At 35.6% G+C, this 61,701-nt stretch overlaps 3 protein-coding genes and 2 pseudogenes across 4 annotated transcripts; all 5 read left to right on the forward strand.

Moving 5' to 3' along the window:
* The first annotated feature begins 965 nt into the window (after positions 1 to 965).
* LOC143583742 (cysteine-rich receptor-like protein kinase 15) lies at positions 966 to 4,060 on the forward strand. The gene is made up of 7 exons (XM_077065970.1): positions 966 to 1,845; positions 2,001 to 2,144; positions 2,238 to 2,368; positions 2,478 to 2,688; positions 3,063 to 3,300; positions 3,375 to 3,522; positions 3,602 to 4,060. The coding sequence occupies exons 1-7, from the start codon at positions 1,083 to 1,085 to the stop codon at positions 3,923 to 3,925; spliced, it is 1,959 nt and encodes a 652-aa protein (XP_076922085.1). The 5' UTR covers positions 966 to 1,082; the 3' UTR covers positions 3,926 to 4,060.
* Positions 4,061 to 9,652: 5,592 nt separating this feature from the next.
* LOC143583754 (peroxidase 27-like) lies at positions 9,653 to 11,042 on the forward strand (annotated as a pseudogene).
* Positions 11,043 to 34,208: 23,166 nt separating this feature from the next.
* LOC143583744 (antimicrobial ginkbilobin-2-like protein) lies at positions 34,209 to 34,990 on the forward strand. Its single transcript, XM_077065972.1, has one exon. The coding sequence runs from the start codon at positions 34,219 to 34,221 to the stop codon at positions 34,969 to 34,971; it is 753 nt and encodes a 250-aa protein (XP_076922087.1). The 5' UTR covers positions 34,209 to 34,218; the 3' UTR covers positions 34,972 to 34,990.
* Positions 34,991 to 37,237: 2,247 nt separating this feature from the next.
* LOC143583743 (cysteine-rich receptor-like protein kinase 15) lies at positions 37,238 to 40,341 on the forward strand (annotated as a pseudogene). Its single transcript, XR_013144236.1, has 7 exons — positions 37,238 to 38,137; positions 38,281 to 38,424; positions 38,518 to 38,648; positions 38,758 to 38,968; positions 39,343 to 39,580; positions 39,655 to 39,803; positions 39,883 to 40,341. The product of XR_013144236.1 is annotated as a cysteine-rich receptor-like protein kinase 15 (transcript).
* A 5,490-nt stretch (positions 40,342 to 45,831) lies between these two features.
* Positions 45,832 to 47,492, forward strand: LOC143583763 (peroxidase 27-like). Its single transcript, XM_077065984.1, has 4 exons — positions 45,832 to 46,173; positions 46,262 to 46,447; positions 46,595 to 46,769; positions 46,904 to 47,492. Exons 1-4 carry the CDS (start codon positions 45,949 to 45,951, stop codon positions 47,305 to 47,307), a joined length of 990 nt encoding a protein of 329 aa, XP_076922099.1. The 5' UTR covers positions 45,832 to 45,948; the 3' UTR covers positions 47,308 to 47,492.
* Positions 47,493 to 61,701: the final 14,209 nt, after the last annotated feature.

Consider the following 61,701-nt stretch of genomic DNA (forward strand, 5'->3'; position numbering starts at 1 on the left):
GAGAAACGAGAACTTGGTGAATAGAAGATCAGTTTATGCGACACTGACGCTTATGCGTACACTTATGATAGATAAATATGCTGATGATTCATTGTAAACAAGTTGTGATTATGCCTCGGTTATGAGAGATGATGGTTGACTGATCCCACAATCTTTTCCTTTGTAATTCTTTTCAACAGATAAACCCAAAGCATTTGCCTTCCTTTCACTCTTTTCTTCGAGATGAATGCATCAGCCAGTTTCATCTTCAATTGGTACTTTCCACATATCCAAGCTAGAGACTCATTCCAGAATGATTGACGCAAGGAACGTCATAAGATGCTCTCTCCCGTTCATCGATCGCCTTTCTTGTTTCCGTTCTATTATATTGTTTCTTTGACTTGTACTTCTTCCACATCTTCTCCCTCCGTTGAACGACTGTCGTCCTTTACCACCATTTTGATCGCAATGCCCTTTTCCATAATTGTTTGAACTTGCCTTTAAGAGCTTTCCTTGATCATGATTTTCCGGTTTGTCTTGACTTTTGAGACTGGTTTAAAAGCCTTTACTCTTCATATAGCTTCTACAAATGGCATCGTGTCATTCACCGACTCACTCCATCGCCTTCCTCTTTCCAGGCGTTATCTAGGTCGCCAAACTTTGTAATACCATTCTATGATAAGTCATACTAAAGCTTAGTTTTCATATAATATTTAGTGACACTAAATTATATACCAAAAAGAAAATAAAATGAAAATATCATGTTTTTGAAAATAATAATAGTCGTCTTGATAAGGAAGCCAAAGAGAATATCATACCTATGAAAGAATACAACTTTAATAAAGTCGTTTTTGTGTGTTAAAATATGGTCTTAGGTGATAAGATTCTTATGGACACAAAGCAACTATTGTTTATGTGATCTTGATATCTATTTATTTTCTCTAGTAATCCTTTATAAATTACATTTGAAAATTTTGAACCCACCTTCCTTTACGTTTTCCTTTTTTATTCTTCCTTAATTCCCAAATATCCTACATATATATGCTTATGCCCAAAACTAAATACCAAAAGAAGCATAGCCGCCTTTGATTGTTCCTGAGAGTATGTTTCTTTTACTTGTGTTTCTTTGGATGCCTGTTCTGATATTCAGGGCCACTGCAGCAGATTTTGAAACCCGTCGCTGTGAAGTTAACATCACCAGCCATATAAACAACACCAGTTTTTATCCAAATCTCGTTAAAGTCCTTGATTCACTTGCTACAGATACCGCGGTCAATTACAAGCGATTCAAAACCGAGAGATCTGGAAGTATACCGCCCGACATAGCCTACGGTCTCTACCTTTGTCGGGCAGATGCTCTCCCAAACGACTGCCGTAATTGTTTGCTCAATGCCCGTGAAGATCTCAATATGACATGCTCGTTTTCAAAAGAAGCAGTGGCGTGGAGCGACCACTGCATGTTACGTTATGCGAATTATTCGATAGGTTCGGTGTTGAACTATGACACTTTTATCCCTGAATGCAACAAAGAAAATATTTCCGAACTCGTATCAGAGCAAAATAAGTTTTGGAAAGCTGCTACGAATTTTTTGGGTCGATTAGCAAACCATGTGTCAAAGGATGAGAATGGCATGTTTGCATATAATGAGTTACCATACAATGATAAAAAGATTTATGGGTATGTCCAGTGCACACCGGATTTATCAGGTTCTGATTGTAATAAATGTCTTCAAGTAAGTATAGATCGTTTGCGGGGGCAGTACTGTTATGGGAAAGAAGGAGCACGAGTGTTGGCCGCGAGTTGCAATGTTAGATTTGAGATATATAAGTTCTTACAATTCTCAACACCCTCATCAGAGAAACCAGGTTTAATAATCTGTTTCATTTGATTATTTTCATAATAGAATTTTAATTGATAAACAGTTTTTACAAAAATATTTACTTAATAACAGACTATATTAGTTAGCATGGTGACTGTTTTTTTCTAATAAACTTATAAAATTTATATGTTTAATATGCAGGAAGAAATGAAAATCAGTCAAAGATAATTGCAGCAATAGTAGCTGTAGTTGCTTTTCTGGTCATCATTGCGGCCATATGCTATTTGGCCGTAATCAAGAAATGGTTTCGTCCCATCGCAAGTGGTCAGTTAAAGGAAAAAACGGGTAAGTACATAATATTTTCATTGTTAAAGATTAGACTTGGAAAAGTACTTGTGAGAAGTTATTCTAATTTATTTACACAATTTCTCCCTTTAGATCATATAGATGAAAGTGAAATAATAACCGAGCAATCTTTACAATTCGAGTTGGGCACCGTTGAACAAGCCACAAAGAATTTCTCAATAGAGAATAAAGTAGGTGAAGGTGGTTTTGGTGTAGTATACAAGGTACCTAATTGTGTTTACACCAATCTATTTCTTGACTATGAGATTTTCCGTCTACTATATCTCGTCGTCGACTAATTAATGGCTTATATTATTATTTGTTACTTGACAGGGAATTCTTGCTAATGGGCAAGAGATTGCTGTGAAGAGGTTATCGAAAGGGTCCGTACAAGGCTCATTGGAGTTCAAGAATGAGGTTGTTTTGCTAGCTAAGCTTCAACACAGAAATCTAGTCCGACTTTTGGGATTTTGCCTTCATGCCGAAGAGAAGATCCTGATATATGAATACGTTGCGAACCATAGTCTCGACTTCTTTCTATTTGGTTAGCTCAAAATCTGTTGCTTAGTACATATGAGTTTTCAGTTTTGCATTAACTTCATGTGTACTTAGCTTCTACATCTAATGATATGCAAAAGAATTGTAGGTGTCCTTTATCTGGTATACAATTTTATTATAACCACATATTTTTTATAGTTGGTTAGGTATCCCAATGGTCCAATGGTCCCTATTAATTAATTCAGATATTTTTAAATAGACAAACGACATGTAGCTAGAATTAAGTAATCGATTAATACTTTTCCACTTACCATAAAAATTCCACGAGTCTTTCATTTATTCTTAAGTCTTGATTGAATACTTTAATTATCTTTAGACCAATATCTTTCTTTTGAAATTCATTTTCATTAATGTGTATAGGTCATACAAAAGATGTGAAATTGGATTGGTCAACACGTTACAAAATAATTGGAGGAATTGCTAGAGGGATGTTGTACCTACATGAGGATTCTAGATTGAGAATTATTCATCGGGATCTCAAAACTAGCAATATATTGTTAGACGAAGAAATGAATCCAAAAATTTCAGATTTCGGAATGGCAAGGATTGTTTGCGCAAGTCAAACACAATCTATGACAAATAGAATTGTTGGAACTGTGTAAGTTGGTTACAACTTGTAGACAAAACTTGGTTAATTTATATTATTCTAACATACTGTTTTGCTTTGGTAAGTGGGTACATGTCACCCGAGTATGCAATGCATGGCCACTTCTCCGTGAAATCTGATGTGTTCAGTTTTGGTGTATTGGTTCTTGAGATTATTAGTGGAAAGAAAAACACACGGTTCTTTCAATCCGGTTACGTGGACCTTCTATGCTTTGTGAGTAAACCCATTTCTCTTGAATGCAAAATGTCATCTCGTTTATTTCGTTTCCTTACGACAATATATTACAATTTAGACATGGAGTAAATGGAAGAACGGAGAATCACATGACATACTAGACTCAAATTTGGTTGATTCAAGCTCGGTAAATGAAGCCTTACATTGTATTAATATCGCCTTATTGTGTGTTCAAGAAGATGATGAGTTAAGGCCTTCTATGGCTTCTGTAGTCCACATGCTCAATAGTTGCTTTATGGCATTACCTATCCCACAAAACCCTCCTTTCGTATCTCAGAGAAGAATTGAACATACAATATCAGAGCAGCTGGAATCACATACTAGTACGCGCACCATTTGGCCTACTGATGATTCACTTATTACCGATGTACATCCTCGATAAACGTTAGCCGTTAATCAATTTTAAACAGGTGTCAGCATGTATTATATGTTTAAAAGTCTGTACATGGATAACATATTACTTGTTACTGCCGATGAAAAAGGTTCTATGCGTTTATAACAAATTGTGATTCATTCACCTCTACAATGTTTAACGAACGGGCGTTACAAAGTTCTAAAGTTATTAATTAGAGAAGACAATAAATTAGACATAATGCACAGTTTATTTAATCCAATTTCAAATTCTTTTTTCTATTTATAATTAAAGCAATCCATGTTGAAGTTTAATCCATGTATTAATCCACTTATGGGCTTACAAAATGCTTTTATTTTGTGTTATATTAATGAGTAGATACATGTATTGGTTGGTAATATGTGTGGTTTTGTAAATTATGTTCGGTTTTGTATTTGCAACTTTGAAGTTAAGATCCGTTTGTGTGCTGTTCTTGTATAGAATCAAGATTTGTGTTTGTTACTTAATCATGAAATATCACTTTCCGCGATCTTTGGAAGACTATTGTGGTGATATGTTAGTGCCTTTGATGGAGATGATTGTGAGGGCCATGAAGATTCTCCACGACAAAAAGCTACTAGGAATAGTCATGGATTCTGGAAGAGTTGTCTCAGTCCAACGATTGGACAAAAGTGGATTAAAGCACCGGGAAAGAAAAATCTCAGTCAAGTGTTGGAGGCAATTAAAGTGTGATAATCAAAATCGAGAATCAAGTTTGGTTCGGATTCTTGTTGAGTAGTGATCAGGGATGTACATCCTAAATAACCCCATAACGAACCGTTTGAATCACGCAATGGAGTACGCGGTTCAACATTCGTGTGTGGCATTGTGGAGTAAAAGCAAGATCTGCAAGAAAAATAGACGAATATCAATGAAAATCCCTTTCTTATATTAGACTAGGATAGTTACTTGTTTGTTACACTCTGATTTAGTAACATCATGATGAATAATAAATACATATGTTCAATAAATAACGCTAAGTGAAATAAAGTAAGATGTTCAGCAAATAGGTTAAATAAATTACAAAAATGTAAACTTAAAAAGATGTTCATAATTCACAAATATTAAAGAAATGTACACCAGCTCATCCGCTATAATAACCCGACAGAAATTAGATATCCTTTAAAGGACCAAAATTTCCAAATACCCTCCGAACATCCTTTGTCCTGCGTTAATAGGTAAATCCAAATGTTTAATAACAATTATGGATGTGCATCCCACTTGCACATACGATATTAAAAATTAAAAAAACAAACCCAGGTCAATATAAAAAAGAAAGTAAAAAAGTTAGCATATCCATAGTAAAGATCAACACAATAATATGATCTTGACTTATTTGGGTGAGTAAATAACCGGATTAACCATACCATAAACAAATTACCTGCCTAACCAAAATAAACATAACCGATGGTCCACTTAAGCAATAACTGATTAACCGGAAATTTTGATTCAGTTACGGTTTTGGTGAATTGGCATAGCCGAATTAACCGAAACCAACAACTATGCATACAACTATTCAAATATGTTATTCTTTCTTTGAGCACCATTGTTTAACGTTTTTAAGTATCGAGTTTTCATTCTTTTATCATATCTCTATTTCATGCATGTAAACCTATCTAGCTTAAGTAGATGAATAATGCTTCTTATTTTAGGTGTGGGACAACTAAAAGAGAAGTATAATAAAAAGTCGACGGACGGAAATTAGTCGGCCGGTATATAGATTAGTAGGGTGGCAGTTTTTTTGTTTTGTTTTGAATACAGTCAAAATCTTGTTGGTTACATAAGCCGTCAGACGAGAGATTTAAACTGTTCATCTGACCGGAATTGCCATTTTGAGTATTTGTAGAATTGGAAGACTAGTTATTAAGAATATTACTTGTCAAATAAGCTATTTTAGTCATTTGCCCTTTTGTTCCTCCAATATATTATATTGTTTTTCTTCAATGTCAATGGTTTGCTTTATTTAAGTTAATCTATTGGTGGATTACATTACATTACTAAACGAATATTTCATATATATATATATATATGGGATGGTTCAAGAGAGAAATGATATTATTGCAAAAAAATGTAAGAAATGAATATGGACCACTAGTTTTGTTTTAGGTTTTAAATGCTTAAAGTTAAATAAAGAAACTATTAATTATTCTCCTTCTTCAAATATATAACTAATAAACCATAATACTTATTTATTCAATTAATTTAACTAATTAAATTATTATAATTAAAAATATTAAGATTTACTTTTAGAACTTACATTTTGTTTTTTGAATTTTTATCCTACACAAATATAATTTATTCTCTTTCTATCCAAAACTAATTTCTTCCAACTCAATATATTAATATCCATCAACACATACTTACAATATGATGAATAATACCAAAAAACAATTTTACATGTGTTTGCATTAGATATCAACAAAAAACATACAACCTATACAATAACGTATAATCTACATTTGTTCTAAGAATAAGACAACATATAACCTACACACGAAAAACATATAACCTACACACAAAATTCATCATCAATAAAATACACAGGCACACGAAAACATATAACCTACACACAAAAAACATATGACCTACACACGAAAATTTATCTTACACAAATACAATTTATTCATACCTTAATTTCTTTTCAAACCAATTTCTTCAAACACAACATATCCAATATCCATCAACACGTAGTTACATTGTGATGAATAATACAAAAAACTATCTTACACATGGTTGCATTATAATGTCAATAAAAAATATACAACCTACACAAAAACATTTAACCTACACTTTTTCTAAGAATAAGAAACATATAGCTTACATAGAAAAAACATATCACCTACGCATGTGTAAGGTATGTGTATATTTGTGTAGTTTATATAATTGTTGATGTTGAATTACATATGTAAGTTATATGCTTTTTGTATGTTGTACGTTTTTATTGCTCAAAACAAGTGTAGGTTATATAACTTTGTGTAGGTTGTATATTTATTGAACTTAAATACGTGATATATGCTAATATATTGTGTGGAAATTATTTTTTAATATAAAGAAATAGTATTATATAATAAATTGTATTTATGTTGAATAAATGAAGAATGTGTAAATAAAAAATAAAACAAAAATAATGTTTTATCTTTTTATTATTATAGTTAAATTAGTTAGATATATTAATTAGATATATTTATTATGGTTATATATAGTTGTATTAATTGGAGAGAGAGAATGCATTTATTGTTGCATTTAATTTTTTTTTATTATTTTTAAATATTTAAAACCTAAAATAAAACTAGTGGCTCATATTCATTTCTCTCATTTCTTGCAATAATTTGATTTATTTCTTTAACTTAAACCCTATATATATATATAATTTCTCTATTATTTTGTTTTGTTTTCATGGATTTGCATATCTAACTCTTTTTTTTAAGTTTCAATTTAGCGTGTCATTCCAATAGATTTGATACTGGTAAGCGTTTTAAACTATATTAGTAACTCATTTGACTTGTAGACCGTAGAAATGGGCTTGTAGCCCTAGCTGCCCTAGTGCTTTCAATGCGTATAAATAATGTGTTTCTTCTCAAATGATTGAGAGTTTTTATCTCATGTTTAAAAATTACATAAATTTAATCATAAAATTAGAGTGTGTGAGTCGTTAAAAAAATTTTAAGTTGATAGTTTTTCTCTGCAGGGTCAAGTTATTTTACATATAAGAATAAAAATAAGAATGATGAAATTGATTTGTGACCACAAACAAAAATAACACTTAAAAGTAATTTAAGAAAATCATACCTTAAAATATAAAATCAAAAACAAAAAATATATATATAAAAAAAAACTTAAATGTTTCTCCAGTCTTGCTCGTTCAAAAAAAGACACAATGTTAAAGAAAAAATATCATTGTGTTTTTTGTTTATTTTCGTCATTCATCGTACCTTTTTTTCCTGGCATTGTGTATTTTTTTCTTAATATTTTGTTATATTATTCAAAATTGTGTTATATTTTGTTGACATTGTATTATATTTTGCGTTCTATGTGTCTTTCTTATTTATCATTGTATATTTTTTTCGTCAATCTCTTTTTTGTCTTTTTTTTTTCTTGACGAGAAAGACGAGGTAAACGTTTTATTTTTTACTTTTTTATTTATATTTTGAGTTATGATTACTTTATTATTTTTCTTGATTTTTATGTGTTTTTTTTTTGTTTTGTCACAAATCATTCTCACGTACATTTCTTATTTTTGTCCCTCTTTGTATTTTACTTTTTCCGTAAGGAAAATTGATTTTAAATAATCCCAACTATGTCTTATTGGTAAATAACAGTCCCAACTTAACACTTGGCTGGTGACGGTCCCCAACTAAAGGTGTATTTTTTTTCAATGGTCCGCGACTAACGAAATATTAACCCCGTTAGTATGATGCTTAGTGGCATGTCTAGTTGTCAAAAATTGCTTACGTGGCAGCTTACATTGCATGTGACTCTTTAAATTATTTATAAATATATTATATAATATATTAAAAGATTATTTAGCCACCACTTCATCTCCCATTCTCCTGAACACCATCTTCGACACACAACCACCACCATCTCCTTCTTCAACCACCACCACGGCTTAATTTTTTCCGGCCACTGTCAACCCTATGGGAAACTTCAGGTATTAGTGAAACGTGTCCACCTATCAGAATCCTATGACCACCATCACTGGTCTATGCTAAATAAACCTTTCACTGTCAGTCGCCTCAGCCCTTTCTACCGCTAATGTCGGCTACCGTTGATCCACCATACGTTGTCGAAACACTAGCCGCTTTATCCCTCTCGATTCGCAACAGTCCTTCTCTCTTTCTCTTTCTCTCTCTCATAAGATCTACAATCAATCACCGTAATTTCGAACCCGCGTCACCGGAAAATTGAGTTGCAGGTTTCCGTTGTTGATCTGAGATCTGACTTAGGTTTTGTAACTCCGGGGAGCTTCGATTAGTCACAGTATTTATGTGAAACGCCAACATATAGGCTTCAAAGTTTTGATACTTCTGCGTCTTCTCCTCCGATGAGCCGGTATTTGACTCGTTTTTGGGTTTAAGAAACTAAAACCTTACGTAAGGTTAATCCAATTTACAGTGAAGGTGGTGGTGGTGGTTTGCTTGAGTGCTGGATATGAAGTTGTGGTTGCAGAAAGGGGTGAGGGGAGGCTTGGTTAGGTTAAATAATATTTTAATATAACTATTAATAATTTAAATAGCCACATGACATGTCATCTACCACATAAGCAATTTTTGACAACTAAGCGTGACACGTAAGCACTAGACTAACGGGGTTAACATTTCGTTAGTCGCGGACCATTGGAAACAAATACACCTTTAGTTGGAACCGCCACCAACAAAGTGTTAAGTTGGAACTGTTATTTGTCAATAGAACATAGTTGGAAGTATTTAAAACCAATTTTCCTTTCGTAATGATTTAAACAAGATGAGCTTGGTCGCCCCTCAATTATAAATGAATAATATTATCTCTATAATTTATTTGGGTTATTCAATTAGCCATTAGTTTTTTTAAATGCTGGTGTTGTGCAAATCATACCGCCTGTTCATTAAAATACAAAGGGTTGACAACATCAATTTACATATTAAAGTACAGGAACTCTCTAATCTACTATAAAATGAACCTTAATTCTGTTAACAATTCAACCATAAGTTTTAATTTTGAAAGGCTATTATCTTCTTAATGGCCACTTCAAAGAACTCAATTGGAGTTTCTGTGCTTCAAATAGTCATTCTGGCACTCTTGTATTTACAAGCAGATGGCCAAGGCTTAAAAGTAGGGTTCTATGCGAAATCATGCCCACACGCTGAGATGATAGTATCTAGCGTCATTAAGGAAGTAATGGCCGTAGCACCATCTCTTTCTGGCCCGTTGTTGAGAATGCACTTCCACGACTGCTTCATTCGGGTTTGTCATATCTTATATTTTCAAAAGATTTTAATTCTCTTCCCAATTATGTTGTTATAAGTGTGTTTTATGAACCTTGCGATTGTAGGGTTGTGATGGGTCGGTTTTATTAGATTCTCCACAAGGCAATCTGAGAAATTCTCACCTCCAAATCTCAGCTTGAGAGGGTTTAATATCATCGATAGAGTGAAGACAGCGTTAGAGAAAGCCTGCCCAGGTTTAGTTTCATGTGCTGACATTGTGGGCCCTTGTTTGCTAGAGACGTTACCGTGGCGGTACGTTTATAATAATGTTCATGTTTTATAGCATGATGACACTAACTTTAGAAGCAAAACTTCACTTTTTTTCTTTTTTTTTTTTTTTGCTAATAATGGTTAGTTATCTTATTTCCTAAATGGGCATGTGTTCTTTTGTTAACAGACCAAGGGACCGTTATTGGGAGGTCGAAACCGGCCGAAAAGATGGCAAAGTGTCTTTATTTAGTGATCCGATAAATCCTGTAACAGGATTGCCACCACCTTCTGCAAACATCACGTTTTGAAACAATCTTTTGCACTGAGGGGACTAAACACAAAAGACCTTGTTGTTCTCTCTGGTGCGTGTTATTGAGTTTTCTTATGCAAGTCAATTTAACATAAATATCACTCTACCATCAAAAATATTAAGTAATACTTATTAGTTATTACACAAACACTACATAATTGATACACTGATTCTTGATCTTTTTTAGGAGGACATACCATTGGGGTATCTCATTGCTCGTCTTTCGAAAACCGGCTCTACAACTTCACTGGGAAAGGAGATACCGATCCCACAATGAACCAAAACTACATTGCAAGATTAAAGTTGAAGTGCAAGCCAAGAGACCAAACCACATTAGCTGAGTTAGACCCGGGGAGCTTCAAGACATTTGACGACTCTTACTTCAGACTAGTGACTAAGAGGAGAGGGCTTCTTGAATCCGATGCAGCCTTGCTTAATGATCCTGAGACTAAAGCGTACTTGCTTAAGTCTATTAGCCACGGGCTCCACATTCTTTGAGGATTTTGGTGTATCTATGGTTAAAATGGGTCGGATCGGAGTTCTTACGGGCTCTCAAGGTGAAGTGAGGAAAGTTTTGCAGCAAAACAAACTAGGCACACCGCACACTTTGTTCAAAACGTAAAATAAAACCAAGAGCTATCACGGTTCATCAAAGTTTGATCATGTGTAGTTCAATACTTGTTAATTTAATTTAATTTATCTATGAGTGTAACGCAAAAGTTTCGTCCATTAAATAATGTACCCAAACAACAATGCATCTGTGTACAAGTTCTTTGTTTTTCAATGTATATTTATCGATGGGTTTATAATTCTCACTAGATTTGAAACATATATTAGTTTGGATTTATTCTCATTAAATACCAATAACTTAATAACTATGCATAATAATTATATTTTTAATTCCTAACCTAATAATAAGATAATCTTTCATTATATAGAAACATAGATATTACAACAACATAGCAGGTAGGCGGGCAACAAGCTGCGCCGCCACCCCCTTTCTGAATTGCAAACCCTAACCTTCTAAAGACATACCCATGCCCCTTTGGAGTTGACACATTGCTATGCACAACCAGTTGGACCTGGTTAGGAAACAGATAGCTTCCGGTGCCAAGGAGCCAAAGGTATCAAAAGCCAAATGGACAAAAACATGTTGGTTCTCTTCGCAGGCTTTAGCATGTTTCTCCACCTTCTTCGTTTCAGCCCTTTTCATTGCTTCCCAGCTACAAACCCATTATCCCTCAAACCAGCTAAGGGAGATACCCCTGTGAGGTCGACACAAGCGTGTTTTCCCCCGGCCCAACCAAAGACGAGCAAATCTGCCGGTCGTAGAGTGGATCTCCCTTCCGTGGGTCTGTAAGGAAGTTTACGGGGACTTCCTTTTTAGCTGATATCCCAGCTCGCCTTAAGATGTCCCAAAGAACGTCCCACACCTAATTAATTACGTTTTATTGTTACCTGCAAGATTATTCCCTGCAGTTCAAGAATCGTTCAAGAATCAGAGGCCCTTGTTATAATTGGCTTCATACAAAGAATAAGTGTGAACCGATAATATATATTATATATATTCTTGGTTTGTTATAAAATGTATTTATTGTAAAGGTAAAATGTTATAGAATAGTAATCAAGTTTCAAAAGTGTTCCAATGTAACAACACTCTAGCCCGGTTAGACTGACGTCTCACGCGATACGGTCAATCGGATTCATTAATAATGATTCAATTAAAGTCTCAATACCCTAAAAAGTATTTAAACCTTACAACAATCTAAATAATTCAAAGCTAAAATATCTTTTACTCCATGTTCTCGATAATCTAAACTTTTTATCTCTCATCACACGTTTCCCCAAATTCCAATGAGTACTTGCTAAAAACTAAAGGAGAAAACACCAAAAAGAAATACGGGTGAGCAAAATTTTGCTCGGTAAAGGAAGTACAATAGCAATAACAATATAACAATAAGAACAATGTTAAACGTTGAACCATCAATGACAAATCAACAACCAATTAACGATAAAACAATGCTATAAGTTGAATGATCAATGATAGAAACCAATAACCCCGTAACGATAGGACGATATCATACGCTAATTGTTTAACAATAAGACCATACTATAATTACGTTGAATATCAATGATGAATCTATATAATAACAATTTAATGTGGAAATACTCATATGAGCCAATAGCAATAGTTCAATACAATATGTACAATTAGCTGTAGACTAATACACCAATATGTAGAGGGGATGTGGGTACTCATACCTATCCCTCTACCAATAACAATAACAATAATTTCCAAGGATCGATCCATACGCCTCTAAACAATAATCAATAAGTGCTATAACTGAGCACACAATAACAATAAGTGCAATAACTTAGCACACAATAACAGTATAGAGAAGTTGTGGACTAATTGCTTCGCCACAAATACAACACGTCAATGGTGCCTCAATTGACACCCTATATCCCCATAGGTAGATGTGCTCGGTATTGAGGTCAATGAAATAATACACTTAATTAAATAAGAGGCAATACACTAACAATAGACTATACTTAATCAATGTCAATATCAATAAACAATAAGCATAGAAACATGCGATAATGAGCATAGAGAATCAAGCTCGAGCCTAGCTGAGCAGTCTCGTTTAATTTCAAGCTTAAGTTCAAAACCACCCTGATTCGACTCATGAACAACTATCTTCTTAACTAAAATTTAGAGGAAATCATAAAAAAAACATGTATTTTTTTTACCATATCAACAACTCCATCCCTATTTGTCATCTTCAAATTATGCGTGAACCTATATCAAACTCTCAAATTTGATGTTACGTACAATATTCACCCCTACATAATTGTTTATTATATATTTTAAAGGTGGTTGTGAATTAAGAAAAGATAAAAAGATAATAATAAAAATAAATAAATATTATTTAATTGAATAGAAGATAGATATGGGGATAAGATATTGACTTTTTTTCTTTAAATACGAGATAAATCTAAGATATTGTGATTTTTAGTTAAATTATATGCGAATTAGAATGAAAAAGATACTCTATATGCTCTTGTATATATCAAAATGGGAAGTTACGTACTTATGTGCATATGTAAGTAAATATAACGTTTGTTAATGTTAAATTCAAAATTCACCAAACAATATATTATTAAGAAGCCATGAAATCATCAGCTTAAAATGATCCATTGGTTAGCTAAAAGGTTACTTTCGTATTAATTAAATATAAGCTTGTACAAGCTGTTCTCATATTATTTATAACAATTGGGATTAAGGTGAGGCAAGAATGTGATAGGTTGATGATTGTTGCAAGCATGTTCTAGCTTCAATGTCAACGATGATTTTGTTCAATTTAATTATTATTGTTTTAATATATATGAATGCGATTTAAATAGTTGGACCTTAATGTGATCAACCTATACGTTTTGCTAAACACTATTTTATATAGTTTTCTTTCCCGATGATAATTTTATGTGTAGCCACTAAATGTACATTTTTTTCTAGGGTATCTGTGTCTTAAGTAATTTAATTTTGAATCATAGCAACTTATACTTGCGGTTTACACTTTACATAGCACTATGTCAACGTTTTTCGACGACTGTATTCGCTAAAAGGTAACCCCTAGCAACGCTTCAAAGTGCAATTAACAATTAGATAAGACATTTCCAAATGCAATTAAATTGTTTGTTGTATTTGTCTTCTTTAGCTCCATAATTAATGGTTGTTATCTCAATAATGAAATTAATCGATTCCTATTAAAACTCTGCTATCATATTGTATGGGTCCTAAAAAGCTCCAATGAGCAGCCTTGATCCTTTTGTTCCTTCATTCTCCTCTTCTTCGACAATCTCCGGCCTTAATGGCAAACCCAAACATTAATTATAATCCAAGATTGAGAAAACCTTACTTCACTTTGAGCAAACCTCATTGAGTCAGGTTTCAAACCTGAGATCATGAAGATTCCAAGCCTTAACCATCATATTCAGGTAATTGAACCAGAAGAGGCTAATTACAAATATATTTTATAATCCAAGATTGTAACAAATGGTCTATATTGATTGTATTCTATTATTCAAAATGTATAAATACATTAAACATAGACATAAATATGTTAATTGAAGATATAAATACATAAAATGATGGTATAAAACGTGATATACATTAAAGTATATGAATGGTTCAATTCGGTTAACCGAGTGTACAAAAAATAACTGATGCTTGTGGTTTAAGTCATGCAATAACCTCATAAAACTAAATAGCTAGAGTAAGTAGGATAACCTATCCACGTGAAGCATGTCGTCAATGTTATATTATATGTTTGTTTATTAATTGTAATATTAATCTAAGTGGACACACGATATCAAGTTGAAATTGTTTATGAAAACTATCGCAAAATATATACTTTGATTATAGATTAAAATTCAATTCAAGAAAAATCAACCCCGTCCCGTCCAGATTTCCAATTCAATGTACACTCAAACTTGTTTAACTAGATGGACCCCACATGACGTGGACTTGCAAACAACTTGATTTTACTATTTTAGTGATAACAAGAGACTACTTTTTAATACTAACTCATAAAAAATATTTACCAAATTATAAGTGCCAAATAAACCCCCCACCAAAAAAAAATTACTAAACCACTCGCTATGAAAAAAAAAAAACCGAAAGCGTGATTAACTGCAACAAACCAAAGTATTTTCAAACAATTAAAAACAATTCGAAGAACTATATTACAAAGTTTAGGTTTCACGCATATGAACCGTCCTTACGAGTGTTCTAGCCTTGCATCTTCATGTTGAGTTTTGGCTAAACTTAATTCGCGTACATAGCCACCAAAACATCCCGTCCCGTAGTTAGGCTACTTCCTTCTGTCCTTCCGCCATGCGTTATCCTGAATACCACCTACTGCTACGTCCTTTCTTTAAATCTTCTCATGGCCCCAAATCAGTTTAGCCCAATTTCTATTTTTTGTTCTTATTTTTCTAGGCCTTAGTTTGTGTTTGAACCAGCAGTAGCCCACCACTAATTTCTTTCGTCTTGAATTGTTAAGGAGTTCTAGCCCACCTGTCCATTCATTTAACGTACAAACTAAAAACGAGTACATGTATAAATTGTAAGGGACCCCTAATTGAATATTCAACATCTGACCAAACTCCAAACACCATGTATTATCTTTCCATTTTTCTTTTTATTTTGCATTCTCCAAACACCATGTGTTTGTTTTTAGAGAAAAGTTCTTCTATGTCTCTTTTGTCTGCGCTAAACAGACCACATGCAGACGTTGTGGTCTGCAGTGTATTTGTTATTTAAATACATTTCATTAAGGTTCGGACGTCTTTTTATCTTAAAAGACCTGGACCATTCACATCCAACTTCTTCAAACTTTCAAACCCTACTCTTTTTAAACAAAAAAACATCGTTCCTCTACTCCACCCTCAAACTAGGGATGAGATCGGGACCGTACCCATACCTATACCCGTACATGTACCCGAAAGTACCTGTATCTAAAATCAGTAAATCTTGGTACCCATACCCGTACCCGAATTATAGGGTACGGGTACAGGTATTTTGGGTATGGTACTAGCTTTGGTACCTCTTTGTTCTTTTTTTTTTAAATCTCCACTAAACTAGGTATCGGTACGATACCGACAATCAGTTATCTATAATACCAAAACCGTAATACCGCAACCGAAACTAAAAATGAAACAAATCAACCATAATATAAAATTCATTCCCTTTTCCTTTTATTAGTTTATTGTTTCCTCAATTTCTATTGAAAAACAATAGTGAAAGTTAATAGATGTTATTTAATTATATACACAATTACACATACACGTTTTAATGAAATAAAAGTATACGAATACACAATATATGAATATACACATATAAATTGAGAATGAACTTCTTCAACTAATATATATTATGTTTTGAAAATTTCGCTTGAAAGTTAAGTCATAAGTGTTGGAAACCTAATAAAAGTTCATACATATTCTAAACGGGTACCAGTACCCGTAATACCCGTATTTGTACTCGTACCTGTACCCGTACCTATAATCAGAAAATTCGTATACCCATACCCGTACCCAAAAGACACGCACATGTACAGATACGGGTATGGGTATTTAGGAAAAAAAGCTCATCCCTACCTCAGACTAGTCACCATCTCCCCCTTTCCTCCAACTACTTCTAGCATCTCCTAGCCTCGTCCCGTATCCACACAACAACTCTTTTTCTTTCCTCAAACCATAGCAACTCCACACAACCACTCTCCATTTGTCAAACCCCCCACCCCCCCTTCACCTCCACCTTCTGTCCACTCCGCTGCAAATCTCGTACGTATATGTTTTCTTCTTCTTCTCCCATCTTTCTTTTCGCCATTTCTGTTCTACAACACATTACATTATTAGGTTGGTGTTGGTGTTATTTGATGTTGAATGAGTTATGGCTAACAAGTTCTTGTGTTTAGGTTTGCCCCACTTATCCTACTGGTCCTATTGGTTATTAGAATAATGTTGAAGAAAGTTTGTAGAAAGTTTAGGTATAATAAAGATTTTGTTCCATTAAATGTTTAAATTTCAATGTTGAAAAATTCTTTCAAGATTAATAAGTTGGTTTATTTTCAGTTTATTTTAATAATCTGCAAAATGTTTAAAAAAACAAACAACATTCTTATTATATACTGCAGTCCTTTTGCCCAACTCTACTTCTACAGAGGTCTGCAAATGTGATCCACAAACTACATACATTTAACTCTTAAAAAAACAAACCACATATCTTAAAAAGCTATTCAAGCCCAACCAAACTCATGGAGATCAAACCCTTAAGGTGCTCGAGAATGTGTGTTTCATTTGGAGGAAGCAGAATAATATTGTCTTTGACAACAATGATCTCAAGAAGGAGTCTATTGTTAATTTGATTATGGCTTTAGTTTGGCCAGTAGTTAAATAATCCACTTCTTGTTATGTAATTTTGTTATTTTCCTTGGCTAATTTTTCTAACGTTTTTGTTGAAATTTATTGTGAGTAGAAAATAGAGAATCTTTAATAATAAAAGTATAAAAAAATATTATTTAATCAATCAGGATATAAAAATTTAGTGTTTTTTATTGTAAGTATAAAGACGAGGATGTGGGACGGGCTATGAATGCTCTAAGAACATTCCTATTAGCTTCTCTATATCTATCATACACTAAAAATTATTAACTTCTCTCTCTTTTTTAATTAAATAATATATATATATTTTTAATTTATCATTACAATTTCTCTCTACTTCACTTGCAATCATTTTCATAAAACATTAAAAAATTTATAAAGGGTGGACAATGTGTTTCTTCAAATTTATTCATGAATAATAACTTTTTTCTCTTCTTCATTCACAACCGCTTGCAATTACTCTACACAACATAGAAAACCCATTCACATAAATACATAGGAGCAGTTTAGGGTAGTTTAGGGTGTTGTAAGTAGATGAGAGAGAAATATAGTTATTTTTTTGTAAATTTAAAAGTTTATCGTTAACTTTCTATAATTTTTTAATATTGTGAGTGAAAGAGATGAAAAATTAAATGATAAAAGTATAAAAAAATATTATTTCATTGAAAATAAGAAAGAAAATGTAATATTTTTTTTAATGTAATTGAGTTTGAAGACATAAGAATGGATGAGAATTGAGAACGCTAATACACAACAATATTATAATTGAAATTTTTTTTTTGAATAGCGTTTGTATCCACCGCCAATACCTGAGTGAACCTTCCTGAGACGGGATGTCAACCGTCATACTGATTTTGACGCTCCAGGCCTGACTCACTCAAGAACACCATCAAGGTGAAAACCCACCACTGTAAGAAAACCCCCTTGAGTCAGGTTTCGAACTTGAGACCTCAAGGATCTCAAGTCTAAACCATCGTTCTCATGCCATTGTGCCAGAAGGCCAATTGCAATATTATAATTGAAACTAACAATAAATTGTAACAAGTTATATAAACAAAATAATAATAAGACAAAAGTATAAGTCATCATGACCATAACCGAAAGCCCAAAATAAACGATAAAACATCTCATATGACACCTTCATCCCCCACGGCCTCTTCTTTCTCTCAACTCCTTAAATTCCCTCACATTCTCTACCCGTCACCACCGTCACTGCCACCACCAGAAAAGAAGTGTTAACTAATTATCTCTTCAAGGATCAAACAAAGAAAGCCCAAATTAGATAGAAAGTTCGACTTTGATGGAGTCAACGGACTGTAAAGAAACATCAAACATCAAATCTGATAGTTTTCAAGTTGATATGGAACCTTTCTCACACCTCATCAACAATCACAAATATGAATCAACAACAAATGTAAGTTTCATGTTTGGTCTATTATATTTTTTTTAGTAATCTCAAACTTTCACCTATTGACCTGAAGTAATCCCTGTTGGGTTTCAACGGTGGTTCCGAACGAAAACGGACAAACCTTTTTAACCCGTTTAAGTTAATAATTCGTTTAATAGTTATTAATCAATATTAATAATCAAATATAAAAACGAGTTATGAAAACGCAGCGGAAAGTTAAACGATTTAATTGAACCAAAACGGAAACCCGAACCCGGATCCGATTACAACCATTATACGAGTACGAATAAACATAAAGTAAACAACCATAGATGGGTATTCGATATACCTCGGTTATACACAAACCGGGAAGACACCGAAGGCTAACGAGATGAGCTAGATGACACAATCAACAACACCAAGCAAATCCGGCAACGGCGGCGGCTAGCGGCGGCGATGGCGGATTCCGGCGAGTTGTATAACGGCGGCAATAGGCAGCAAATGGCAGCAGACAACACAAAACAGCAGTGGCTGGTAACTGTGGTGGTCCGGTGGCTTGCTGCGGTGGTCAGGTGGCTGCCACGTTTTTCCGGCGGGTCTCCGGCAGCAGCAAACAGCAGCAGCGGTTTTCCGGCGGGTCTCTGATAACAACAACACAGCAATAGCAGCTCGGTTATAGACGGACAAGAAGCACCAGTTAGCTATGGGAGGCTGAGATGGTGGTATGTGATGTCAAAAGACCGGAGAAGGTGGCGGCGCGTTTTTCCGGTGGCCGGAAAAACGGCCGGCGGTGGTGGCGGCTGGACTAGTGAGAAAAGGGAGGCTAGGGTTTGTTGAAGTTCCATAAATAGATAATATTATGTATTTATAGATAACACATTTAGGGTTTAACAATTAAACCAATTTGGGCTTAAGCCCAATTAACCAAATAAAGCCTTTAATCAACATCCAGTCCACCTAATATATATTGTGTCGGGCCTAATTATTATTTAAGTAGGCCTTTGTCTCGTTACCCCGGTGTAACTCTGTCCGGGTCACATTCGGATCGGTCACATTGACTTGACCCGAAACGACCATAAAATCCAACAGTCTCCCACTTGGACGTATTTGGGTCAAGTATCACAACGCTGACAGCCAGAGGCGTTCTAGCTACACATAGCTGTCCCCAACCGAATATGACATTTTAAATCCATAACCAAAGTATCTTGGAATACCTTATTGCAAGATAATGAATTTATAGTAATCGTTGTCATTTATCCTTTCTGTATAAGACATCAATTGAAAAATGAGACATGGATCATATCAATCTCATATAGTGTTCAATTATTGTAGTTCTCGATATAGAGTCAAAGTGGTCCAATCAAACACACAGTTAGTTTGGGTGAGGCCTCACACTTTACCAGTTTGAATCAACGAGGGTGCCATTATGTCTAACTGTTACATCTTAATGTAAGAGTACAGAATCCCATCTTGACTACATACAACTCCTACTGAACTCCAGAACATTCCCAATCAATGCCTTTATGGCTGGCAGTTACGCAACAGCGGTTGACATGATCAAAGAATATTCCTCGGTAAACGAAAGTTCTAATATGTATCTCAGGTCTAAGGATACTAAATGAGCATACTATTATCAAAACATCTTATGATCAAGATCCATGAAGATGATTTGATGCGAGTTACATCTAACGTCATTCATAATGAGGTGTGTGAGTTTGGAAGTCAACTGCTTGAGTCTAAAGTCAGAATAGTCTTAATTCAGAATCGCTCCCACGAGTCTGACCGACTACGGATAATTTAGAATACAATATTCACGGATTAAACGTATTAAAATGAACACAGTTGTATTATTCAACGTTTGCATTTAACCATTAAATCAAAAGTGAACAGAAAAGTACAGCTGATTAAACGTTCATACATCCAAATACTAAATCAAAATAAATCACTAGCAAGTCTAAGCCCGATAGCATCTCTATGCTGATCATGCTTGTCCTGAGTCATTGGCTTAGTGAACGGGTCAGCTAGATTTTGATCTGTGTCTACTTTGCTTATCACGATGTCACATCGTTCCAATATTTCCCGAATAAGATGGAACTTCCTTAGAATGTGCTTGGTTCTGTGATGAGACCTTGGCTCTTTGGCTTGAGCAATAGCACCTGTGTTATCACAGAATATCTCGATTGGTTTGTGAATACTCGGAACCACATCGAGATCGGTGATGAACTTCTTCATCCAAGCAGCCTACTTAGCAGCATCCGATGCAGCTATATATTCGGATTCGGTGGTAGAATCCGCCACTACACTCTGCTTGGAGTTCTTCCAATAAATAGCTCCTCCATTGAGAGTGAAAACGAAACCTGACTGTGAGCGAGAATCATCTCGGTCAGTCTGGAAGCTAGCATCAGTGTAACACTTTACAGTGAGCTCCTCTTCCACTCCCCCAAACACCAGGAACATGTCTTTGGTCCTATTCAAGTACCTTAGAATGTTCTTCACAGCAGTCCAATGGGCAATGCCAGGACTTTGTTGAAAACGACTGGTCATGCTCAAAGCATACGAGACGTCAGGTCTAGTACACAACATAGCATACATGATAGAGCCAACCGCAGAAGCATATGGAATTTCTTGCATACGTTTCGATTCAATGTCCGTTGCCGGAGATTGCGATTTGCTCAACATGGTTCCTTTAGTCATTGGAACAGCTCCTTTCTTGGAGTTTTCCATTGAGAAGCGTGCCATCACTTTGTCTATGTAAGTACTTTGACTTAGCCCTAGAATCCGCTTAGATCTATCTCTATAGATCTTTATTCCCAGAATATATGCGGCTTCTCCAAGATCTTTCATTGCAAAACAAGATTCCAACCATTGCTTAACTTCCTTAAGCATAGGAATGTCGTTTCCAATGATCAGTATATCATCCACATACAAGATGAGGAATGATATAGTGCTCCCACTAGCCTTTTTGTAAACACAAGGTTCATCTTCATTTTTGACAAAACCAAACTCTTTGATTTTCTCGTTAAAGTGAAGATTCCAGCTTCAAGATGCCTGCTTAAGTCCATAAATGGACTTGTTCAATTTGCAAACCTTATTAGGATACTTTGGATCGACAAAACCTTCAGGCTGAACCATATATACATCTTCAGAAAAATGTCCATTAAGGAAAGCGGTTTTGACATCCATTTGCCATATCTCATAATCATAGTATGCAGCAATGGCAAGCAATATCCTAATTGACTTGGTCATAGTAACGGGCAAGAAGGTTTCATCATAGTCAACACCTTGAGTTTGAGTGAAACATTTCGCGACTAGCCGTGCCTTGTAGGTTTGCACATTTCCATGCATGTCGGTTTTCTTCTTGAAAATCCATTTGCTCCCTACTGCCCGACTATCGGGGGGTAGCTCAACCAAGTTCCAAACTTGGTTATCATGCATGGATTGCATCTCTGCGTTCATGGCATCTTGCCATTTATTGAATTCCGGAAAACACTGTTCATGCCGGAAATTACTGTTCATAGCCGGAAGTAACTGTTCACTGCCGGAATTTCTGTTCACTGCCGGAATTACTGTTCGCTGCCGGAAAGTTACTGTTCGCTGCCCGGATTAACTGTTCACGACGAGTAACTGTTTACGCCGGAATCTGTTCCCGCCCTCCACCCGCACTTGTTACTGTTCACAGTCAATTTTCAGTTTCGTGTATCACTATGGGCGAAAATGCATACATGTATACATTTACTAAAGAGGAGCATGATCTTATTCAACGGTTTCTTACCTCCCAGTTGCCTCATCCTCAAACCAGCTCGGCACATTCAGGTAAACCTTCTAATCTTGACTTATCATGGGTGATTGATTCTGGAGCCACACATCACATGACTGGGAATCGGGGTATTTTTTCTAGTCTTCAAAATGTTTCCCATGCACCGGTACGTCTTGCCGATGGATCTTCATGTCCCGTTCTCGGCATAGGATCCATCAGTAACTCGGAAAACCTAAAACTGTCTTCTATCCTATTTGTTCCTAAATTTCCTACCAGTCTTTGTTCAGTGAGTCAGATTACCAAACAAAACAACTGTTCTGTGACCTTCTACCCAACTCACTGCGTTTTTCATGAACTAGGAACAAATCGGGTAATTGGTACTGGTTTTGAATCAGGAGGTCTCTATCGTATATCCCCGTTTTCGCATCCTGTAGCAAACTTATGTGATTCCGCTGTCAGGGAGGCTCACTCTCGGTTAGGTCATCCCTCTACAGCGGTTCTGAGGCAAATGCGACCAGATTTACCACTTTCGTCTTTTAATTTTCATTGTGAGTCGTGTCAACTTGGTAAACATACCAAGCGTCCCTATCCCCCTAGGGTGCCCAATCGAGTCAGTTCTTGTTTTGAACTGTTGCATTCTGATGTATGGGGTCCTTGCCCTATCAAATCTACGTTGGGTTTTGAATATTTTATTACCTTTATTGATGACTATTCTCGCACTACTTGGGTTTATTTGTTGAAATCTCGTAGTGAGGTATTTTCCATATTTCGAGAATTTATTGCTTATGTTCAAAACCAATTTAACACCACCATTAAAACTTTACGATCTGATAATGCTAAAGAATATTTTTCCACCGACTTTTCTTCTACTTAAAAACCAACGGCATTATTCATGAATCATCGTGTGCTTATACATCTCAACAAAATGGTGTGTCCGAACGCAAAAATCGTCACATATTGGATGTTGCTCGCACAATCATGATCCAATCACGTGTTCCTCATCGTTTTTGGGGAGATGCCGTTCTCACTGCCACATATCTGATTAACCGCATGCCCTCAACCGTTCTTCATGGTAAAACACCGTTTTCTGTACTATTTCCCAACGATGATCCATTTCCTCTCGCACCTAAAGTATTTGGTTGCGTCGCCTATGTTCATGACCATAGTCCAAAAACCATCAAACTTGATCCTCGAGCCATTCGTTGTGTCTTTCTTGGTTACTCACGGGTTCAAAAAGGGTATCGATGCTATAGTCCATCACTTCACCGATATTTTACCAGTGCCGATGTCACTTTTCACGAGTCTCCTTACTTTCCCGAGTGTTCCACTCCTGTTTCTGACCCGTTTCCCGACCTCGATATACCCACATCTCCCTTCATCCCCACCATTCCTGTGTCAATTCCTTTTACCGATCCAATCTCTACTGATTCTGACCCACCGACAGAATCTCCGCCACTGCTTTTCACATATGCTAGGCGGGGTAGGGGTAAAACATCAGCGACTCTTGATTCACACCCTGGCCACGACCCCGAAATACCCTCCGATACTCCGTCTACATCTGAGCAATCCACACCTCTCACTAATACATCCTTACCCGATCCAACAACCTCTGATACTCCCGTTTATGATCCTCCTGGTGCCCCACTTCCCGATATACCTATTTCCTTTCGCAAGGAACCCCGGAAATGTACTCGTTACCCAATTCAGGACTATGTTGCCTACACCCACCTATCTCCTGAATCTCATGCGTACACCACTACCCTTGATTCCTACCCGATTCCCAATAATGTGACGAGTGCTCTCGCTCACCCAGGATGGAGACAGGCTATGGAAGATGAAATTGGGGCTCTAAAGTCCAATCATACATGGGATCTTGAAACACTTCCTAAAGGGAAGCGTATTGTTGGTTGTCGTTGGGTGTTTACGGTTAAACTACACCCGGATGGCTCCTTACACCGCTTAAAGGCTCGGTTGGTTGCAAAAGGGTATTCTCAGGCATATGGCATTGATTACGATGAAACCTTCTCTCCAGTTGCTAAAATGCCATCTGTCCGTATTTGTATCGCTCTTGCTGCCATTAATCATTGGCCGCTCCACCAGCTTGATGTCAAGAACGCCTTTCTTAATGGTGTTCTTGAGGAGGAGGTATATATGGAGCAGCCCCCAGGGTTCGTTGTTGAGGAGGAGGCCTCGAAAGTTTGCAGGCTACGTCGTTCTCTATATGGTCTTAAACAGTCTCCCAGGGCATGGTTTGGTCGATTCTCTAGTGTTATGGGACAATTTGGGATGACTCGGAGTGCCCACGATCACTCTGTCTTCTTTAGACACCAGAAAGGAAAGAGGATTATCGTAGTTGTTTATGTGGATGACATTATAATCACAGGTGATGACGAGGTCGGGATTATCGAACTCAAGCAGTTTCTTCAGTCTCAGTTTCAGGTCAGCGACTTAGGTCGATTGAGGTATTTCCTTGGCATAGAAGTATCCCGCTCTCCACAAGGAATACTTCTCTCCCAACGAGGCTAGCTCGTCAGCGGAAAAGCAACCGTCAGAAGCTACTTCTACATCCAAACACAGCTCTCACCTCTCTCTACTCTCTCACTAGAATACCTCGTAAAGCGTACCATGAATTCCTCGATAAGCGTGCATCGAATCTCGTTTGTGTATCATCGTTTCCTTGAAAGTTCATACCACCCTCCACCCACATACCAAGAAGATGTTGTTGAAATGCCAATGAATCTCGATAAGCGTGTCAACGAGCACCGAAGTTTGGAGTAATTGTTTGACGATCGAGAAGTAAAGCGACGTCGGAGTGCTGCTCAAGTCCCTAGGATTTCGGTACGCCATTAAGGTTAGGCGTAATATCGAATTCAATATAATTTAATATTAAATTCAAGACTTAAGCCTTTAGTCGAGGTTATACTCGATACCTCGATAAAAGAAAAAAAAAGAAAATATAATGATATGGTCTAAAATATACATATTATTATATAAATATTTCCTACACTTTTAAGTTCTTTTGAGCCAGGTTTTTATTGAATAGTATTCTTAATTGGTTCAGATGTGGGTTTTAAGGTTTTAAAAGTAAACGAGCTAAATTGAGTATTTTTATTATTTTAGAGATCAATAAGTAATAATAATAATATAATAGTAAGAATACAAACTAAAATCAAATGTATAATTGATAATTAAAATATTCATGTCATAAGTATTTGTTGTTTGTCTCGTGCAGTAACACCAAAAGAAAGAATAATGTTATTTAATTGGGCCTGAAGGAATTATTTTGACGAAAGTTCACAACTAATAATAAAGGGATGAAGTGGGCCGCCAGTTGTGGGTTTCTAAAAGTTATTGAAGTCGGTTAGTTTAAAAACTTGGAGAACAAGATTGTTATTAATGTCTTAAGAGGCCGACATATTATTATTATTATTATTATTATAAAAGGGGGGCAAATGACAATTGGTGAGCTCTCCAGAATTGGACAGAAGGTGGGTTTGTCAGAGTTCAAGGCAAGAAGAAGAAAGAGGCAAGAAAGCCATTGGTTAGAGCCAAGATCGTTTGGGTTCAACACCTACTCAACCAAGCATCATCATAATTCGGTTTGAATTTATTATTTTAATTATGAGCTTGGTTGTTGCACTTAATTACTTTGGTTTCTTTGATTTTAAGATGTTAGGCTAAACTTTTTAGACTGCCTAGGTCGTGATGAACCCTAGTTCGATTTGATTTTATTTGGATTTTCATTTTGTTATGGATTTTATGTTCCAAGTAAACTGTTAAGTTTAATTTGATTGATGCGTATGATTGCTTGGTTTTGTTTACTTGAATTTATTGTTTCACATTGCCCTTGTTGATTGTTTCATAGGATAGGGTTTTGTTAGGTCATTTACTGTGTGTTCTTGGCTAATTTGTGATTAATATGCATTAAAATCATAGAAACAATAAAATCAAGTAAACAGATAAAAGTGAGATGCTAGTCTAAAAAGCTGTAAAGTGATAGGCTATTAATAGATCTTTGCTTGTCGGGATTGCTAGATTTAGTTCTTCGTAAGGAGTCCGTCTAGATTTGATTGTCAGCTTAGTCTATTAAATTAATTGAGTTTGCTTTGCTATCTTTTGAATTCCTTGCTGTAAGGTAGGTTTTCGTCATAAAAGATACTTAGACATAAGCGATTAAATAACCATAAGGAAGTTTAATATAAAACTGGTGAGTCTTAAAACTTGTTAGAAATCCATAGGCGTCTTCTTGAAGTTCAAGGGTCCTGTTGTAAGGCCCCGTTACCGGTAGCCCTACTTTCCTGTTGGATTTACTCATAAACGCAGTTCTAAATATCAGAGTTAATTAAAACATTCGCGGAATATAAAAGCTTTCATAAAACATTTCATAACAAAACACATCTTGTCTTAAAACGTCATCTTATCTTTCAAAATAAACAAAACATTAAACTTAAACGTCTTGAGTCTTCCGATGCCAGCCTCTTATTCAATGCCACGTGTCTCCTCAAGCGAGCTGCCTCATCCTACTCACCTGCGTGCATACTAAAAGTCAGCTACGCTGAGTGAGTTCTAGTTAATCATACATTATACAATACACATAAACTTATATTCTTTCATTCATACTTTCATACTTTCATACTTTCTTTTGTATTAACTTACTTTCATATCTTACGTTATAAAGAGCATTACGCCCTACATTCCTCGAGTATTATTAGGGCTCGGTACCCTCCTTCCTCGAGTATTATTAGGGCTCGGTACCCTCCTTCCTCGAGTATTATTAGGGCTCGGTACCCTCCTTCCTCGAGTATTATTAGGGCTCGGTACCCTCCTTCCTCGAGTATTATTAGGGCTCGGTACCCTCTTTCCTCGAATATTAGTAGGGTTCGGTTCCCTAGTTCTCGAATATTAGTAGGGTTCGATTCCCTCTTCGTTACCATACAACCATACATCATACCTCGAGCATTATTAGGGCTCGGTACCCTTTTCGTAACCATACAACCATACAGCCATCATTTCCTTCTTTTATTAACTTTATCACGTTCATACACATAAGCATACATATCATACTTACCTTATACATAGCGTTACAACCTGACAATACGTGCAATATCCGAAGATCGTTCACGTACCATCAAGCAATCATTCATACATTTCACATTATCCACAAAAGGCATACACTTATCTCTTAGGATAAGCGTATTAACAAACATATTGAGTATGCACACAGCCCCGAAAACATAACACATAAATGGGGCTAGAAACTCACCTGAATCCTGTTACGCTCTCCGTTAATCGTTATTCCCTTCTTGAGCTGTGCACGGTTAACTGTATAATATTTACATGTATCAATTAACTACTACTACTCATGTTGTATATCTATCTTTATATAACCCACAACGAACAGGGGTCCGGGGGCAGCGCCCCTGGCAGCGGGGTCTAGGGGCGGCAGCCCCTAGCAGGGTCCAAGGGGCAGAGCCCCTGGCTGGGGTCGAGCTGTCAGGTCAGCTTGGAAAAATTTTATTTCCATTAACTGTCTTAACACATTTTCCATTAGCATTTTGAATCATTGAATAATATGTTACTTAAAAGTTCAAGGGATGAATTTGTAATTAATTCATTCTTTTTCTAAGTCCAGGGACTGTTCTGTCATTTTATTAAACTTTCTAGTTCGTTATTCAGTCTTTAACGAATTGACTTATCTTAGCGAACTGGTCATTTGTAACGAACTGAACCCTCTAACGAACTGGACCTCTGACGAATACGTCCTTGTACGAACCAGTCCACATAGCGAATCAGTTCAAGTAACGAATTGGACCTTCTAATTCGTTATCTCCTTTAACGAATGGCTATAACGAATGGGGGGGTTAATTCGTTATCTTTTCCTTAACGAATCAGGACACGAACTAAGGCTAGTTCTTTATCTTTCCTCGGCAAATCTACTTAACGAATCAGGACACGAACTAAGGCTAGTTCGTTATCTTTCCTCAGCGAATCTACTTAACGAATCACCCTTAATTCGCTAAATTCCCGTTAGCGAACTAGGGTTAGGTCAGGGAATGTCAGAACATTCCCTGACATACCCTTAACCTCGTATTACTTTTCCGGCGCCGTCATTGCCGGAAAGCCGCCGGAAAAACGCGAACTCACCGGGAAAACGATTCTTAACTCGTTTTTCACCGTTTTTCGCCCCGTTCGATCCAGATTTGAGCTAGGGTGATCCCTAAGCTCATCATAGGTTCGGTTTATACCCGATTCCACCCGGATCTCGTGATTTAAACGGTTTAACGGTGTCGGCTCGTTGTTTCGCAACTTTATCTAACGGGTTAAGCTCATACAATATTAAACTATCGTTACCTCGGATCGGTGCTCGGTTTCCTTCTTGATTTCGGATAGAGATAAGGAAGAACTAGAGAGAAATCTTAAGTGTGTGTTTTGGGGGGTGTATGGAATATGTGTGAATGAGGATTAAATGGATATTAAGGGTTTATATATTTATGGATCATGGGCTTAAGCCCATGGTCTTTCCTTCTTTCTTTCCTAACCCAAGTCCATAACCCATATTCATTTACCCAGCACTGGCCCAACTCGTATTCTATCTATCTAAACCGATAACGACCCACTATGAAATAACGAAATTTATTTTTATTATAATAACTGAAAGTAGGATGTTACACCTGTTCGGGTTTTCTGTCAAGGGTCTATTTTATGATCCCGGTTCCATAACTTGTGTTTTTCCATTTAAATTAATAACCGTAACTTTGGGGATTCCGGCCTGGGTAGTTATTTTAATCATCTGAATTAATCCAAGTTTTCTAAATTGTTTATTACTTAAATTAAATTAGGTTAAGTTTAATTAATTAATTAATTAGTTTAAAGTAATGATTATGTTTTATAATTACTTTATTAATTAGGGTTTGTTTTAATTAATTTAATAATTAGTTATTTAAAGTAATCGTTAGTTAATTATTATTGAGTTTTAATAATTAGTTAAAATTCCCCCTCAAATATTATTAATAAATAGTCGTGTCTTGTAGTTGAGTCTAATTTGCTAGTTTCGTAATTAAAGAGTCTCGTGGGTTCGATATCCGGACTTACTTAGCTGTACTAGAGTCGACCGGTTCACTTGCCGGTTAGTAGTTTTAGTTAAGTTTAAGGGTTTAGAGTATTACTTAGTGTCTAGATTAGTATAATTTTAGTTATTTATTATTTGACTACTTTTAGCACATCAAGTTTTTGGCGCCGTTGCCGGGGACTCTTGGCGATTGCGATATTAGCTTTTTTTGGACTTATTTGCTACATACGTGCTATTTGTTTTATTTTCGTTTGAGTCGTAGGAGTCTAATTTTTAAGTTTTAGTTTATTTTATTTTATTTTCTAGTCTTTTATTAGAATCTACCCATTTGGTCTGTTGCGTTTTTCAGGTTTATGCCACGTCTTCGTTCGCAAGGACCGCCGTTGGAAAACCTGGAATTTTCTCCGTTGAAGACCGAGGCTAGCTCGTCAGCGGAAAAGCAACCGTCAGAAGCTACTTCTACATCCAAACACAGCTCTCACCTCTCTCTACTCTCTCACTAGAATACCTCGTAAAGCGTACCATGAATTCCTCGATAAGCGTGCATCGAATCTCGTTTGTGTATCATCGTTTCCTTGAAAGTTCATACCACCCTCCACCCACATACCAAGAAGATGTTGTTGAAATGCCAATGAATCTCGATAAGCGTGTCAACGAGCACCGAAGTTTGGAGTAATTGTTTGACGATCGAGAAGTAAAGCGACGTCGGAGTGCTGCTCAAGTCCCTAGGATTTCGGTACGCCATTAAGGTTAGGCGTAATATCGAATTCAATATAATTTAATATTATATTCAAGGCTTATGCCTTAAGTCGAGGTTATACTCGATACCTCGATAAAAGAAAAAAAAGAGAGAAAATATAACAAAGAAATGAATGAAAGATTGAATGTTGAATCTGTGATAACATATATATGTGTGTAAGTATATATGTATATATTCTTTGTTATGAAAATATTATTTAATGAATAAAGAGTATTCTTAAATAATAAAAGAAAAGATTACGTTTCTTGGAGAAGAAGAAACGTTGGGTTTTGAATATAAACTAAAGGTTTATAATTTACTTTTAAACAAGAGGTTTTCAAGTAAATAAGAATTGAACTAAAGGTTCAATCGAGGATTGAGATATAAGACTAAAGGTCTTAAGCCGGATCATGTATCCGACTAACAAATATTTATACTTGTGACTATAGGTTCGAGATAAAGAAAGGGAAAGACCCTTAGACGGTGAGTGAAGCCGATCCTAAAGAGATAAGATGAATACGCCCCAAACTTTTAAACTTGTTTTCAAATGAGTCAAACTTGCTATATGAAATTGTTTACAAGGAACTACGTGTTCCTAAAACCATTATAACTATGGGTATAAACCTAGCCCTCAGGCTGTGGTATACATATGTCTGGATCCTTACATAGGTGGTATTATGCGATATATGGGCATGATCGCACCACCCTTGGTCGTAGGACGCTCTCCTGCAGGGAGTACGACCTTATGTGTGTATTTACGGGTACTTAATGAAGTCGAACGCTGCGGTGTTTGTGAGGTGACCTAGTGTAGAGGTTCTAGTTTATAATGTGTTACTTAACTTTTTTATTCCTAAGCCACGTTGGGCCGAGACAGGCGTAGTCTCGAGAGGTAATAAAGTAAAAGAATTTATTTTGTGTCAGCGTGTTCACCAGCATTCGTTGCTGACGTATTTTCTTACATTTGGCAGGTGAACAAGTTTAGCACTTGGAGTGACGAAGTGCTTATATATCCGATGGCCCGGATTTTATTTTGTAAAACTTAATATATAGTGGTTTTGTAAACATAAACAAGTATATCTTTTGTAACAATTTTAAACGGGTGTTTATAATCCCGTCTTTTATATAAGTTATATTTCGAATCTTAAAATTTATAAGTCTTCCGCAAACTAAACGTAACTCTGATTTATTTATAATTACGATACCAACTTATGGGTCATACACCTAGGCCTTAGATGGGGGTGTGACACCTTGGCCTATAAAAGACGGAGAATTCGAGCCAGACACCAAAGCCTCAGCCATCAGGGACCCGTTGCACAGATTTGTATATTATATTATATTATATTATATTATATTATATTATATTATATTATATTATATTATATTGTTTTTTATAGGTACCTACACAGGCTTATCGACACACCGTACAGGGTCGTCACGGGGGTTCAGAACACTACAACCTCCGTGACCTGTTTTTTTTTTTTTGCGATGCCTGCTTACGGGGAGACACTGCAACCTAGCTCGGGGTTTCGGCGACTACTTCGCCATTTACTCGCACAGGCAGGGCCGCGGGAAATTGGTTGGTGCACGTTTATTTTGTAAACATACCCATTCAGCCGACTGCAGCACCTACCCATTCAGCCGCCGCTTCCGCCGCAAGAGCTGGACCGTGGACGGGCACAAGGCATGCAAATCGTCAAGAAGATTAACCGCCGGTATCACCTGGTCACTAACTTCCAATCTCCCCCATACGAAGAGGTCCCACTTGTTAAGCCTCCGCCAATCGAGGAGCCGGAGGTGGAAATTCAGGGCCCCGAAGTTGACGGTGATGAGGACGGTGTTCAGGTACGTTATATTTTATCGTTTAATTTTCTTTTTTGTATCTTCGTCTTATTAACGTTAACTTATCGTGTTCATAACAGCTACCGTATCAGCACCCGCAGCGCGTTCCGCGTACACATCGCGTGGTGCGTTTGGATCCGGCCACTGACTCCCGGCTACGGAGACTAGAGCGTCACGTGTCACAGATGCGCGGTCAGATCACCTGGATGGTTGGTTGTATGTCTGCCTAGCAGCATGGAGCCCGGTACATGGTACCAGCGCCACGTTTCGAAGAGGGGGGAGCGATGACGACGCGGGTGGTGCCGCATTTTAGATTTGTTTTTTGTATGCTGTTACTTTTTCCCGAACTCGTTTGGTTTTTTTTTTCGAACTCGTAATGTATTAATTATTATTATTTTATAAATATGGTCATGCGTTATGCTTATTTTGTTCGTTTTCGGTTTTAAAATTGTTGTTTCGTTATTAGTTTAAAACCGACAAAAATTCTGTTACACTCAACATACAAAAAAAGAAAACAAACATAAGTCGTTATTATTATATAAATCTCGTTCCTTTTCACCCGACATACAATATTGTTGTTTTGTTGTCACCTTCCAAAACCGATCAAGAAACGGTTACACCCGAGCCAAAAAAAACAAACCAAACAAAAGAAAAATAATGGCTAAATAAAACAAAAGACAACAAAAAGACCTAATCATAATAAAATAACAAAAAAGACAGCAAAATGACAAAAAAAACACAACTTTCAAAAACACCCAAGCCATAAGCGGCGGATCGGCCGGTCCGTGGCTTAGTGGGTGGGTGTTTCCTAAACACCCCATGGTGTATCTAGAAAACCCCAAAAATTATTATATTCTCTTCATTCTCAATTAAATAATAATTTTATACATTTATCATCATCATTTATCTTTTCTTTACTCAAAACCACATTCAAAATGTATTAAAATATATCAAGGATGAACAGTAGTTTTTCAAATATACAGAAAAATCATTGCATTTCTCTCTCCTAGATCACAACACCCTAAATCACAACATTAGATGTATTGAATGTGAATGGTCTTATTTGCACTAGATAATACTTGCACTTGCAGTTGATTAATACTTCCAAAGTAATGTCTTTGCCAAGATATCTTATTTATTTTTACAAAAGAAAGCTTTACAGAAATATAATAAACTTTCGAGACAATACTTATTTACGTCTACGTGGCCTTAGGGCGTGAGTACTTTGTGCTCCAAAAAGTCAAAATGATACAATTGCGTCTGTAGTTTCAAAACAGGTTTAAGTCCTTCCGGCTAATGTCCATCCAAATTATTTCTTGTTCCACCAATAACTGATAACATCTAAATCTTTAGAGAAAATGTTGTTGACTATATCTATTCATTGATTACAACATGAAGTTACTTAACCCACGGAATATATAGGTTTCTAATACAGTAGACATAACTACTAAAGGATTTTAATGACTTGTGTGAGCACTGTGCTCAACATAGAGGCTAAAAGATTTCTATTATTATTTTCCCTTGATAACCAACAAAATTAAAGATAAACTTTTAAATTTAATAATATAAAGCAACCAATTGACAAATTAGTTCATTGTTCATACATGCGAGTGGTTAATAGAATTTACACCACCACCAAAAAGAAGACTGGCCGGAACCTACAAAATTATAACGTTTTCTAGGGAACAATTTTTACAATTATATACGGGGAATTTGCATTTTAAAAGAAGTTAATGTTACTTTTAAAATTCAAGCAAATCAAATAATGTCAAGTGCCACCGGCACTATTCGATACCCGCAATAATCTTTATATAATATAGGAAAGTGTTGTGAATATAAATGTAGTTTATACTTTGTGATATGGCACTACTATCACTTTGCACATGATGCAATTTTTAATGCCGTTGACTAAAGTCTTAATGATTTGGTAGTACACGGAATTCCTCATCTAGCACGTGCTGTAATTTTTAATACCATTGACTAAAATTTGTTGATTTAAAAGCTAGGGAGATTAATGATTATTTGATCAGGTACACATTTGTAATCCATGTTAAGAGCCACAATGGACGTCTTGTTAATGGCATTACTCTTCTTGATTGTGCCGGATTCTAGCCATGGCAAATGCCCAGATACAAACACAACCTTCCAAAACAACCAGAAAACCATTCGCGATTTGCTTATCAAAAACACACCTCTTCATGATGGATTCTACAATTCTAGTGTTGGGAATAACTCAGATCAAGTGTATGGAGTCTCCCAATGTAAGCCAAATATATCTTCAAATGTTTGTGCCAACTGTTTAAAATCATCCTTGGTGTCTGATGAATGCTTTGAATCCCCGGAAATGGAAACTATGTCGAGTTTCTGTACTACAAAGATCTCTAATAAGAATATATATGGAGTATGGAGCAACTCATCAACTGCTTCATTTGGAAACAAAGGATTGGACGACCCGGTAGTGTTTTCTAAAGGGTTTTCGATGATGCAAGATTTAATGAGCACTGTTCCTTATCAACCGTTAATGTATAAAGCCGCTGAAATAGATGTTGGGGTGGATGGGAAAAGGTATGGATTGGCACAGTGCGGAAGAGATTTGAGTAAGTTAAATTGTCAAAATTGCTTGGAGGATAGATTACTCGGATATAGATCGTATGTGGAAAATAGAACTGGATGGGAGATTCTTGGGAGCAGTTGCAGCATGTGGTATTCTAACGTTTCGGATGCTTACAAGAGTCTAGACGTGAATACCGTGCCAGCAGATAATCAATTTCCTCCTGGAACAACTAGTGTTACCTCAGGTAAGTTGCTCCTATAAAGAATTTGTGTTTTGTCAAAGGTATATATTTTTTATTAACATATTTACTAAATTAAGGGGAAAAACCATATTCGGATTAAGCAGTAGGACAAAATATCATTTATAATGGACATGTTTTGTAAAAGAAACCCTCATGTTTCATCATATATGACGTTGAGATGCTTTGAAACTGTATTCTACGATTAGATACTTGAAACTTTTGTCTAGGAAAGACTTTGTGTAGGCGTAAATTATTTAGACAAGGTAACATGAAGTCTAGGAAAAAATTAGAGCATCTTCAACGCGGGAAGGATGAGGCTATCTGTGTTCAAAATAGATTTCTCCGGGTATATGTATGAGGAAAAACGATAGTGTTGACGCCTGGTAGTGTAATATTTGTGATTAGTGACAATATACACCTTTGTTTCAAATTTTAGACCTCAACGTGAAATAGCAGACACTAGTTCAAGAACCCATGAGATGGAGAACCTCTTGATCTCTTGGTTTAGTTAATGTCTTCTCAAGTAGATTTTACTGTTGTAATAATTTTATATGACAATGACCGTTTTTATCAGGAACTCAAAGATACCATGGAGGAATCGGATTGGGAATCTGCATATGGGTCAGTACTTTCACAATAATATTAGCAACTCATTTTTCCATTTGTCATGAATGATTGTGCTGCAAGGTTGCGGTTTTTATTTGTAACTTTACTTGTTTAGTTTTATTTTCATTCTCGTAATTTTTGCATTTTGGTTACTATTTTCCATGTGATTCTCATGGATGATACTTAGGTTTCTTAGAATAGAGAAGAAAATTTTTGTTTGTATTTTTATTACTTCTATTGTTGGTTGTGGGTAGTTAGGATCCTATGTGTTGCTCCTTCAAAGAAGGTATTACTTCTATTGTTGGTTGTGGGTGGTTAGGATCCTATGTGTTGCTCCTTCAAAGAAGGTACCTTGGATAAGCTAGAATAATTTGGAACTTAATATATGGAAATGAGATATTATTTGGCTGCATTACACGAATGAAAACTACCTTTGATTTATGTTAAATAAAAATATAATTCATTAATATATACGTCGTCTGACAACTAATTCCAGACTGTTTAAAATGGCCATCCAGATAAATTTTGGACAGTCGTATTGACAAAAAAAAATAAAAAATTAAATGCCTATGATTAGAACTTGTTTGAAAATTAGCCAAAACGGTTTTGATTATCATAAATTATATTTTTGTAGTGATCAAATCTAAAAGGCTGAAGAATCAAATAAACATATATCCTGAATATGTAGAAACTTCTCATTATGCAACAACTATATAACATGTGAATGCTAATGAGAAACGAGAACTTGGTGAATAGAAGATCAGTTTATGCGACACTGACGCTTATGCGTACACTTATGATAGATAAATATGCTGATGATTCATTGTAAACAAGTTGTGATTATGCCTCGGTTATGAGAGATGATGGTTGACTGATCCCACAATCTTTTCCTTTGTAATTCTTTTCAACAGATAAACCCAAAGCATTTGCCTTCCTTTCACTCTTTTCTTCGAGATGAATGCATCAGCCAGTTTCATCTTCAATTGGTACTTTCCACATATCCAAGCTAGAGACTCATTCCAGAATGATTGACGCAAGGAACGTCATAAGATGCTCTCTCCCGTTCATCGATCGCCTTTCTTGTTTCCGTTCTATTATATTGTTTCTTTGACTTGTACTTCTTCCACGTCTTCTCCCTCCGTTGAACGACTGTCGTCCTTTACCACCATTTTGATCGCAATGCCCTTTTCCATAATTGTTTGAACTTGCCTTTAAGAGCTTTCCTTGATCATGATTTTCCGGTTTGTCTTGACTTTTGAGACTGGTTTAAAAGCCTTTACTCTTCATATAGCTTCTACAAATGGCATCGTGTCATTCACCGACTCACTCCATCGCCTTCCTCTTTCCAGGCGTTATCTAGGTCGCCAAACTTTGTAATACCATTCTATGATAAGTCATACTAAAGCTTAGTTTTCATATAATATTTAGTGACACTAAATTATATACCAAAAAGAAAATAAAATGAAAATATCATGTTTTTGAAAATAATAATAGTCGTCTTGATAAGGAAGCCAAAGAGAATATCATACCTATGAAAGAATACAACTTTAATAAAGTCGTTTTTGTGTGTTAAAATATGGTCTTAGGTGATAAGATTCTTATGGACACAAAGCAACTATTGTTTATGTGATCTTGATATCTATTTATTTTCTCTAGTAATCCTTTATAAATTACATTTGAAAATTTTGAACCCACCTTCCTTTACGTTTTCCTTTTTTATTCTTCCTTAATTCCCAAATATCCTACATATATATACTTATGCCCAAAACTAAATACCAAAAGAAGCATAGCCGCCTTTGATTGTTCCTGAGAGTATGTTTCTTTTACTTGTGTTTCTTTGGATGCCTGTTCTGATATTCAGGGCCACTGCAGCAGATTTTGAAACCCGTCGCTGTGAAGTTAACATCACCAGCCATATAAACAACACCAGTTTTTATCCAAATCTCGTTAAAGTCCTTGATTCACTTGCTACAGATACCGCGGTCAATTACAAGCGATTCAAAACCGAGAAATCTGGAAGTATACCGCCCGACATAGCCTACGGTCTCTACCTTTGTCGGGCAGATGCTCTCCCAAACGACTGCCGTAATTGTTTGCTCAATGCCCGTGAAGATCTCAATATGACATGCTCGTTTTCAAAAGAAGCAGTGGCGTGGAGCGACCACTGCATGTTACGTTATGCGAATGATTCGATAGGTTCGGTGTTGAACTATGACACTTTTATCTCTGAATGCAACAAAGAAAATATTTCTGAACTCGTATCAGAGCAAAATAAGTTTTGGACAGCTGCTACGATTTTTTTGGGTCGATTAGCAAACCATGTGTCAAAGGATGAGAATGGCATGTTTGCATATAATGAGTTACCATACAATGATAAAAAGATTTATGGGTATGTCCAGTGCACACCGGATTTATCAGGTTCTGATTGTAATAAATGTCTTCAAGTAAGTATAGATCGTTTGCGGGGGCAGTACTGTTATGGGAAAGAAGGAGCACGAGTGTTGGCCGCGAGTTGCAATGTTAGATTTGAGATATATGAGTTCTTACAACCCTCATCAGAGAAACCAGGTTTAATAATCTGTTTCATTTGATTATTTTCATAATAGAATTTTAATTGATAAACGGTTTTTACAAAAATATTTACTTAATAACAGACTATATTAGTTAGCATGGTGACTGTTTTTTTCTAATAAACTTATAAAATTTATATGTTTAATATGCAGGAAGAAATGAAAATCAGTCAAAGATAATTGCAGCAATAGTAGCTGTACTTGCTTTTCTGGTCATCATTGCGGCCATATGCTATTTGGCCGTAATCAAGAAATGGTTTCGTCCCATCGCAAGTGGTCAGTTAAAGGAAAAAACGGGTAAGTACATAATATTTTCATTGTTAAAGATTAGACTTGGAAAAGTACTTGTGAGAAGTTATTCTAATTTATTTACACAATTTCTCCCTTTAGATCATATAGATGAAAGTGAAATAATAACCGAGCAATCTTTACAATTCGAGTTGGGCACCGTTGAACAAGCCACAAAGAATTTCTCAATAGAGAATAAAGTAGGTGAAGGTGGTTTTGGTGTAGTATACAAGGTACCTAATTGTGTTTACACCAATCTATTTCTTGACTATGAGATTTTCCGTCTACTATATGTCGTCGTCGACTAATTAATGGCTTATATTATTATTTGTTACTTGACAGGGAATTCTTGCTAATGGGCAAGAGATTGCTGTGAAGAGGTTATCGAAAGGGTCCGTACAAGGCTCATTGGAGTTCAAGAATGAGGTTGTTTTGCTAGCTAAGCTTCAACACAGAAATCTAGTCCGACTTTTGGGATTTTGCCTTCATGCCGAAGAGAAGATCCTGATATATGAATACGTTGCGAACCATAGTCTCGACTTCTTTCTATTTGGTTAGCTCAAAATCTGTTGCTTAGTACATATGAGTTTTCAGTTTTGCATTAACTTCATGTGTACTTAGCTTCTACATCTAATGATATGCAAAAGAATTGTAGGTGTCCTTTATCTGGTATACAATTTTATTATAACCACATATTTTTTATAGTTGGTTAGGTATCCCAATGGTCCAATGGTCCCTATTAATTAATTCAGATATTTTTAAATAGACAAACGACATGTAGCTAGAATTAAGTAATCGATTAATACTTTTCCACTTACCATAAAAATTCCACGAGTCTTTCATTTATTCTTAAGTCTTGATTGAATACTTTAATTATCTTTAGACCAATATCTTTCTTTTGAAATTCATTTTCATTAATGTGTATAGGTCATACAAAAGATGTGAAATTGGATTGGTCAACACGTTACAAAATAATTGGAGGAATTGCTAGAGGGATGTTGTACCTACATGAGGATTCTAGATTGAGAATTATTCATCGGGATCTCAAAACTAGCAATATATTGTTAGACGAAGAAATGAATCCAAAAATTTCAGATTTCGGAATGGCAAGGATTGTTTGCGCAAGTCAAACACAATCTATGACAAATAGAATTGTTGGAACTGTGTAAGTTGGTTACAACTTGTAGACAAAACTTAGTTAATTTATATTATTCTAACATACTGTTTTGCTTTGGTAAGTGGGTACATGTCACCCGAGTATGCAATGCATGGCCACTTCTCCGTGAAATCTGATGTGTTCAGTTTTGGTGTATTGGTTCTTGAGATTATTAGTGGAAAGAAAAAACACACGGTTCTTTCAATCCGGTTACGTGGACCTTCTATGCTTTGTGAGTAAACCCATTTCTCTTGAATGCAAAATGTCATCTCGTTTATTTCGTTTCCTTACGACAATATATTACAATTTAGACATGGAGTAAATGGAAGAACGGAGAATCACATGACATACTAGACTCAAATTTGGTTGATTCAAGCTCGGTAAATGAAGCCTTACATTGTATTAATATCGCCTTATTGTGTGTTCAAGAAGATGATGAGTTAAGGCCTTCTATGGCTTCTGTAGTCCACATGCTCAATAGTTGCTCTATTGCATTACCTATCCCACAAAACCCTCCTTTCGTATCTCAGAGAAGAATTGAACATACAATATCAGAGCAGCTGGAATCACATACTAGTACGCGCACCATTTGGCCTACTGATGATTCACCTATTACCGATGTACATCCTCGATAAACGTTAGCCGTTAATCAATTTTAAACAGGTGTCAGCATGTATTATATGTTTAAAAGTCTGTACATGGATAATATATTACTTGTTACTGCCGATGAAAAAGGTCCTATGAGTTTATAACAAATTGTGATTCATTCACCTCTACAATGTTTAACGAACGGGCGTTACAAAGTTCTAAAGTTATTAATTAGAGAAGACAATAAATTAGACATAATGCACAGTTTATTTAATCCAATTTCAAATTCTTTTTTCTATTTATAATTCAAGCAATCCATGTTGAAGTTTAATCCATGTATTAATCCACTTATGGGCTTACAAAATGCTTTTATTTTGTGTTATATTAATGAGTAGATACATGTATTGGTTGGTAATATGTGTGGTTTTGTAAATTATGTTCGGTTTTGTATTTGCAACTTTGAAGTTAAGATCCGTTTGTGTGCTGTTCTTGTATAGAATCAAGATTTGTGTTTGTTACTTAATCATGAAATATCACTTTCCGCGATCTTTGGAAGACTATTGTGGTGATATGTTAGTGCCTTTGATGGAGATGATTGTGAGGGCCATGAAGATTCTCCACGACAAAAAGCTACTAGGAATAGTCATGGATTCTGGAAGAGTTGTCTCAGTCCAACGATTGGACAAAAGGGGATTAAAGCACCAGGAAAGAAAAATCTCAGTCAAGTGTTGGAGGCAATTAAAGTGTGATAATCAAAATCGAGAATCAAGTTTGGTTCGGATTCTTGTTGAGTAGTGATCAGGGATGTACATCCTAAATAACCCCATAACGAACCGTTTGAATCACGCAATGGAGTACGCGGTTCAACATTCGTGTGTGGCATTGTGGAGTAAAAGCAAGATCGGCAAGAAAAATAGACGAATATCAATGAAAATCCCTTTCTTATATTAGACTAGGATAGTTACTTGTTTGTTACACTCTGATTTAGTAACATCATGATGAATAATAAATACATATGTTCAATAAATAACGCTAAGTGAAATAAAGTAAGATGTTCAGCAAATAGGTTAAATAAATTACAAAAATGTAAACTTAAAAAGATGTTCATAATTCACAAATATTAAAGAAATGTACACCAGCTCATCCGCTATAATAACCCGACAGAAATTAGATATCCTTTAAAGGACCAAAATTTCCAAATACCCTCCGAATATCCTTTGTCCTGCGTTAATAGGTAAATCCAAATGTTAATAACAATTATGGATGTGCATCCCACTTGCACATACGATATTAAAAATTAAAAAAACAAACCCAGGTCAATATAAAAAAGAAAGTAAAAAAGTTAGCATATCCATAGTAAAGATCAACACAATAATATGATCTTGACTTATTTGGGTGAGTAAATAACCGGATTAACCATACCATAAACAAATTACCTGCCTAACCAAAATAAACAATAACCGATGGTCCACTTAAGCAATAACTGATTAACCAGAAATTTTGATTCAGTTACGGTTTTGGTGAATTGGCATAGCCGAATTAACCGAAACCAAACAACTATGCATACAACTATTCAAAATATGTTATTCTTTCTTTGAGCACCATTGTTTAACGTTTTTAAGTATCGAGTTTTCATTCTTTTATCATATCTCTATTTCATGCATGTAAACCTATCTAGCTTAAGTAGATGAATAATGCTTCTTATTTTAGGTGTGGGACAACTAAAAGAGAAGTATAATAAAAAGTCGACGGACGGAAATTAGTCGGCCGGTATATAGATTAGTAGGGTGGCAGTTTTTTTTGTTTTGTTTTGAATACAGTCAAAATCTTGTTGGTTACATAAGCCGTCAGACGAGAGATTTAAAATGTTCATCTGACCGGAATTGCCATTTTGAGTATTTGTAGAATTGGAAGACTAGTTAAGAAATATTACTTGTCAAATAAGCTATTTTAGTCATTTGCCCTTTTGTTCCTCCAATATATTATATTGTTTTTCTTCAATGTCAATGGTTTTGCTTTATTTAAGTTAATCTATTGGTGGATTACATTACATTACTAAACGAATATTTCATATATATATATATATATATATAGGGAATGGTTCAAGAGAGAAATGATATTATTGCAAAAAATGTAAAAAATGAATATGGACCACTAGTTTTGTTTTAGGTTTTAAATGCTTAAAGTTAAATAAAGAAACTATTAATTATTCTCCTTCTTCAAATAATATAACTAATAAACCATAATACTTATTTATTCAATTAATTTAACTAATTAAATTATTATAATTAAAAAATATTAAGATTTACTTTTAGAACTTACATTTTGTTTTTTGAATTTTTATCCTACACAAATATAATTTATTCTCTTTCTATCCAAAACTAATTTCTTCCAACTCAATATATTAATATCCATCAACACATACTTACAATATGATGAATAATACCAAAAAACAATTTTACATGTGTTTGCATTAGATATCAACAAAAAACATACAACCTATACAATAACGTATAATCTACATTTGTTCTAAGAATAAGACAACATATAACCTACACACGAAAAACATATAACCTACACACAAAATTCATCATCAATAAAATACACACGCACACGAAAACATATAACCTACACACAAAAAACATATGACCTACACACGAAAATTTTATCTTACACAAATACAATTTATTCATACATTAATTTCTTTTCAAAACCAATTTCTTCAAACACAACATATCAATATCCATCAACACGTAGTTACATTGTGATGAATAATACAAAAAACTATCTTACACATGGTTGCATTAAATGTCAATAAAAAATATACAACCTACACAAAAACATATAACCTACACTTGTTCTAAGAATAAGAAAACATATAGCTTACATAGAAAAAACATATCACCTACGCATGTGTAGGGTATGTGTATATTTGTGTAGTTTATATAATTGTTGATGTTGAATTACATATGTAAGTTATATGCTTTTTGTATGTTGTACGTTTTTATTGCTCAAAACAAGTGTAGGTTATATAACTTTGTGTAGGTTGTATATTTATTGAACTTAAATACGTTGATATATGCTAATATATTGTGTGGAAATTATTTTTTAATATAAAGAAATAGTATTATATGAATAAATTGTATTTATGTTGAATAAAATGAAGAATGTGTAAATAAAAAATAAAACTAAAATAATGTTTTTATCTTTTTATTTATTATAGTTAAATTAGTTAAATATATTAATTAGATATATTTATTATGGTTATATTAGTTGTATTAATTGGAGAGAGAGAATGCATTTATTGTTGCATTTAATTTTTTTTTATTATTTTTAAATATTTAAAACCTAAAATAAAACTAGTGGCTCATATTCATTTCTCTCATTTCTTGCAATAATTTGATTTATTTCTTGAACTTAAACCTATATATATATATAATTTCTCTATTATTTTGTTTTGTTTTCATGGATTTGCATATCTAACTCTTTTTTTTAAGTTTCAATTTAGCGTGTCATTCCAATAGATTTGATACTGGTAAGCGTTTAAACTATATTAGTAACTCATTTGACTTGTAGACCGTAGAAATGGGCTTGTAGCCTAGCTGCCTAGTGGTTTCAATGCGTATAAATAATGTGTTTCTTCTCAAATGGTTGAGAGTTTTTATCTCATGTTTAAAAATTACATAAATTTAATCATAAAATTAGAGTGTGTGAGTCGTTAAAAAAATTTTAAGTTGATAGTTTTTCTCTGCAGGGTCAAGTTATTTTACATATAAGAATAAAAATAAGAATGATGAAATTGATTTGTGACCACAAACAAAAAAACACTTAAAAGTAATTTAAGAAAATCATACCTTAAAATATAAATCAAAAACAAAAAATATATATATAAAAAAAACTTAAATGTTTCTCCAGTCTTGCTCGTTCAAAAAAAGACACAATGTTAAAGAAAAAATATCATTGTGTTTTTTGTTTATTTTCGTCATTCATCGTACCTTTTTTTCCTGGCATTGTGTATTTTTTTCTTAATATTTTGTTATATTATTCAAAATTGTGTTATATTTTGTTTGACATTGTATTATATTTTGCGTTCTATGTGTCTTTCTTATTTATCATTGTATATTTTTTTCGTCAATCTCTTTTTTGTCTTTTTTTTTCTTGACGAGAAAGACGAGGTAAACGTTTTAATTTTTTACTTTTTTATTTATATTTTGAGTTATGATTACTTTATTATTTTTCTTGATTTTTTATGTGTTTTTTTTTGTTTTGTCACAAATCATTCTCACGTACATTTCTTATTTTTGTCCCTCTTTGTATTTTACTTTTTCCGTAAGGAAAATTGATTTTAAATAATCCCAACTATGTCTTATTGGTAAATAACAGTCCCAACTTAACACTTGGCTGGTGACGGTCCCAACTAAAGGTGTATTTTTTTTCAATGGTCCGCGACTAACGAAATATTAACCCCGTTAGTATGATGCTTAGTGGCATGTCTAGTTGTCAAAAATTGCTTACGTGGCAGCTTACATTGCATGTGACTCTTTAAATTATTTATAAATATATTATATAATATATTAAAAGATTATTTAGCCACCACTTCATCTCCCATTCTCCTGAACACCATCTTCGACACACAACCACCACCATCTCCTTCTTCAACCACCACCACGGCTTAATTTTTCCGGCCACTGTCAACCCTATGGGAAACTTCAGGTGGTTCAGGTATTAGTGAAACGTGGTCCACCTATCAGAATCCTATGACCACCATCACTGGTCTATGCTAAATAAACCTTCCACTGTCAGTCGCCTCAGCCCTTCTACCACTAATGTCGGCTACCGTTGATCCACCATACGTTGTCGAAACACTAGCCGCTTTATCCCTCTCGATTCGCAACAGTCCTTCTCTCTTTCTCTTTCTCTCTCTCATAAGATCTACAATCAATCACCGTAATTTCGAACCCGCGTCACCGGAAAATTGAGTTGCAGGTTTCCGTTGTTGATCTGAGATCTGACTTAGGTTTTGTAACTCCGGGGAGCTTCGATTAGTCACAGTATTTATGTGAAACGCCAACATATAGGCTTCAAAGTTTTGATACTTCTGCGTCTTCTCCTCCGATGAGCCGGTATTTGACTCGTTTTGGGTTTAAGAAACTAAAACCTTACGTAAGGTTAATCCAATTTACAGTGAAGGTGGTGGTGGTGGTTTGCTTGAGTGCTTGATATGAAGTTGTGGTTGCAGAAAGGGGTGAGGGGAGGCTTGGTTAGGTTAAATAATATTTTAATATAACTATTAATAATTTAAATAGCCACATGCCATGTCATCTACCACATAAGCAATTTTTGACAACTAAGCGTGACACGTAAGCACTAGACTAACGGGGTTAACATTTCGTTAGTCGCGGACCATTGGAAACAAATACACCTTTAGTTGGAACCGCCACCAACAAAGTGTTAAGTTGGAACTGTTATTTGTCAATAGAACATAGTTGGAAGTATTTAAAACCAATTTTCCTTTCGTAATGATTTAAACAAGATGAGCTTGGTCGCCCCTCAATTATAAATGAATAATATTATCTCTATAATTTATTTGGGTTATTCAATTAGCCATTAGTTTTTTTAAATGCTGGTGTTGTGCAAATCATACCGCCTGTTCATTAAAATACAAAGGGTTGACAACATCAATTTACATATTTAAAGTACAGGATCTCTCTAATCTACTATAAAATGAACCTTAATTCTGTTAACAATTCAACCATAAGTTTTAATTTTGAAAGGCTATTATCTTCTTAATGGCCACTTCAAAGAACTCAATTGGAGTTTCTGTGCTTCAAATAGTCATTCTGGCACTCTTGTATTTACAAGCAGATGGCCAAGGCTTAAAAGTAGGGTTCTATGCGAAATCATGCCCACACGCTGAGATGATAGTATCTAGCGTCATTAAGGAAGTAATGGCCGTAGCACCATCTCTTTCTGGCCCGTTGTTGAGAATGCACTTCCACGACTGCTTCATTCGGGTTTGTCATATCTTATATTTTCAAAAGATTTTAATTCTCTTCTCAATTATGTTGTTATAAGTGTGTTTTATGAACCTTGCGATTGTAGGGTTGTGATGGGTCGGTTTTATTAGATTCTCCAACAAGGCAATCTGAGAAATTCTCACCTCCAAATCTCAGCTTGAGAGGGTTTAATATCATCGATAGAGTGAAGACAGCGTTAGAGAAAGCCTGCCCAGGTTTAGTTTCATGTGCTGACATTGTGGCCCTTGTTGCTAGAGACGTTACCGTGGCGGTACGTTTATAATAATGTTCATGTTTATAGCATGATGACACTAACTTTAGAAGCAAAACTTCACTTTTTTTTTTTCTTTTTTTTTTTTTTGCTAATAATGGTTAGTTATCTTATTTCCTAAATGGGCATGTGTTCTTTTGTTAACAGACCAAGGGACCGTATTGGGAGGTCGAAACCGGCCGAAAAGATGGCAAAGTGTCTTTATTTAGTGATCCGATAAATCCTGTAACAGGATTGCCACCACCTTCTGCAAACATCACGTTTTTGAAACAATCTTTTGCTCTGAGGGGACTAAACACAAAAGACCTTGTTGTTCTCTCTGGTGCGTGTTATTGAGTTTTCTTATGCAAGTCAATTCACATAAATATCACTCTACCATCAAAAATATTAAGTAATACTTATTAGTTATTACACAAACACTACATAATTGATACACTGATTCTTGATCTTTTTTAGGAGGACATACCATTGGGGTATCTCATTGCTCGTCTTTCGAAAACCGGCTCTACAACTTCACTGGGAAAGGAGATACCGATCCCACAATGAACCAAAACTACATTGCAAGATTAAAGTTGAAGTGCAAGCCAAGAGACCAAACCACATTAGCTGAGTTAGACCCGGGGAGCTTCAAGACATTTGACGACTCTTACTTCAGACTAGTGACTAAGAGGAGAGGGCTTCTTGAATCCGATGCAGCCTTGCTTAATGATCCTGAGACTAAAGCGTACTTGCTTAAGTCTATTAGCCACGGCTCCACATTCTTTGAGGATTTTGGTGTATCTATGGTTAAAATGGGTCGGATCGGAGTTCTTACGGGCTCTCAAGGTGAAGTGAGGAAAGTTTGCAGCAAAACAAACTAGGCACACCGCACACTTTGTTCAAAACGTAAAATAAAACCAAGAGCTATCACGGTTCATCAAAGTTTGATCATGTGTAGTTCAAACTTGTTAATTTAATTTAATTTATCTATGAGTGTAACGCAAAAGTTTCGTCCATTAAATAATGTACCCAAACAACAATGCATCTGTGTACAAGTTCTTTGTTTTTCAATGTATATTTATCGATGGGTTTATAATTCTCACTAGATTTGAAACATATATTAGTTTGGATTTATTCTCATTATATACCAATAACTTAATAACTATGCATAATAATTATATTTTTAATTCCTAACCTAATAATAAGATAATCTTTCATTATATAGAAACATAGATATTACAACAACATAGCAGGTAGGCGGGCAACAAGCTGAGCCGCCACCCCTTTCTGAATTGCAAACTCTAACCTTCTAAAGACATACCCATGCCCCTTTGGAGTTGACACGTTGCTATGCACAACCCGTTGGACCCTGGTTAGGAAACAGATAGCTTCCGGTGCCAAGGAGCCAAAGGTATCAAAAGCCAAATGGACAAAAACATGTTGGTTCTCTTCGCAGGCTTTAGCATGTTTCTTCACCTTCTTCGTTTCAGCCCTTTTCATTGCTTCCCAGCTACAAACCCATTATCCCTCAAACCAGCTAAGGGAGATACCCCTGTGAGGTCGACACAAGCGTGTTTTCCCCCGGCCCAACCAAAGACGAGCAAATCTGCCGGTCGTAGAGTGGATCTCCCTTCCGTGGGGTCTGTAAGGAAGTTTACGGGGACTTCCTTTTTAGCTGATATCCCAGCTCGCCTTAAGATGTCCCAAAAAACGTCCCACACCTAATTAATTACGTTTATTGTTACCTGCAAGATTATTCCCTGCAGTTCAAGAATCGTTCAAGAATCAGAGGCCCTTGTTATAATTGGCTTCATACAAAGAATAAGTGTGAACCGATAATATATATTATATATATTCTTGGTTTGTTATAAAATGTATTTATTGTAAAGGTAAAATGTTATAGAATAGTAATCAAGTTTCAAAAGTGTTCCAATGTAACAACACTCTAGCCCGGTTAGACTGACGTCTCACGCGATACGGTCAATCGGATTCATTAATAATGATTCAATTAAAGTCTCAATACCCTAAAAAGTATTTAAACCTTACAACAATCTAAATAATTCAAAGCTAAAATATCTTTTACTCCATGTTCTCGATAATCTAAACTTTTTATCTCTCATCACACGTTTCCCCAAATTCCAATGAGTACTTGCTAAAAACTAAAGGAGAAAACACCAAAAAGAAATACGGGTGAGCAAAATTTTGCTCGGTAAAGGAAGTACAATAGCAATAACAATATAACAATAAGAACAATGTTAAACGTTGAACCATCAATGACAAATCAACAACCAATTAACGATAAAACAATGCTATAAGTTGAATGATCAATGATAGAAACCAATAACCCCGTAACGATAGGACGATATCATACGCTAATTGTTTAACAATAAGACCATACTATAATTACGTTGAATATCAATGATGAATCTATATAATAACAATTTAATGTGGAAATACTCATATGAGCCAATAGCAATAGTTCAATACAATATGTACAATTAGCTGTAGACTAATGCACCAATATGTAGAGGGGATGTGGGTACTCATACCCATCCCTCTACCAATAACAATAACAATAATTTCCTAGGATCGATCCATACGCCTCTAAACAATAATCAATAAGTGCTATAACTGAGCACACAATAACAATAAGTGCAATAACTTAGCACACAATAACAGTATAGAGAAGTTGTGGACTAATTGCTCCGCCACAAATACAACACGTCAATGGTGCCTCAATTGACACCCTATATCCCCATAGGTAGATGTGCTCGGTATTGAGGTCAATGAAATAATACACTTAATTAAATAAGAGGCAATACACTAACAATAGACTATACTTAATCAATGTCAATATCAATAAACAATAAGCATAGAAACATGCGATAATGAGCATAGAGAATCAAGCTCAAGCCTAGCTGAGTAGTCTCGTTTAATTTCAAGCTTAAGTTCAAAACCACCCTGATTCGACTCATGAACAACTATCTTCTTAACTAAAATTTAGAGGAAATCATAAAAAAACATGTATTTTTTTTACCATATCAACAACTCCATCCCTATTTGTCATCTTCAAATTATGCGTGAACCTATATCAAACTCTCAAATTTGATGTTACGTACAATATTCACCCCTACATAATTGTTTATTATATATTTTAAAGGTGGTTGTGAATTAAGAAAAGATAAAAAGATAATAATAAAAATAAATAAATATTATTTAATTGAATAGAAGATAGATATGGGGATAAGATATTGACTTTTTTTCTTTAAATACGAGATAAATCTAAGATATTGTGATTTTTAGTTAAATTATATGCGAATTAGAATGAAAAAGATACTCTATATGCTCTTGTATATATCAAAATGGGAAGTTACGTACTTATGTGCATATGTAAGTAAATATAACGTTTGTTAATGTTAAATTCAAAATTCACCAAACAATATATTATTAACAAGCCATGAAATCATCAGCTTAAAATGATCCATTGGTTAGCTAAAAGGTTACTTTCGTATTAATTAAATATAAGCTTGTACAAGCTGTTCTCATATTATTTATAACAATTGGGATTAAGGTGAGGCAAGAATGTGATAGGTTGATGATTGTTGCAAGCATGTTCTAGCTTCAATGTCAACGATGATTTTGTTCAATTTAATTATTATTGTTTTAATATATATGAATGCGATTTAAATAGTTGGACCTTAATGTGATCAACCTATACGTTTTGCTAAACACTATTTTATATAGTTTTCTTTCCCGATGATAATTTTATGTGTAGCCACTAAATGTACATTTTTTTCTAGGGTATCTGTGTCTTAAGTAATTTAATTTTGAATCATAGCAACTTATACTTGCGGTTTACAATTTACATAGCACTATGTCAACGTTTTTCGACGACTGTATTCGCTAAAAGGTAACCCCTAGCAACGCTTCAAAGTGCAATTAACAATTAGATAAGACATTTCCAAATGCAATTAAATTGTTTGTTGTATTTGTCTTCTTTAGCTCCATAATTAATGGTTGTTATCTCAATAATGAAATTAATCGATTCCTATTAAAACTCTGCTATCATATTGTATGGGTCCTAAAAAGCTCCAATGAGCAGCCTTGATCCTTTTGTTCCTTCATTCTCCTCTTCTTCGACAATCTCCGGCCTTAATGGCAAACCCAAACATTAATTATAATCCAAGATTGAGAAAACCTCACTTCACTTTGAGCAAACCTTATTGAGTCAGGTTTCAAACCTGAGATCATGAAGATTCCAAGCCTTAACCATCATATTCAGGTAATTGAACCAGAAGAGGCTAATTACAAATATATTTTATAATCCAAGATTGTAACAAATGGTCTATATTGATTGTATTCTATTATTCAAAATGTATAAATACATGAAACATAGACATAAATATGTTAATTGAAGATATAAATACATAAAATGATGGTATAAAACGTGATATACATTAAAGTATATGAATGGTTCAATTCGGTTAACCGAGTGTACAAAAAATAACTGATGCTTGTGGTTTAAGTCATGCAATAACCTCATAAAACTAAATAGCTAGAGTAAGTAGGATAACCTATCCACGTGAAGCATGTCGTCAATGTTATATTATATGTTTGTTTATTAATTGTAATATTAATCTAAGTGGACACACGATATCAAGTTGAAATTGTTTATGAAAACTATCGCAAAATATATACTTTGATTATAGATTAAAATTCAATTCAAGAAAAATCAACCCCGTCCCGTCCAGATTTCCAATTCAATGTACACTCAAACTCGTTTAACTAGATGGACCCCACATGACGTGGACTTGCAAACAACTTGATTTTACTATTTTAGTGATAACAAGAGACTACTTTTTAATACTAACTCATAAAAAATATTTACCAAATTATAAGTGCCAAATAAACCCCCCACCAAAAAAAAAATTACTAAACCACTCGCTATGAAAAAAAAAAAAAACCGAAAGCGTGATTAACTGCAACAAACCAAAGTATTTTCAAACAATTAAAAACAATTCGAAGAACTATATTACAAAGTTTAGGTTTCACGCATATGAACCGTCCTTACGAGTGTTCTAGCCTTGCATCTTCATGTTGAGTTTTGGCTAAACTTAATTCGCGTACATAGCCACCAAAACATCCCGTCCCGTAGTTAGGCTACTTCCTTCTGTCCTTCCGCCATGCGTTATCCTGAATACCACCTACTGCTACGTCCTTTCTTTAAATCTTCTCATGGCCCCAAATCAGTTTAGCCCAATTTCTATTTTTTGTTCTTATTTTTCTAGGCCTTAGTTTGTGTTTGAACCAGCAGTAGCCCACCACTAATTTCTTTCGTCTTGAATTGTTAAGGAGTTCTAGCCCACCTGTCCATTCATTTAACGTACAAACTAAAAACGAGTACATGTATAAATTGTAAGGGACCCCTAATTGAATATTCAACATCTGACCAAACTCCAAACACCATGTATTATCTTTCCATTTTTCTTTTTATTTTGCATTCTCCAAACACCATGTGTTTGTTTTTAGAGAAAAGTTCTTCTATGTCTCTTTTGTCTGCGCTAAACAGACCACATGCAGACGTTGTGGTCTGCAATGTATTTGTTATTTAAATACATTTCATTAAGGTTCGGACGTCTTTTTATCTTAAAAGACCTGGACCATTCACATCCAACTTCTTCAAACTTTCAAACCCTACTCTTTTTAAACAAAAAAACATCGTTCCTCTACTCCACCCTCAAACTAGGGATGAGATCGGGACCGTACCCATACCTATACCCGTACATGTACCCGAAAGTACCTGTATCTAAAATCAGTAAATCTTGGTACCCATACCCGTACCCGAATTATAGGGTACGGGTACATGTATTTTGGGTATGGTACTAGCTTTGGTACCTCTTTGTTCTTTTTTTTTTAAATCTCCACTAAACTAGGTATCGGTACGATACCGACAATCAGTTATCTATAATACCAAAACCGTAATACCGCAACCGAAACTAGCAATGAAACAAATCAACCATAATATAAAATTCATTCCCTTTTCCTTTTATTAGTTTATTGTTTCCTCAATTTCTATTGAAAAACAATAGTGAAAGTTAATAGATGTTATTTAATTATATACACAATTACACATACACGTTTTAATGAAATAAAAGTATACGAATACACAATATATGAATATACACATATAAATTGAGAATGAACTTCTTCAACTAATATATATTATGTTTTGAAAATTCCGCTTGAAAGTTAAGTCATAAGTGTTGGAAACCTAATAAAAGTTCATACATATTCTAAACGGGTACTAGTACCCGTAATACCCGTATTTGTACTCGTACCTGTACCCGTACCTATAATCAGAAAATTCGTGTACCCATACCCGTACCCAAAAGACACGCACATGTACAGATACGGGTATGGGTATTTAGGAAAAAAAGCTCATCCCTACCTCAGACTAGTCACCATCTCCCCCTTTCCTCCAACTACTTCTAGCATCTCCTAGCCTCGTCCCGTATCCACACAACAACTCTTTTTCTTTCCTCAAACCATAGCAACTCCACACAACCACTCTCCATTTGTCAAACCCCCCACCCCCCCTTCACCTCCACCTTCTGTCCACTCCGCTGCAAATCTCGTACGTATATGTTTTCTTCTTCTTCTCCCATCTTTCTTTTCGCCATTTCTGTTCTACAACACATTACATTATTAGGTTGGTGTTGGTGTTATTTGATGTTGAATGAGTTATGGCTAACAAGTTCTTGTGTTTAGGTTTGCCCCACTTATCCTACTGGTCCTATTGGTTATTAGAATAATGTTGAAGAAAGTTTGTAGAAAGTTTAGGTATAATAAAGATTTTGTTCCATTAAATGTTTAAATTTCAATGTTGAAAAATTCTTTCAAGATTAATAAGTTGGTTTATTTTCAGTTTATTTTAATAATGTGCAAAATGTTTAAAAAAACAAACAACATTCTTATTATATACTGCAGTCCTTTTGCCCAACTCTACTTCTACAGAGGTCTGCAAATGTGATCCGCAAACTACATACATTTAACTCTTAAAAAAACAAACCACATATCTTAAAAAGCTATTCAAGCCCAACCAAACTCATGGAGATCAAACCCTTAAGGTGCTCGAGAATGTGTGTTTCATTTGGAGGAAGCAGAATAATATTGTCTTTGACAACAATGATCTCAAGAAGGAGTCTATTGTTAATTTGATTATGGCTTTAGTTTGGCCAGTAGTTAAATAATCCACTTCTTGTTATGTAATTTTGTTATTTTCCTTGGCTAATTTTTCTAACGTTTTTGTTGAAATTTATTGTGAGTAGAAAATAGAGAATCTTTAATAATAAAAGTATAAAAAAATATTATTTAATCAATCAGGATATAAAAATTTAGTGTTTTTTATTGTAAGTATAAAGACGAGGATGTGGGACGGGCTATGAATGCTCTAAGAACATTCCTATTAGCTTCTCTATATCTATCATACACTAAAAATTATTAACTTCTCTCTCTTTTTTAATTAAATAATATATATATTTTTTTAATTTATCATTACAATTTCTCTCTACTTCACTTGCAATCATTTTCATAAAACATTAAAAAATTTATAAAGGGTGGACAATGTGTTTCTTCAAATTTATTCATGAATAATAACTTTTTTCTCTTCTTCATTCACAACCGCTTGCAATTACTCTACACAACATAGAAAACCCATTCACATAAATACATAGGAGCAGTTTAGGGTAGTTTAGGGTGTTGTAAGTAGATGAGAGAGAAATATAGTTATTTTTTTGTAAATTTAAAAAGTTATCGTTAACTTTCTATAATTTTTTAATATTGTGAGTGAAAGAGATGAAAAATTAAATGATAAAAGTATAAAAAAATATTATTTCATTGAAAATAAGAAAGAAAATGTAATATTTTTTTTAATGTAATTGAGTTTGAAGACATAAGAATGGATGAGAATTGAGAACGCTAATACACAACAATATTATAATTGAAAATTTTTTTTTGAATAGCGTTTGTATCCACCGCCAATACCTGAGTGAACCTTCCTGAGACGGGATGTCAACCGTCATACTGATTTTGACGCTCCAGGCCTGACTCACTCAAGAACACCATCAAGGTGAAAACCCACCACTGTAAGAAAACCCCCTTGAGTCAGGTCTCGAACTTGAGACCTCAAGGATCTCAAGTCTAAACCATCGTTCTCATGCCATTGTGCCAGAAGGCCAATTGCAATATTATAATTGAAACTAACAATAAATTGTAACAAGTTATATAAACAAAATAATAATAAGACAAAAGTATAAGTCATCATGACCATAACCGAAAGCCCAAAATAAACGATAAAACATCTCATATGACACCTTCATCCCCCACGGCCTCTTCTTTCTCTCAACTCCTTAAATTCCCTCACATTCTCTACCCGTCACCACCGTCACTGCCACCACCAGAAAAGAAGTGTTAACTAATTATCTCTTCAAGGATCAAACAAAGAAAGCCCAAATTAGATAGAAAGTTCGACTTTGATGGAGTCAACGGACTGTAAAGAAACATCAAACATCAAATCTGATAGTTTTCAAGTTGATATGGAACCTTTCTCACACCTCATCAACAATCACAAATATGAATCAACAACAAATGTAAGTTTCATGTTTGGTCTATTATATTTTTTTTAGTAATCTCAAACTTTCACCTATTGACCTGAAGTAATCCCTGTTGGGTTTCAACGGTGGTTCCGAACGAAAACGGACAAACCTTTTTAACCCGTTTAAGTTAATAATTCGTTTAATAGTTATTAATCAATATTAATAATCAAATATAAAAACGAGTTATGAAAACGCAGCGGAAAGTTAAACGATTTAATTGAACCAAAACGGAAACCCGAACCCGGATCCGATTACAACCATTATACGAGTACGAATAAACATAAAGTAAACAACCATAGATGGGTATTCGATATACCTCGGTTATACACAAACCGGGAAGACACCGAAGGCTAACGAGATGAGCTAGATGACACAATCAACAACACCAAGCAAATCCGGCAACGGCGGCGGCTAGCGGCGGCGATGGCGGATTCCGGCGAGTTGTATAACGGCGGCAATAGGCAGCAAATGGCAGCAGACAACACAAAACAGCAGTGGCTGGTAACTGTGGTGGTCCGGTGGCTTGCTGCGGTGGTCAGGTGGCTGCCACGTTTTTCCGGCGGGTCTCCGGCAGCAGCAAACAGCAGCAGCGGTTTTCCGGCGGGTCTCTGATAACAACAACACAGCAATAGCAGCTCGGTTATAGACGGACAAGAAGCACCAGTTAGCTATGGGAGGCTGAGATGGTGGTATGTGATGTCAAAAGACCGGAGAAGGTGGCGGCGCGTTTTTCCGGTGGCCGGAAAAACGGCCGGCGGTGGTGGCGGCTGGACTAGTGAGAAAAGGGAGGCTAGGGTTTGTTGAAGTTCCATAAATAGATAATATTATGTATTTATAGATAACACATTTAGGGTTTAACAATTAAACCAATTTGGGCTTAAGCCCAATTAACCAAATAAAGCCTTTAATCAACATCCAGTCCACCTAATATATATTGTGTCGGGGCTAATTATTATTTAAGTAGGCCTTTGTCTCGTTACCCCGGTGTAACTCTGTCCGGGTCACATTCGGATCGGTCACATTGACTTGACCCGAAACGACCATAAAATCCAACAGTCTCCCACTTGGACGTATTTGGGTCAAGTATCACAACGCTGACAGCCAGAGGCGTTCTAGCTACACATAGCTGTCCCCAACCGAATATGACATTTTAAATCCATAACCAAAGTATCTTGGAATACCTTATTGCAAGATAATGAATTTATAGTAATCGTTGTCATTTATCCTTTCTGTATAAGACATCAATTGAAAAATGAGACATGGATCATATCAATCTCATATAGTGTTCAATTATTGTAGTTCTCGATATAGAGTCAAAGTGGTCCAATCAAACACACAGTTAGTTTGGGTGAGGCCTCACACTTTACCAGTTTGAATCAACGAGGGTGCCATTATGTCTAACTGTTACATCTTAATGTAAGAGTACAGAATCCCATCTTGACTACATACAACTCCTACTGAACTCCAGAACATTCCCAATCAATGCCTTTATGGCTGGCAGTTACGCAACAGCGGTTGACATGATCAAAGAATATTCCTCGGTAAACGAAAGTTCTAATATGTATCTCAGGTCTAAGGATACTAAATGAGCATACTATTATCAAAACATCTTATGATCAAGATCCATGAAGATGATTTGATGCGAGTTACATCTAACGTCATTCATAATGAGGTGTGTGAGTTTGGAAGTCAACTGCTTGAGTCTAAAGTCAGAATAGTCTTAATTCAGAATCGCTCCCACGAGTCTGACCGACTACGGATAATTTAGAATACAATATTCACGGATTAAACGTATTAAAATGAACACAGTTGTATTATTCAACGTTTGCATTTAACCATTAAATCAAAAGTGAACAGAAAAGTACAGCTGATTAAACGTTCATACATCCAAATACTAAATCAAAATAAATCACTAGCAAGTCTAAGCCCGATAGCATCTCTATGCTGATCATGCTTGTCCTGAGTCATTGGCTTAGTGAACGGGTCAGCTAGATTTTGATCTGTGTCTACTTTGCTTATCACGATGTCACATCGTTCCAATATTTCCCGAATAAGATGGAACTTCCTTAGAATGTGCTTGGTTCTGTGATGAGACCTTGGCTCTTTGGCTTGAGCAATAGCACCTGTGTTATCACAGAATATCTCGATTGGTTTGTGAATACTCGGAACCACATCGAGATCGGTGATGAACTTCTTCATCCAAGCAGCCTACTTAGCAGCATCCGATGCAGCTATATATTCGGATTCGGTGGTAGAATCCGCCACTACACTCTGCTTGGAGTTCTTCCAATAAATAGCTCCTCCATTGAGAGTGAAAACGAAACCTGACTGTGAGCGAGAATCATCTCGGTCAGTCTGGAAGCTAGCATCAGTGTAACACTTTACAGTGAGCTCCTCTTCCACTCCCCCAAACACCAAGAACATGTCTTTGGTCCTATTCAAGTACCTTAGAATGTTCTTCACAGCAGTCCAATGGGCAATGCCAGGACTTTGTTGAAAACGACTGGTCATGCTCAAAGCATACGAGACGTCAGGTCTAGTACACAACATAGCATACATGATAGAGCCAACCGCAGAAGCATATGGAATTTCTTGCATACGTTTCGATTCAATGTCCGTTGCCGGAGATTGCGATTTGCTCAACATGGTTCCTTTAGTCATTGGAACAGCTCCTTTCTTGGAGTTTTCCATTGAGAAGCGTGCCATCACTTTGTCTATGTAAGTACTTTGACTTAGCCCTAGAATCCGCTTAGATCTATCTCTATAGATCTTTATTCCCAGAATATATGCGGCTTCTCCAAGATCTTTCATTGCAAAACAAGATTCCAACCATTGCTTAACTTCCTTAAGCATAGGAATGTTGTTTCCAATGATCAGTATATCATCCACATACAAGATGAGGAATGATATAGTGCTCCCACTAGCCTTTCTGTAAGCACAAGGTTCATCTTCATTTTTGACAAAACCAAACTCTTTGATTTTCTCGTTAAAGTGAAGATTCCAGCTTCAAGATGCCTGCTTAAGTCCATAAATGGACTTGTTCAATTTGCAAACCTTATTAGGATACTTTGGATCGACAAAACCTTCAGGCTGAACCATATATACATCTTCAGAAAAATGTCCATTAAGGAAAGCGGTTTTGACATCCATTTGCCATATCTCATAATCATAGTATGCAGCAATGGCAAGCAATATCCTAATTGACTTGGTCATAGTAACGGGCAAGAAGGTTTCATCATAGTCAACACCTTGAGTTTGAGTGAAACATTTCGCGACTAGCCGTGCCTTGTAGGTTTGCACATTTCCATGCATGTCGGTTTTCTTCTTGAAAATCCATTTGCTCCCTACTGCCCGACTATCGGGGGGTAGCTCAACCAAGTTCCAAACTTGGTTATCATGCATGGATTGCATCTCTGCGTTCATGGCATCTTGCCATTTATTGAATTCCGGATCTAAGATAGCAGACTTGTAGTTAGTAGGCTCGTCCCCAGACTCGGCTACTAATAAGACTTCGGGACCATCTAGATGACATAAGTATCTAGAATTTGGTACGGGAGTCCTACTACTTCTGCGAACGCTTGTGTTCACGTCTGATGTATCAGCAACAACAACTTGTTGATCAGACTCTCCAACTTTCTCAGCGGTTGGTTGTGGTTCTTGAATTTCTTCAAGATCGACAATGTTACTTCTAGTTCCTTGACTAAGAAATTCTTCTTCAAGGAAGTAGCCTTTCCTCCTGACAGAAATCGTATTTGTATCAGGATGGAAAAAGTAATAACCGCTCTTGTAATAGTATCCGACGAAAATAACTTTTTCGCCGCGGGGATCAAGTTTGTCATCAGACTCACTTGTGATATAAGCATCACATCCCCATACTCTAAGATAAGACAATTTGGGTTTCTTTCCCTTATGCCATATCTCATATGGAGTTTTGTCTATCTTCTTAGTTGGAGCTAGATTGACAATGCGGGCGGCGGTCATAAGGGTGTATCCCCAAAAGGAGTGAGGCAAGTTAGTTCTACACATCATCGATCGAACCATGTTTAGCAAAGTTCGATTTCTCCTCTCGCTCACGTCATTAAGTTGGGTGTGCCAGGTGGAGTGAGCTGTGAAACAATTCCATGCTCTTTGAGATGAGTGATGAACTCTGTGCTAAGATACTCTCCACCTCGATCTGATCGAAGTATCTTAATGGTTTTATCAAGTTGTTTTTCCACTTCGCTTTGAAACTCTTTGAACTTTTCAAAAGTTTCGTGCTTGTGTTTCATAAGATACACATAAGCGTATCGACTATAATCGTCGATAAAAGAAACGAAGTATCTTTCATGGTTTCTAGTCATGGTTCTAAAAGGTCCACATACATCAGTATGTATGAGTCCTAATAGATCACTTGCTCGTTCACTTTTATTAGTAAAGGAGTCTTTGGCGAGTTTGCCAGCTAAGCATGACTCACAATTGTTAAAAGAGTCCGGTCCTGTGATTCAAGAATCCCTTCGGATTGGAGTCTTTTAACTCTTGCCTTGCTTATGTGGCCAAGTCGGCAATGCCATAGAAAAGTATCATTGACGCTAGTCTTGATACGTTTTGAAAGATGATATACGTTATTGTCAGGTTGAACATCAATCTCATAAATACCATTTCGAGGTTTAGCCTCAAAATAAAAGATATCATTTAAGTAAGCAGAAATAGCCATGCCATTAAGAACATACTTAAATCCTTGTTCAAATAACAACGAAACTGAAATGATGTTTCTGGTCAAGCCAGGAGCATACAAACAATTATTTAAAGGAAAAACTAGGCCTGATGGACAACTAAAATGAAATACTCCAGTTGCCAGAACTGGTACTCTCTTCCCATCTCCAACGATGAGTTCCATGCTGCCTTTATTTAGTTTCCTCCACTTCTCAGGCTCCTGCAAGACATTAACGATGTGGTAACCACATCCGGTATCAAATACCCACGTGTTGCTAGAGACAGTGAAAAGTTCAATAACGTATATGGAAATACCTCCAGAAGAGCCTTCACCATTGGCTCTCTTCTTTTTGATCTCAGCAAGGTATTCGGGGCATCTCATCCAATGCCCCATTTGGTTGCATTTGTAGCGCTTGCGCTCCTCAAAGGGCGGCGACTTTTTCTTTGCAACTACCTTGTTAGTGTTGGTGGCAACCTTGGCAGCAACAGTAACTTTCTTCTTGCATTTTCCCTTAAAACCCCGATTCTTTGGTTTTGGCTTCTTGACACCAGCAGATCGAATCATCAGAACTTGATTGGTCCTAGAAGGAATGTTCATCTCAGCCGTCTTGAGCATGTTATGAAGCTCCGACACTGTCTTCACCCAACCATTCATGTTGAAATTCATTACGAAATGGTCGTATGAGTTGGGGAAAGAGTTGAGGATGAAATCCGATGCCATCTCATCGGGCATGGGATAATCAAGTTTCTTGAGCTGATCGATGTGCCCCTTCATCTTAAGAACATGAGCATTGACGGGAGACCCCTCTGCCATCTTGCAACTGATGAGTTGTTTCATGGTGTCGAAACGTTCTTGACGGGCTTGTTTCTGGAACATGCCCTTGAGTTGCTCAAGCATCTCATAGGCACCAAAGTCTTCCAAGCCTTTAGCAAGCTCAGAAGTCATGGTGGCTAGCATAATACAGGAGACCTCAGCCGAGTCATCCTTATGCTTGTCAAGAACCTTTCGCGCAGCGGCTGTGTTGTTTTCAGGCTCGGTTGGAACAGGTCCATCGAGAACATACAGGCGCTTTGCCATGGTAAGAACAAGTCTTAAGTTGCGGTGCCATTCGATGAAGTTGGTACCGTTCAGTTTATCCTTCTCAAGGATAGTCTTAAGGGTGTAGGGTGAGCATTTGTTTGACGACATCTGATTAATTAAGCAAAAGTAAATTTAATTAGTATTTTCGACGTTGTAGTCCTATTATTAATGACCCAATAACATTAATTAATTAGGAGTATAAGAATCTGGCTTCCAGTTATTAAAGGCAGCTGTAGCACACAACATTAATAAGTGGTTAGGCAGACCGACAACGATTGTCAATTGTGAATAGAGCACAACTCTCGGTTTATGAGGCCTATAGAGACAACGTTTGTCTGTATAGATACGTTTAGCCTCATCTTAGCCCACTTTAAGTCTCCAGACAGCTTTAGCACGTAACAGGAGAGTAAAGTAATAGTTGTCCTAGTATAGTGACGTGTGAAAGGGCCGGATGTGTCAACGAAACGCTTTCACCTTGAAGGGATAGGCTAGAAAACAAGTGCGGTGCTGTAGCTCCAAACACTCGAAATTTCGCAGTATGCCTCAAGTGTGACTTGTAGTAGGATTGGCATAAACTATTGGTTTTAAATTGAGATTAATTTTAAAATTACCAAATAGAGTAAAAGTCAAATTTTACTGTATTTATTATCGGGACGAATAGATGAACCCTTTCATCTCTCAGGACACTTAGTTTTAGATAACCTATTAAAAACTAAGTTTGTTGCGATATGACTAACCAATTTTAAGTTGAAATAACTTATTAGTTTTGGAAATCAAAACCTTTTTAATTTGCAAAACATAATTGGTTAATAAAATGTTTATTTTCTAATTTATTTGGTATTATGTTG

The sequence above is a fragment of the Bidens hawaiensis genome, unplaced genomic scaffold (assembly GCF_021521415.1).
Source record: "Bidens hawaiensis isolate Kalapana, Puna unplaced genomic scaffold, B.hawaiensis_p1.1 tig00032505_1, whole genome shotgun sequence".
NCBI classification, from domain to species: domain Eukaryota; kingdom Viridiplantae; phylum Streptophyta; class Magnoliopsida; order Asterales; family Asteraceae; genus Bidens; species Bidens hawaiensis.

Excerpts from the sequence above, each read along its gene's own strand:
- LOC143583742 (XM_077065970.1), top strand. The coding sequence starts at position 1,083 with ATGTTTCTTTTACTTGTGTTTCTTTGGATGCCTGTTCTGATATTCAGG. Across the intron at positions 3,301-3,374 it reads AATAGAATTGTTGGAACTGT|TGGGTACATGTCACCCGAGT; the intron begins GTAAGTTGGTTA and ends TGCTTTGGTAAG. Across the intron at positions 3,523-3,601 it reads ACGTGGACCTTCTATGCTTT|ACATGGAGTAAATGGAAGAA; the intron begins GTGAGTAAACCC and ends ATTACAATTTAG.
- LOC143583744 (XM_077065972.1), top strand. The coding sequence starts at position 34,219 with ATGGACGTCTTGTTAATGGCATTACTCTTCTTGATTGTGCCGGATTCT.
- LOC143583763 (XM_077065984.1), top strand. The coding sequence starts at position 45,949 with ATGGCCACTTCAAAGAACTCAATTGGAGTTTCTGTGCTTCAAATAGTC. Across the intron at positions 46,448-46,594 it reads CTAGAGACGTTACCGTGGCG|ACCAAGGGACCGTATTGGGA; the intron begins GTACGTTTATAA and ends TTTTGTTAACAG. Across the intron at positions 46,770-46,903 it reads AGACCTTGTTGTTCTCTCTG|GAGGACATACCATTGGGGTA; the intron begins GTGCGTGTTATT and ends GATCTTTTTTAG.